Genomic DNA, 72,089 nt, shown 5'->3' with positions numbered 1-72,089 from the left:
TTCAGCAATAAAATAATAGTCAGTATGAATTCCGTAATGTCTAGTCTTAACACTCATTTAATGTCACATAGTTCAGTGAGAGCCTTAGAATTTCAGTGGAACTTACTACCTTATAAGTCTGTAAAGAGTTACTGAACTACCAGCCTGAGGCATGTTAAATACCAGCACAGTCAATATGTAATGTGTGCTATTGTAGGCTGCAGCTAACTTTAGCCTGTACATAAATAAATTAGCCTGTAATCTTAAACCATTTAAACACAATAACAGAGCCAATGTTTCTCAGGGACTTGTTACTGAATTAAATCCAAGAGATACTTCACTTTGATAAAATTCAGTATATTGATTGTCTCTTAACTATAAGCTAGAAATGAGAGTGATTGGTCCAGATTCATTCAGAATCCAGAGAGACAATACTAACATTTCATTCATCTTTTAAACAGGGGAAATGGGATGGTTCCTCAATACCCCCATGTTGCAAATGCTCTTGGAATAGGGTAGATTTACACCTGGAGAGCAGTAAGTTACAGGAAGTTAGTAAGTTAGAATAGCAAACAGAAAACCTAGATATTGCTACAGTTTCAAAACCGATAAGTTATCAAATTCTGTATATGCTACCTGACAATAATTCTGATTACTAATGATTGATAATATCCCTGTTTTGACAGCTTCCGGTGGGTAGCACACTATTCAGTCATATTCTAACAGTTAAAATCAAACTTACTGAATCAAAATTTTAACATCATATTCTACATCTATGTAGTGAGACTGCCATCAAGTGTCTTATTCAGGAAATAACAGGTTTTCTTAGAGGAAACACTATTTTACAAAGAAAGAGAAATTTGTGTAACAATAATTTTTCCCATGCCTGTCACAAATAACATCTTTGGTTAGCACTGAAATGGCTGGATCTATGACTTTGGATCTGGATTTGGGTCTTCTGCTATACTTTATAAAATTCAACTTGAATTGAATTTCAAGTTTCAACAGAATGCACTGTGGTATTTATTTATTTATTTGTTTGTTTAGCTTAAATCTTTCCAATATTGTGACATAAGCTTAACAATACATCCATTTATCTACAAAAGGATTTTAAAATGCAGCATAAGTTGAAACAATAATGCTGTTTGGATTTAATGTGCCACAAAACATATTGCTGATTTTGCTGGAGCATTTTATAGGAGCGAGTTTTCAAATGGAAATCAGGATCAGGTTCAATAGGGAGGAGCATGCTTTGTTTCACCGAAACAGTGTAATGTTCTAATGTTTCATTCTTGTAGGAATTTACCTCAGTTTCCTTTTGAAACCACAGAAAATTCAGCAATCAAGCTCCAAATACTTTTATTCCCCAGCCATAATAAAATCCACATCTGGGAATTAAAACTACACATTAAGCCAGGGGCAAGTAAGCCACAAACAAAAAGGGCTGGGTTTCAGTTACACACTTACAGTTGCCATATTTAAAGTTTTAAACACAGTGAGATATATACTATATATACTGACTATTGGAACAACCTGATATCACTGCTGTATTTAATAGGGCCCAGTCTACCTGTCTGCCAATTTCTCCTGTATTCCATCTGAGAAGAAATCCGGTTCAGCATATTCTCTTTCCCTTCATAGCTGTTTTTTCCCCCTGGATCTATTTCTCCTTTTTTAAATCTTGGATTTTTTCAAACTTATCTGTATGCATGCATAACTACTTTCAAACTTATCTGTATGCATGCATAACTACTTTCAATTATTTTGATAAGAAAGCAAAGTGGCTGTGCATACACACCCATGTTGAGATGGCTGGAACAGTTTTCCATATATGTTTTCATTATTATCAGTGGAATGTCCCTCAGTAATTTAGATGTATTAAATATCCCTCCCAAGTCTCATATTGGAGTTTTCATTGCATGCTGGCAAAATGCTAGCTTAGTGTTTGATATATTAATACTTCCAGAATGACATTACTCAGATCTCTGAAACCAGGCAGTTATATTTTCCAGAAACATAACATATAACCCTATTTAACACTTAAAATATGAAAATTAAATCATTTAAAAAAATTAGAAAAGGCAAAGGCAAAAACTGATATTCTTTAACTATGTTGGAAAATATTTTTGTGTTTACAAAGCACTTCAGAATTTAAGAACTTGTTTTGTAAAACCGCAATTTAATGGCAAGTTTATGTTACAATTACATCAGCATACTACAACTTGGGAATATCCAATTTCTGGCTATTTTTATTTATTAGTACAGAAGTTTTACTACTTGATGTTCTCCATCATTTGTTCTCATATACACAGATATAACAAAGTTAAAGTAAGATCAAGATGTAGGGAGGGGATTTATGTTCAAAAGGCAGTTTGCATTCTTACATGCTAGGTGCTACTGTTACCTCATAAAATACATATTATGTTTAGGTAACAGCCATTTAGGATAAGTACAGTATGAAGTCTTCTGTTCAGAAATTCTCAGAGCCAGAAGCTTATACTCTATTTAAAGTGCTATTATTAAAGGTGAAATAATCAAGAGATATAAAAGTATTATTAAACATGTGCATATGAGAACACAATGCCTAATCACTATTAAGTTTTAATTTGCTTTAGGTATATAGGCATCTGTGGTGGAGGAGGGCAAGGAGATGCAAATGCCAACATTGTGCAAATGATGCTACTTAAGTTCTTGCATCAAATATCATAACTTGATTGGTACAATTCTTATAACCATAATGTCATTATTTTGATTTTATTATGACTTGTTATGGGCACTTATATTTTTAAGCAGGCATTCCCATCTCACATGTGATGAGCTTTCATTTTTCAGACCTGGGAATTATTTAAAAGAATACAATGAATGATGGGCAGCTGACTCATCACTGGGTCTAAAAACAAAAATTTCATTGTTTCCAAATTATAATTGTAGTCTAATTCAATGTGTAATCTGAAATGTATGCAATGTGGTATTTTAAATATGATGCTGAATTTATACTAAAATTGGATGAAGTAAAAATTGTGTAGTATATATCTGAGAATTTAAATACAGTTTTCATAATTAACTTTTTGAGCAGCAAATTTTCCTGCTCCGTTTGAAACTGTTTTTAGATTTACCTTAGTTTCAAAATGGACTTTGTTAAGCTGTTCAAAGAACACTCCGCTAATGCTGCTAATGAAATTGGTGCAGTTATTTGAGCCAATCCACAAATGTTAAAAAATCTTGTACATTTTGAATTGTAAATTAATTAAAATAGAGAGGGATCACTATTCTCAGTTATATTATTTGTTAGTACAATTTATGTTACAATAATATATTACCAATGGGTGAGTGAAAACAGCACTTAGTAAAGCATAATATTGTACTGTAAGAAAGTTTAGTGAAAAGTTTAAGTCCAGTTAAACCTAAGATAAATTTAAATAGAAGAAGACATGTTTTGTATGGCCCAGTTTTGTATTCAGCAGCTTAAAAAAAAGCATTTAAGTATTATCAATGGTAAAATATTTGTTTGAATGCAGGAACATTTCCAAAATTAATTGTCAAATAATGTTATCTTAAAAGGCAAAGTATTTATATTGTACATATTTTCAACATTTGTTGCCTAACTTCTTAATGCTGTTTTCACTACAGGGAGTTTTGGTCAGTGCAATTTAAGTTTATCTCTTATTCTTTTGATAATAATTTGGGTAATTTAGTTCTTTTGGAAACATTTCAGAAAGTCATTCAAGTCAAGATGACAAATATATTTTAGAATGTTCTTATCTGTTTTTTTTTACAGATAAATAGTCAGTACATATAACTCTGACACATACCTTGTTAATCTATCTAAGCCAGAGATAAGCACATATACTCTTTGGCTTCTTTAAATTTCTTAGTTTACTGAGTGACAGATGGTTAAATAAAAGAAAAAAAACCTCAACCAAATTGAACTAGCAATTCCAAATCAAGTTGCTTCCAATAACTCAACAAAGAATGAAGTACGGTAATTTTTTGCTTAACACATATTAGAAACCCTTGCTATTTTCTTTTATCTCTGTCATGCTGCACCAAAACCATATGCATGTCCATACACAATAAAGCATTATAATAATAAATAGGATCTTTTTCTCTGAAATTGCAATATTTTTGTAAATATGCCAAAACAATTATTTTGTATGATTATCATGTAAATAAGTATGGTTTCCATGTGCAAATTCAAAGAGCAATTCCACTTTGTAGTAATTCTGATAAGCTATGAATCATAATTTAACAGAAGGTATTGATAAACTCCAGCTTTTTAAATAAAGGTAAAGGTTTTTACAAGACAGTGTGTAGCTTTCTATCCAGATCAGTTTCTGCTAACTGATGAAGTTTCATAATAAAAAGTAGCTTGTAAATGTTTTAAATTAAGTAATTAATTGAAGATTTATTGAAGTTTATATTAACTTTTGAAAAGCTTACCATACTAGGAGTTTACCTTTGTGAGTTAAAATACCAAGATGAAGATTAGAACCAAACACACAAGAATTAAAATATTATATAATATATATAACATAACCTGATACTTCTACAAATGACAAAATTTCCCTAAAACTAGATTATCAGATTATGGGATCTGACTAAGAAACAATTGAACTATTTTGCTGATAATATCAATTAAATTAGAAGTTGTGACTGTTCTTTCATTCCTGTAATAAGAAAATGTAATGACTAAAACATAAATTATTCTGCTAAGATATATAATTTATATACAAACGTTATACTGTTTGATTTTTACAAAGTTCAGATCCAAGCACCTAATACAGGGGTGTCAAACTGCCGGCCCATGGGCCGGTTGCATCATGCAGAGGCCATGCCCACCCCAGTTCCGGCAATGCAAAAAAAGTTGCGATGTCATGACACATCACGTGACACAGCGAGTTTGATACCCGTGACCTAATATATCTATATTTTACTCATTATTTTTATACCGTCTTTCCTTCAAGAGTTTAAGAAATATGTGATTTTCCCCTAGCCCTCAATTTTTTTTCCTCACGGCAACTTTGTTATCTAGGTTTAGGTAGGAGTGATTGTTCAGAGGCCTTCATTATGAGTGGGATCTGAACCTGTTTTTCCTAATCGTGATCATATCATATGTTAATCATAATTTTCTTGCTTAATTACTTAAAATGGGCCCTGAGCCCCAAATATATATTTTGACCACAAAAAATCTTTGAGGATATATTAGAGCAGAGGTCCCCAACCTATGGGCCGTGGCCCACTACTGGGCCGCAGCTTCTTGGCCACTGGGCTGCCTGAGTAGCTGGGCAGTGTGCATGCTCACCTCCTCATGCCACCGTTGCCTCAAGTGTTGTGCGGGCAGTGGCAGCACCACTAGCATTGCGGATGGTGGCAGCGCTGCAAGTGGCAGGTGACACGCAGTGTGATCCTTGCATGGGGGGGTGGTGTGATCGTCATGCCAGGGTGGTATTGTTGCGGACCGTGGTGCAAGCCTTGTGTGGGTGCGGTAGCACGAACCTTGCACCGGCGGCGGCATCACTGCAAGCCTCAGTGCGAGCCTTGGACGGGGCGACGGCACACGCCTCACGGCGGGGGCGGCATCACTGCAAGCCGTGGCATGAGCCTTGGGCAGGGGCAGCATTGCTGTGGCGTAATCCTCATGCTGGTGGTAGCATCGCTGCGAGCCTGGAGGCAGTGGCGCCACAAACCTCACACAGGTGCCGCCATCGCTGAGAGCCTTGCGCGCATGCTTGCAGCCCCATTTGCGTGGTGTGCATGCTCGCAGCCTGTTTGTACGTGTGCGCACACATGTGGCCACATTCACGTTTGCACTTGTGTGCATAAGGTGCCTGCCCCTCTCTCTCTCACCGGGCCACCAAAACAAAAAGGTTTGAGACCCCTGTATTAGAGTCAAGTTGGAAAACAAATACGTTTACTGGAGAGTTTTAATAGGTGTTCTGTCCTCTTAAGTATTTATATATCATTCTGGAATGAAGGAAAAAAGGACCTGAGTTAATCATGAATTTTTATTTTATGACAATATTTATTATGTTCTGAACATATAACATCCAATGTTTCCCTTTAGAAAAGAGATCATATATTTTCCTAGCAACTGTAAGTTATTTACAGCAATGGAAAATTATCTAAGCATATATGAAACATATTTGAAACTCACTTCATAGTGTCTGACTTCCATGCCAGGAATGTTGTTTATTTGGAAGTGAAAAGAAATAAAGCAGGAAAATAAATGGTACACAAAGTTTTGTAGCTTTCCACAAGTAATGGAATGTGCTGACTTAATAGGTAAATATTCAGTTAAAGTTACTTCCTATAAAATAATTCCCTTATAATTTGTTTCACAAAAAAAAAACAATATACAAGCAGGGAATAAAAAAAGAATTAGATGCCTTACTCCCAGGTAATTATGTGTACACTGCTGCTATATTAAATTTGCATCTTAATTCAGTTTATGTCATGTAAATTAGAGTACAAACTGGGGAAGAAAGTAATTTTGAAATATTAAAGGTGTATTTTTTCCCTTTCTCTTTGCAAAACTGAAATAGGACTATAAGTCCTTTTGTTTAAAGACGCAATCACAAATGAATCAATTTTTATTCTCTAGTAAATTCAAATGAGTTTAATATCTTTTACTCTCAAAAATTCTTTAAAACTGGTTCTTTACATATAAACAGTGATTGTTTATAATGAAGAACAGCTCTAGTCACAGGGATTCTCTAGCAAATGAAGTCGACCTTAATGGTACTACATCTAAATGGAGGGAAGAAATCAGTGGTGTACCACAAGTTTCCATCTTAGGCCCAATACTCTTCAATATCTTCATAAATGAATAGAAGGGGAACTCATCAAATTTGCAAATGACACTAAGCTGGGAGGAACAGCCAACATCCCTGAAGACAAGCTTAGGATCCAAAAAGATCTTGACAGATGGGCCCTATCCAACAAAATGGAATTTAATGTGGAGAAAACCAAGGTTTTACACTTAGGCAAGAAAAACCAAAGGCACAAGTACAGATTAAGCAAAACCTGGTTCAAAAACAGTAACTGTGAGAGGGACCTTAGAGTCTTAGGAGATAAATATGAGCCAGCAGTGTGTGGCAGCAGCCAAAAAAATAATGCAATCCTTGGTTATATAAACAGAGGCATAGAATCAAAATCAAGTGAAGTATTAGTACCGCTTTATAAATCCTTACTAAGGCCACACCTGGAATACTGCATCCAGTTTTGGTCATCACATTACAAAAAAGATGTTGCGACTTTGGAAAAAGTGCAAAGAAGAGCAACTAAGATGATTAAATGCCTGGAGACAAAAACAAATGAATAATGGTTGCAGGACTTGGTTTGACTAGTCTAGAGAAAAGAAGGTCTAGGGGTGACATGATAGCAGTATTCCAATATTTAAGAGGTTGCCACAAAGTGGGGGTCAACTTATTTTCCAAATCACCAGAGGGCAGGACAAGAAACAATGGGTGGAAATTAATCAAGGAGAGAAGCAACCTGGAATTAAGGAGAAATTTCCTGACAGCGAGAAAAATTAACCAGTGGAACAACTTGCCATCAGAAGTTGTGGGTGCTTCATCACTGGAGATTTTTAAGAAGAGACTGGACAGTCACTTGTCTGAAATGGTATAGGGTCTCCTGCTTGAGTAGGGGGTTGGATTAGAAAATCTCGAAGGTCCCTTCCAGTTCTATTCTGATTGAAGAAACATTTTTAGCTGTGTCCTTTAAGTACAATGTTATGGTAACTTCACATAACATAATATAGAACAGTAGTTTATATTTAACTTCATACTTTAACCAAAAGTATGTAAGAACTCTGGATATAATTTTAAAAATACAGTCCATTTGCAGATTTTTTAAAAAGACAGAACAATTGAATATATATTACCTAAAACAAGCCACTTCATAAAACTAATTATCCTTAATCAATATACATTCTAGGGATACACTACATTCTTGCGGCTTTCCTGACTGAGTTTCTCTGTCCAAAAAGCTCTAAAATGTCTAATGGTCACCATCTGGAATATTTTACTCAACAAAGTGAAATTGTTGGACTCTTTAAATGTGCAAACTAACTACAATAATTTGCTGAAGGGCAAAAACCATAATACAGTTATTTCTGCAAATGCAGACTTAAGTGAAATATAAAACCACTTGACTGTGCATTTAACAAAAACATTTTTTACTTTTACCTAAGATCCAATTAAGTATTAGGTATTCCTGAGAAAATGTGCTTCCCCAAATCATTTTCATATTCAGTTTTCTGAGCGCTGCTTTAATATTCCTTACATCAGAAGCAAAACAGCTTTTCCTACTAACAAGCAATGAAATACTGTAACAGCACAATAGGGTTTAATATTACTTAGTTCCATTCTTAGGGACATTTAGGGAAAATAAATATTTGGATATTTTTAATGAAATATACAGTAGATAGTTGCTTCCTGATGAATAGACAATGAAATTTAGGGAGATACCCTAGGCATTTATCTAAGAGGAACATGAGACACTGCACAATCAAATCTGCAGCTATAATATCCCAAACAAATTCAAAATAATTTACAAGACAGACTTCGAGGAAAGAACAGAATATTATTTATTATTATTCAACTCAGCTAAAATCACTCAAACGTATTAAGGACATTATTCTAGTTGTAGGGTTCTAGGGTGATGAATGGGCATTATTTATAGGCAAATACTGCTTCATTTTATTCTGCAATTCTCCTTTTTATATACAATATATCTATAGACATACAAAATATAGATGGCATACATTGAGAGTGTTGATTGTTAGCAACTACACAGATAGACTTTCTCCAGGATGATCTGTTCCCAACCGCTAGTTCAGGTCTCCCAAAGGTGCACCCATCAACACTGTAATTGATCCATCCATCTTGCTGCTGATCATCTACTTCTCTTCTCCAGCATTATAGACTTTTCAAGGCAGATGCAATTTGATAAATGTGTACAAAATAAAATAATTTGATATTCTCAGGAGTCTTCTCCCACAACAAAGTTCCAAAAGTGTCAATATTCCTTCTATGTTGTTTCTTTAAATTCAACTTTTACTTCCATACAACTTCATAGATAGCACTGTTAACCTACAGGATTTTGATCTTTGTAAATATAGATACATCATGGCATCTGAATAATTTTTCCAAGAAATTCACTACTAACTTAAGTGGCTCTTGGGTACGTGGAGCATTTGGATCCATCTTTAGTTGTGGATGGGTTAGCAGTGCCCCAGACAGACCTTGTGCAAATTTGAGGGTCCTCCTACACTCACAACTCCTGCTTGAAGAGCAGGCAACAGTTGTGGCTAGGAGACCCTTTGCACAACTTTAGACTGTGTGCCTGTTATGCACTTTTCTAGATCATGAGGCACTCAGTCACTCATGCCCTGATCATCTTGTGCTTGGATTACTGCAATGCACTCTACATCGGGCTGCTCTTGAGGAGCATTTGGAAGCTACAGCTTGCACAAAATGCAGAAGCACAGTTTCAGGGCCCCTAGGGTAGCCCATGTTAGACCACTGTTGCGCTAACTGCATTGGTTGCTGGCTTGGAGTACAATTCAAGGTGTTGGTTATTATCTTTAAAGCCCTATACAACATGCCTCCAAATTACCTGAGGAACTGTCTCATCCCAATGGGATTGGCTGCCCCACTCATTCTGGCAGAGGAGCTATATCCTGGATTCCATTGGCCAAGAAAACATGGCTGTCAGGGGCCAGGAGAAGAACCTTTTTTGCTGTAGCTCTGGAATATCAGGCTCCACCCCCACTTTTTTGGCCTTTGAAAAGAGTCAAAAACCTTTGCTAACTGGCTTGGGGCTTCGATGTGTCCCATTTTAGAGGTGGCTAGTAGACTAGTACAAGAACTCACTTCCACTCTGTCCAAACACTGGTTTTTTTCTGTTTTAATATTAATTTTAATGTTTTAGCTTTTAATGCTTTAATCCTGTAATTATTTTGTTCTGTTATTTGTGGAATTGTAAGCTGCCCAGAGTCATTTGACAGAGAGATGGGTGGCATAAAATTTAATAAATAAAAAATAAATAAATAAAATAAATCCTACAAAGTACTAATCTGCGGTGTATTTCTCTCAATTATCCAGAGTGCATCAGCAATGTCTCTTTTTTTGAACTGCTGCTGACATCTCCTTTTCTATGTAAAGTTTAATTTCCATTGGGATGATCTTAAGTATTATTTTACTATTATGTGAAACAAAGAATATTGTACACTCTCTTAGGTCTCCTTTGTTTGGTATTGTTATATAGACTGCTCTAACAGTATAACAGTCCACCTCCCTAGGAGACTCTATACTATTCTGGACAGATGGCCATCCAATCTCTTTGTAAAATTTCCAGTGATGGACCATCCACAAGTTGTTCCATTGATTGATCATGCTGTCAGGAAATTTCTCTTTGATAATTTCTCTTTGATAAGTTTCCATTCATTACTTCTTGTCTTGCCCTCAGGTGCTTTGGAGAATAGGTCAACCCCCTCCTCTCTCTGACAGTCCCTCAAATATTGGAAGACTGGCATCAAGTCACCCCAGTCTTTCTCTTCCTTAAACTAGACATACCCAGTTCTTGTAACCGTTCATCATGTTTTGCCTTCAGTCCCCCAATTGAATTTGTTACTCTGTTTTGCACTCTTTCTAGAGCAGGGGTGTCAGACTCAATTTCATTGAGGGCCGCATCAGCATTGCGGTTGTCCTCAGGGGGCCGGGTGGGTGTGGCCAGGGTGGGTGCAGCCTACTGGGTGGGCGTGGATGGAGTGGGTGTGGCCTGCTGGGTGGGTGTGGCCAGCTCTACATCGTTCACATCAAGGGTGCCTCTGGGGGTCTGGGCAGGAGTGGGATAGATCTGAGGGTCTCTGGCAGAAGGGGGTGGGACCAGGGCAAGTACCAAGGCATGGTCCACTGGAGGAGCCTCACTGTTCCTCTCAGGCCATGCGGGGGGGGGGGCTTACGGAGCTAAGACTGAATACGTTTCAGCATAGATGGCCACTACAAAATTGTACATTGGCTCCCGGCCGGCTTGGGCCAGGGGCAAGGCAGAGGGGGCCATTCCCTCACTGTTTCCAGGATGGCTTCGCGGGCCACATGAAACCACTTCGCGGGCCACATCCGGCCCCCGGGCCTTGTGTTTGACATGTCTGTTCTAGAGTTTCAACATCTTTTTTGTATTGTGGTGATGCAAACTGGATGCAGTACACCAACTGTGGTCTCTTACCAGCGTAGTATAAAGTGGCACTAATCCTCAATTTTCTAGTACTAGAGGATTTTTACAACTACTATAGGTACTTCTATAATACAGAATTTCAGTATATTCCTTCCATCTATGTTTTTCTTTGGAAGTTATTTTTTCCATAAATACTTTTCAGCATACAAATTTGAGGCTGTAATGTTCATCTGAGTTCAGAGATCTTTTGGAAAACAATTTTTTTTCAGCAAGTCTGAGTGAGGATCTCCTCATAATAGGGAGCCTACACGCTGGTTATTGTTTTAATTTGTTGTAAAATGTTTTAATTCCTGATTTTATTGTATTCCACCCAGAGTCACTTTGGATGACATGAGCAGTCAAACATATTTGACAAACAAAACAGAATAAAATAAAACAGTAGAACAGATAAGTCTAGAATCTACCTATTTCCATTATAATGGAGAAACATTGTCATACACAAGAATATAAAACAGGTATTATTCTTGGCTAGTATAACCTTCAAATCATCTGCAGAGGACCTGGGTTAATTTAAAATTAACGTATATGTCTTTGCTGAAGTTATTTTTTTTCCTGGATAGCAATCTGAAAGTTTGAACTTCATACTCATTTTTGGCAACTATATAGTACAGGATAACAAAGTTTTGTAGCAGTGCCATTTATTTCGTGTTGGAAGGATAATAAATGGATGTTGTGCACTTTTATCATTAAAAAAACTAACATAAGGCTAAGAAGAAAACCATTCCCAACAATTATGCAATCATCTGAAAGACTTGTGTCTTTTTCAATATTTGAGCAAGACTTTACCAGAGCTATTTATAAATTTGGATTACAATATATTTTATTTCCTTGTTCTATTCTTATGTTTACACCCATTAATATTTTGTGTGTGTGTTTGTTGTGCTTGGGTTTGTTTACTATTTATTAAACATATTTATAAGGCCATCCATTTGACAAAAGCATGCCGGACCTTGAATAAAGATACACACACACAAAAAAAAATCCCACCAAACTTCACAATCCATTACACACACAAAACATTTTCAAGGATCCTAAATAAACACCAGTAGCAATGTAACAGACACATCAGCACACTAGAGTTGCATTAAGATCCCGGTCCTAGTGCTTGGGGAAATAGCCACACTTTTCATGGTCCTCCTGCGCTAGCAGTTTGTGCTGACCACATCTTGGAAGGAACCTGCCAGGGATTCTCTCTCAGACCAACCCATCACAATGCGTTGTTGGTATATTTGCCGCTTTTAGTTATTTATAAATAATTTGCAAATAAAAGCAAATAAACCTCCCTCAAGAGCTGAGCCTGAACGGCAGATACTAACCCAGTGTTTCTCAACCTTGACCATTTTAAGGCATGTAGACTTCAACTCCCAGAATTCCACAGCCAGCATTGCTGGCTGTGGAATTCTGGGAGTTGAAGTCCACATGCCTTAAAATGGTCAAGGTTGAGAACCAAACCGCACGCCACCTTTCCGTCTCTAAGGCCGACGAATCGGAAGCTACTGTTCCTTGGAAGGGGCGGGCTTTAGTTTCTCTGCCTCGGTCATTGGGCGTTTCTGACTGAGCGCAGGCGTGAAAGGAGCGAAGGGCCGGCTTTTCCTTGTTTCTCTCGCCCGCGTTGAAAGCGACGCCGTGCATAAAGATAATTTTTATTTATTTATTTATTTATTGGGGCGGGGGGGGGAGCAGGTCTATGGCTGCTGCAGGCTTATCCCTTCGTGGCCAGGATAAGAAACCGCGGCGGCGATGATCCCAACCCCGCGGCACCAGCACGTGGGTCCAGAGGGTCCCTTCAGCGCTGTTTATGAGCCCGCCGAAGACACTTACTTGCTGCTCGACGCCCTCGAGCAGGATGCCGAGGCTCTGAGAAGCGCCGGGTGAGGCGCCGATCGGCGGGGCTGCGCAAGCCCGGGAAGAGTTCGGGGACTGCGGGCGGGCAATGGCACGATAGGAAACATCTACGGTGCATTTGCAAGTATATGGCCTAGATTAGCGAAATGTGTAAACTTGGCCTGAGGTGTGCAGAAGATCCATGGGGCACATTGGATAAGCTTAATTCTCCCAGACGTTCATTTCTTAGCTGTATGTGTGTATATATATATAATGTATATGTGTGTGTGTGTATATATATATATATAATGTATATGTATATGTGTGTGTGTGTGTGTATATATATATATATATATATATATATATATATATATATATATATATATATATATATAATGTATATATATATATAATGTATATGTATGTGTGTGTGTGTGTATATATATATATTCAAATCAATAGCCTGTGAGCACCAGGAGTATAATAAACTAGAAAAGTTTAATAACACAAATACACACCAAGCTTTCGTCGGAAAGGCGCAGCCCAATCGGTTGGGACCGGTGAGAAGATCCAGGAGCCGGGCACAGACGACGGGTTGCCTATAAAGGGACTCTCCCATGGACTGGCATTTAGCCCTGACGATGTCGGAAGGATTCCGACGAAAGCTTGGTGTGTATTTGTGTTATTAAACTTTTCTAGTTTATTATACTCCTGGTGCTCACAGTCTATTGATTTGAAGATGATTACACCCAGGAGTCACGCTTTTAGTTTTAACGTTATTAGCAGTATATATAGCGCTAAGAAATGAACGTCTGGGAGAATTAAGCTACTACTCATATATGAGACGATTAAAAGATTAAATTGATCACCCAGTTATTGACTGATCTTGATCTTGAAAAGTAGGGTTTGTCAGGGTTAATATTTGACAGGGAAACCATCAGGAAAGGGCAGGGCTCGACAGAAAAGTGGAGGTGGGGAAAGACTCTTTCTGGACAAAGACAGTGGCAAGAAGCTACACGTAATCAGGAATCAAATTCACTTCAACGGAGATTTCATCTTTTTATAAACTATTAAATAACATCATACAACTCACCATAATGTATAAACTTTCTGGTAACGTATGTTATGGCCTGTTAACTATCTGTTTTCTAAAACAGTATCCTGCAAATACCATCCACATACTGCATTCTGTTCTGTTGCAGAAGAATGATTTGGCCATCATTGCATTCAAGTGATAGAAAAGATTTTTTTGCTGGGAAGAGTTCAAATAAATCTTATAAAGAAAGATTGTGTGTGTGTGTGTGTGTGTGTTGCTAGAATTCCACCTGCCATGACTAAGAATAAGGCAAATAAGTATCTCTGGAATATTAACGTACAAGTAAAAACCAGACATAAATAGAATAAAATATATAAAGCCTCTAGACTTAGGTTACCTGTAAATATAAAATGTTTCCTTATTGATGTATAAAATCACATTGCAGGTAGAATTTATCAGTCTGAGAAATCAGCAAAGTTGAATAATAGTAATAATAGCAATAATTCATTAAAGTTGGATGCCACCTAACACTGAACAGCTTTGGGAAGCATACAAATATAATTATTTAATTTAAATTACAATTATGGCAATGATTTTTTTACGAATGAAGGCAAATACACATGTCCCAGGATAATGTTGCAAGATCCAATCTGGGTCGGTCACTGGGACCAGAGGATGACCGGCCCAGATTGGATCTTGCAATTATTTTATAGTTACAGATTACATTTATTAAACTTATAACTGACATTGCTCATTGACTGCTGGATCTAATTTTTAATTTGAAAACGGATAGTTCAGAAATGTATACATTAAACCATGTATGTTTTTATATAACATTGTAGTTTTCATTTTAATCTCTGTAAACTATTATTTTTGCATTTGTTTAGCATCGATATATGCCTTGAAGTAGGATCTGGATCTGGAGTAGTTTCAACTTTTTTAGCTTCAATTGTTGGATCCAAAGCATTTTACATGTAAGTATTTATATGCTATTTGAGTTATACAAGGTAAGCAAGAAATAGGGTGCTTCTGATGCATAATTTTTGTTAGTTAAATAATGTAGCATAGTCTTTGGGATGTGAATATGAGTTATTATTACATGTAAATTTAGATTATGTCAATGATATAATTCTTCACCGAGTAAAAACATTAGATAAAAGAAATACAATTTGGTGTTAAACAGTATATCTGACAGTTCCACAAGATAATGGCTCAGTTCAGAACTGTTGCTTGTATTTCACTATTATTTTAGAAACCAATATTTATCTGCTTTAATGTGTCCTCAGTATGTATACAGTAGCGCTTTCCTACATGCAGTCGCATGTACATTTAAGGTACAGCACAAAAACGACATTACTCTGAATCAAGATATACAAGTTCCAGATGACTGGAACTTTGAGGATCAGTCATAATTTCCATTTGTTTACGGCTGTCATAAAATGATCACTGAACAAGTGGTTGTTAACCAAGGACTTACATATTTCATGAAACCAGGGGCATCTATGGATAGCAGTGCAATCAAATACCTAAATTATATCTGACCAATTATTTTCTAAGGTAAACAAACATAGCTTCTGTTTTCTAAAATGTAATTTTGTGCATACAGGTGTACTGATATCAACCCTGTGGCTGGTCTATGCACAGCAGAGACAGCTAGACAAAATAGTGTTCACATTCAGCCAGTAATTACTGACCTGGTAAGATGTAAATTGTAATTGATTGTTTTGGTCAGCAAATTTTAAAATGTTATTAATTTTCAAACATTGTGTATGTTAAATTTTAGGGTAAGAATGATTATTATAACAAGTATGTTAGAAGTGATGGAGCTCTTCTGCTTGCTTGTGTACCAGTCAGCTGATTTCATGACACAAGATGTGATCTGCCCTGCTCTGATATTGTTTTCAAGTGTTAGTTTGAATAATGTTAGTGGCACTTGGTACCTCAGTGTATTTTAGCTTGCGTGTAGAATGAGTGACTAGCAAAAACATATAAAAGTTTTGGTGATGAACATCTTAGCAGTAGAGCAATCTGAAGCATGGGAATGCAAGACAAAAGTTATTACACAATATAACATGCAGGCTCCTTTACCCATTATATAATGTATGATAAACCAATTTTCATAGGCTGCATGATAGATTTTAATTATAATATGAAACTTAAAAACCAGAAAGCAGGTATTGAATAGATATATTTTTAGTATTCTGGTTTTCCTGGAATAAGCACTGGTAGACGTAATGTGGGAATAAGATTACCTTGCATTAGCTTTTATATTCTTGGCAAAATATGGTGCTATCTCACCGATACCTGCTTTTCACTTTCTTCCTTTGTTTCTTCTGTAAGAAGGCACCTGTAACTTTCAATATCTTTTGTAGTGAACCTGAATAATCGTATGCGTTACATAAATGCTAATGTTTTTATTTATGTTTAGGTAACAGGGTTGTTCACACGATTACATGGAAAAGTTGATTTGCTGTTATTTAACCCACCTTATGTGGTAACCCCTTCTGCTGAGGTATGATCATATGAGATTTAAGAATACCAATTAACAATTTACCAATTGTAACAATGTATAGCTTCTGTAAAGTATCACTAGTATTGAAAAAATTCAATGAGTTGGAAACTGATTTTTTCACACCCTAGCTTTTTTATTTCTAAACTGTTACTTATAAATAGAACATTTCATCCTTCACTTACGGTTTTTCTTGTTTCTACATCTTCTCTTGATATTTGTGGTTTAATCCCAATTCCATAGAGGCATAGAATATAATCATTGACTATATCTTGGAGATGACCTAATCTATCTCCCTGTCCATTGAAGAAATCCAATATTGCAGCATCTGACAACCAAAGAAGAATCTACTGCTTCCCAAGAAACACAGAACAAGAACTGCAGAACAATTCTTAAGCATGTGTAATGTCCAGTAGAAATATGTGTTATTTCTTCTGAAATAACTTGGAACAGGTCTACCCTGTCTTCTGTATGACAATCTTTCAGTTCAATTTTCCATATTTTATTTGTTCTAGATACAAACTCATGGAATAGAGGCAGCCTGGGCTGGAGGTAAAAATGGCAGAGAGGTTATGGATAGACTGTTTCCACTTGTGTCAGACTTACTATCAACAAGAGGATTGTTTTATTTAGTTACAATTAAAGAAAATAATCCAGGTAGCCATATCTCAATTTCTTCTTAAATATTGTGGTGGTTGATTGTCATGCAAAATACTTTTTAATAGTTATGTAAAATCTTTGAATCCTGGGTAAAAATTCTATTTCAAATTTGATTGTAGTAAATGCAGGTCTGAGCTTTATTATGTGTATTATTATGTTGCTATTAAATACCATCAACAAAAGAACATAGATGTTCTTTCAAATGTAGAGACAAATGTTAAAGAAAATGAAATGAAGCACAGGGACTATTTTTCTGACATTCATACATTGGGCAGATTAATTTATTTAACCTGCATTGAATGCATAGAGTTGTGGCCAGCACAGGATACTGGGAGCTAAAGAAATAGGCTAACTTTCCTTTTATTATATAGAGATAAAATACATGGAAATGGCTCCAATGTACTGTCATTTTGTTCCCCAAGATTCAGTTAGGTTAGCAGTAAAGTCAGTTGTTATTTCTAAACTGAATGATAATCTCTTGTTTTAAATTGCAGATGAAATTATTAAAATATTGCAGGAATGTGGTTTAAATGGCAATAAAGTAATTTCCAGACAAGCAGGAAGGGAGTATCTTTCAGTACTGAAATTCTACAAATCCTGAAACTGGTTTCTGGAGGAATCTTCATATAGTACACTCTTTGCTTTAAAATACTATCTTAGATTAATTTGTTACATTTAAGTGCAATTAAATTCTAACTGCTGTCAACAAGTATACATTAGCGCATTATCTTAATTCAAAAATATGCATAATATTTCCATATGTAATCAAAATTTTGACAATAAATTTATAAAAGTGGAAACATTGTTACAATCCTGTCATACAAGTAATTAGGAGAGAAATTGTAGCTGTTGTCCTAAGTTGCTTCTTTTTACCATCTGAGTTTCAGAGATTCTGAATGATGAATTTAGCACTGAAGTAATTCTCTTGTTTCTGTTGCATATTCTGACTTCAGGGGCAAGCAGAGTTTAAGTAAAAATAGCTGTTTGAAATAGCTTTTTCAACCTTACGAAAAATGTTTCAAATTTAGAATTCTTATAGGTATTCTACATTGGCTTGGTAGAAATAAGAACAAGCACCTGCAAGGTGAATGTTTAAGTAAAAACAACTGTTTCAAATTTGAAATAGTTATTACAATTTCACAATAAATATTTCAGGTTTAGAATATTATTAGATAGTCAGAATACTTAAAATATAGTTGGAACAGCTGTTTCAAACTTGAACGTTTAAATTCAGAATCTTTTGCACACCACTAATCCCTACTACAGTACTGGCAACTGCTATAAGCTGTACTAGTTGACTCACAATATTGTTTGCCGCTACCTCAAATCTAATACACAGTTTAAAAATCAGTACCACAGATGCATATGTGAGTATCTCAAGTGTGCGTATATCCCTCTCATTTTGAACCCTTAATACCAATTCTAATCGTGATCTCTAACTGAGCAAACTATTAAATTGCTCTGCATGCTGCTAAAAATCTTTCAACCTTAACAGGGCTTTCTTATGTAAGACAAGATACACTACATAGCCAGAGATCAAAAACTGTTACACGTCACCCATTTCTACATTTCGCATCTGAATATTTTAATGCAAAGATAGTAAATAACACTAATAAATGATCAATCGGTTTGAATTTTTTATTGTAGGTGAAGAAATTAAGGTTTTACTGCTCAGTCCAAGTATGGTGGTTTTCAATTGCTTCTTTAGGCTCACTGAAGCAGAAAAATGCATATCAGAAGAAAGTCTCTCGACAAAGAGGGCAAGTGGATTTGTTGCTAGATGTAAACCATTTGTACTGGAGGAATTCAGAAAGCAAATATTAAAAATAGTCTAGTATTTACTATTTACAATTAAACACTAGCCAGTCAAGATTAAACACTTTATGGCATCTTTAAATCTACCTCTAAAGTTAAATATTCAGTGCCTATTTGTAATGAAGTATTTTCATGGACTAGCCTAGTAGCCAACAATACTAGGCTATTCCATGAAAGCTATTCTTTCACAAGCCAGTTTCCTGGAAGCTCTGATGAACATCGAAGGCATAAAAAAACCCTGAAAAATAAAAACTTCTATTGCCCCTCTGAAAACAGCAAATCATTTCAATTTAAAGGATCCCATAATTGGCTTAAGAGCTCCCTTTACAAAATTAACAATAAAATATTTTAAGCTTTTTATTTAATGTTCATATGTGTACTAGTAGCATTAAAGCCATATAAATTTCAGACCTGTTTTCCTTCAGAAATATTACTAGTCAAGATACTTACCAGACAGGCTGAATGGAACTTAAATTTCAGACCTGTTTTCCTTCAGAAATATTACTAGTCAAGATACTTACCAGACAGGCTGAATGGAACTTTTTCTTGCATGTTCTGCAAGCTTTTTTGGGAAGGGAGTAATTGGAACCGTGTATAACTGAGAAACAGATCATACAATCTTCAACACCCTCAAATCGTTTATCCACATTGTTTTTCCACAATGCTAGCCCTTCCATAATGCTTCCATTCTGTTGAAAAAATAATGCATTTCAACTTTGTGCAATATCACCATTCAGTGAAACTTATCCCAATTTTCCATCTTATTTTTTTACCATTTCCTGTAAATGCATGTAATATAATTCACAATGCAGTATATAATACTATACAGTAAGGTTTTTATTTAGTGTTGATGAATAATCAGTTTGACCTACTATATATTTTCCTGGGATACTGTTGCAGCACTGGAGATCAGTTAAGTGATCCGGGAAGAATGTAACTGCTTTATAAACTGGCCAAAAGTACTGCTATGAGTCCCAGATAATTTTTTCCCTTTCAAGTACTTCAGGTACCTGTTATTTAGAGCAGATCTTAATTCAAGACTGTATATGAAAAAGTACCTGATGAGTGAGATAAGTGCTAAGCTGCAGCATCCAATTGCGCCATTGCTGAACTGCTACACCAACCCTTTTCCCACTCTCTACAGCTATGGAGCCCAAAGGATAATTTGGGGGAAGCTGTATAATCAGTTCAATGAATATATCATCAACTGAGTAAGTAGCAATGACTTCTCGAGTAGCAGATCGAGCTTTTACCTGTAAAAACAAAAATATTAACCATTTATTATAGCAATAATGTTTCGATCCCATTGTTTACTTTTAAGACCTAGCTTAACGAACTGAATTGGAAGCGAAATTTCCATCACTAAGCAAAGCAGTCATTAGGTGAAACATCACATTACCCTACCATTTAATGATGGCAGTTCCAGCTGACAAAGATCTCACATTTTCCCAGCCTGTCTGACCTCCACTTTAATTCCATTCATCTATCTCCTGCCCCATCTCTGTCCTTTTGGTTGCCCTGACTTCTACTACCCCCTGCCACTGCCTTCTGCCCAGCTGAGGCAGTTATTAACCCTTGTGTTGCCTTCCTGAGGCTTTACAAGGTTTCACGGAGGCCATGCAACACCCAGCACTTGACTGGGCATGCCTTAGCAGCAGCAGGAGGAGGAGGAAGAAAAGGGCAAAGCTTGGCAGGAGCAGGTGGGAGTGTAGCACAACTAAAAGGGCAGAGATAGAAGAGACAGGCAAGGGGAGTTGAAATGCACACTGTGGTCAAGGTGTCCCGCCAACTGACTAAATATTGATCATATGACCACAAGCGGCACTGCAATAACTCTAACTCCAAGGACCAGTCAAAATTGCCATTCATTTGGTGTTGTCATAATTTTGAAGAGTTGCTAAAGAAAATGTTATTAAGTGAGGACAACCTGTAGGTGATTTTTTTTTTCAAATTTTATTTTAAGCAACAATAAAAATCATGTTTATAATAGTATAGCACAGTAAACCTCTTTCCACCTAAAGATGCTCAAACTGGGTTAAATAAGGCTGAATTAGTATTAATAGTCAGTTATATTTTCTATTCCACAATATGCACAATTCAATATTTTAATTAATAATCTGAGTATAACATTAGACTTTGTTTAGAACACAAATCTATACAAACGATAAAACAGGTTAAGTCTAACAAATTAATATTCTTACATTCACAAGATAGATCTGCTTAGATACTTATATAAATGCTATATTGAAGAGTTTTTTAAAAAATGGATTCTATATTGTTATGAATGAGCTTAACTTGAAGAAAAATCAGCATCATATGCTTGGTAATCATAACCATATTTCTTATAACTAATTGTAGGCTCTAACTAATACACTTTTTTTGCTTTGTTTTAATTGCATCTAGATATTTAATAGAGCACACATCAAATAATCCCAAATACTGTAGGTATATGTGGAATTTTATTGCCATCTTGAATTTATTTCTACAAGATAGGCCATTATTTGACGGAGTGGCACCATTCAACAATAGCTAGATTTCTGCATATATTCTAAGGCAGGAGTCCCCAACCCCGGGCTGCAGACCAGTACCGATCTGTGACCTGTTAGGAACTGGGCTGCACAGCTGGAGGTGAGTGGCAGGTGAGCAAAACTGTATTCGCAGGATCAGAGAAAAATTGTCTTCCACAAAACATCCCCAGAGGCAACATTTATTTAGTAATGTCAGTGCTTTTTTTCTCATAGAACGCCCAGAACGGATTTCCGACACCTTTTTTGGATGGAACCTTGTAGAATAGGCAAGGCGGGTTATATGACATATGTGAGTTCCGGCACCTTTTTTTTTTTTTTAGAAAAAAAGCACTGAGTAACGTAAACAACTTAGGTACTTCTTAGAACAGAAATGCTTCATAGAAGAATGCTTAGTTTGCAGATGATTTCACTATATTTTTTGAGAACAACCCTAAAATCACCTCAGTGCCAGTGTTTCCAATCAACTCTCAGAGTTGTATCACTGCATTTAATCATGTATAGCACACAATGAACTGCACACAAGTACATACACAGAGATAATAAAAATATGATACAAACCGTCATGCCATTAAACAACTGGGTACTGGTCTGTACAGAAGATATTTCTTGGGAAGACAGTATACCACTAACATATTTGCTTGTAAATTTATCAACAATGTTGAAGACTCGCTTCTCGCAGCTGTTCCACCAAAGACGAACCATAGCTGGCAAATCTTTTAAGGTCATACAATAGACAGTACAAGCCAAATGTGGAATGTGTGAGGACATTGCTAGTGTGTCTATAGAACAAATGGGGAAAAAAATAGAAATAAAGCCAGTTTAAAAAGTGCTGGAGTTTCATATTTTCAGTTACAATATTTCTATTTCTTAGTGATGTGAGTAAAATAGTATACATTCTTACTTGAATTATTAAGTGAAATGCCTCACAATCATTCACAGACAGTTTTGGCTACTTATTCATCTAAATTTTTCTCTCCATTGGCCATTAAAAGAAAAAAGCTTGTGGGTAATCATCCCAGATTTCTCTTTTAAAATGGGATGGTGACCATATAGAAGCATGCACATATTCTTTCAGCTTGGAATTTCAAAGGGAAAAAAATATGAAAACACTATAGAGATTGGTAAGTCACAAAAATGCACATCTTGGTATAACCAAAATTTATTGAGCTTTAAATGGGACCTATTCAGCACAGAGCGTCAGCCCTTTTGTGTTGATTGTGAATTACTGCAATATAAAATAAGGATATTTTAGGAGGTATTTGTTCTGCCATGAAACCATCTGAAAATAGGACAATATTTTAGAGGTCAATGACTAGCCCAGAGGAGTCCTAACACACACAAAAAATCTCAAATAATGAAATACAGAAACATTAAGAATATTTTGACTTGCCTTTGATATCTAAATCAAGCTCTTCAGTGAAATATGTTTTTATATCTTTATTTAAAAGTTCTGATGTTGATCCAGGAAAAGTTGGGTTTTCCGGCATAAGCCTGAACAAGTGATACAATAGTTTATTCAAACTCTTAGTTCTTCGAAGGTATTGTGAATAAAGAGCTCGAAGCTGGAGGAAAAATAACATGTAAAATCCCATGAATTATGAAACATTTTAATAAAATAAGAATTCTTACTGGAAAATGCCTCTAAGCCTTGCTTCCACAGACCATGAAGTAAATGGAATAGAGAAAGGTTCATTTAAAAGTGTGTTTTTATTTGATTTGATTTCGACTCTTAGTGTCTAGTGAGCCCTTTTGGCCCCTGTAGAAAGGCCCATGCAAAAAGCACTACATCATGCTAGAGCAGTGGTTCTCAACCTGTGGGTCGGGACCCCATTTGGGGTCGATCGACCATTTTATGGGGGTCGCCAAGCAAGGCTGTCCGCCATTTTTTTTGTCCGCCATTTTTTTCCCCTTTTCCGGCGGGTGCCTTACCTCCCTTGGGGCTGGGCCAGCTGGTGGTCGGCCTGCTGCCGCTTGCCAGCTACGCCTCGACCGGCGCAGGGGGCGGAACAACACATGTGCGGCGCTCCCGGGCAGGGAAAGTCCTCGACTTACGACCGGTTGGGTAGTCCTCAACTTACGACCGGTTTAGTCCTCGACTTACGACCGGTTTAGTCCTCGACTTACGACCGGTTGGGGTCGCGGCATTAAAAGGTTGAGAACCACTGTGCTAGAGACCATTTTGGTAGCATTTTATTTCTGATAACAACAGATACAATTGTTAGGTGCTAGCATGATACAGATGATGGATAAACCGTACATCCATATAATATACCAACATACCTTTCCATCTTCTAAGCAACCTGGGATTATGCATTGTGTTTACCAACAAAGCCTGAATGCCTATCAAATCTTATTTTAAAATCTGCCAATCAAAATTTATTTTTATTTCATCTTATTTGTTTACCAAACAGTTTATATTTCATTATTAACAACCAAGCAATAATAAAATAGGCCATGGGAGCTCAATATTGCTTTCCTATTGCTAGGAGTGAGATAATTTTTCCCATGTTCTTATCAATTCCTGCAGTTACTGCAGCCAGTGGAAAGATAAGGACTGCGAGGGAAGGGAATGGAAGTGAACCTTTGCCCTCCAGATTGATTGGAAAAGGTGAATTATGACAGCAAAATAGGGGAGAGGAATACCCTGGAATGTTATGTGCAAAGGAAGGGAAATTCAGATCTTGGCATCCATCCATGCTGTGCCAACACTGTGTTCATATAATTAAAGACTTTTTAGAATAAACAATGTCTGGGAGTTCTTTGAAGTGTTCCATTAGTCGGAACCTTGACAGCAGCTGCATTAACAGAGGGATAGAATCAAGATCACGTGAAGTGTTAATACCACTTTATAATGCCTTGGTAAGGCCACACTTGGAATACTGCATCCAGTTTTGGTCACCACGATGTAAAAAAGATGTTGAGACTCTAGAAAGAGTGCAGAGAACAGCAACAAAGATGAATAGGGGGCTGAAAGCTAAAACATATAAAGAACAGTTGCTGGAATTGGGTATGTCTAGTTTAATGAAGAGACAGACTAGGCATGATAACAGTGTTCCAATATCTCGGGTTGCCACAAAGACGAGGGAGTCAAGCTATTCTCCAAAGCACCTGAAGGCAGGACAAGAAGCAATGGATGGAAACTAATCAAAAAGTGAAGCAACCTAGAACTAAGGAGAAACTTCCTGACAGTTAGAACAATTAATCAGTGGAACAACCTGCCTCCAGAAGTTGTGAATGCTCCAACACTGGAAGTTTTTAAGAAGAGACTGGACAGCCATTTTTCTGAAATGGTATAAGGTTTCCTAACTCAGCAGGGGGTTGGACTGGAAGACCTCCAAGGTTCCTTCCATCATCATCATTACGTTCCTGACAAACCAACCTGCAATTAATTTATTTCTATTGCTAAGAGTAAAATGTTTATGTACACAGACCAACACTCTAACTCAGGGGTGTCAAACTGCCAGCCCACGGGCTGGACGCGTCATCCAGAAGCCGCGCCCACCCCATTGCCGGCAATGGCAAAACTGTCCCAAAACGTTGTGCGACGTCACGTGACGTTGTGAACTTGACATGTCTGCTCTAACTGAACTGACTTGCTATCTGAACGATTCATAGGGTGGTAGGGAGAAAATAAACAATTTACCTGGGAAGAAGCTCCTTTGAAGAAAGATAGAATTAATTTCCAGGTAAGAAGATATCCTAAAATAAGACAAAACTCATCACTCATTGGCTGAATTTCTGCAAATTCTCCAACTGGAATGCATTCTAGGATGTTTTCTAGTAAATCTTCCTGAGTGGTAAGAACAGTCATAAGTGCTGCTGGTGGGGATCTAAAATAAAGAGAGGAAATATTGTGTGTAGAAAAAGAACAATCTATTTTCTATACACACACACACACACCTTAAGAAAGCCTTATTGCTTAAAACAGAAATAATAGGAGTATTTTATTCTTTTCACTCCTTGGCCATCCGTGGCATCCATATACGGAGTAATATAATTCTCACACACACAGCTTTTCATTTTTCATTTTAAGAGCTCATAACTCTTCCTCCACAGCACATATTTTTCTTAGTGTGCAGACATCCAACAGGAAGTTCCAAAATGCATTAGTATGAGGAAGTCTTATTATATCTCATATCTCTTTCCAACTAAAATAGATTTTTTTTCTCTATTTGTCTCTAGTGACCATGACTAATGGCTATAATTTCCTCCAACCTAAAGAAAAAGAGATTTAGGAATCTTAGAAGATAAGTGATCAAGCTCTGATTATTGCTTATCTTTTTAATACATAAACTAAATAGAATTAGTCTTCAAAAAGTCTCAATCTGATTTAAATTCATGTTCAGAAACTTGAGTTCATGATCATACTGGAATTTGGAAACAGGAATTTAACATATTTGGACAAAAATCTTCAATTGCAAAATGTTATGATTTTTCCTATATATAAATGTCAACTTCGCAAATATTATTTGTTTTACCTAGGAAGTAAAACACCTTCCTTCTCCTATTTTCCTCACAATAACCCTAGGAGGTGGGATGAGCTAAGAGTGAGTGACTGGCCCAAAATCACTCAGACAAGCAACTTTATAAATCATTGTAAATATAAAATGAAACATACAATAATAGTTCCTCCTCTTCATCACCATAAGACCTGAGATCCACGTTGTCAAATTTAGGTAAATCAGACATTAACCTAGAATATGAAATAAAGAAATGAGAAGAACCTATTTATATTTTTATAGCATAAATATTTATCTGACTTTGAGAAGTAATCACAATAAAATGATTTCATATTAAAAAATTAATTTTTTAATATATGACAGACCCAGTCATTAAAAAGCTACGGTAACAGACTTGGTTTTTTTTAAAATAAATAGCTGCCTTGATTGGCATGACCAGTCACAAATTCATCAACTCACCAATCATTTTAGATACTATTTACATCCCGGGGGAGTGGGGATAGGGAGGGGATTTCTATGAGGCAGAAAGATGTATCTGCTGATACATATTACACTAGAGGCGGATGTTTGGCTTTGAAGAATGCCAGATTCTTACTGAATGAAAAATAAGTCAGGCAGGTCAAGGAATCCAATGGCTAGGATGATTAACTGAGTCACACTGGTGCCTGTAAGATTCATATAGTACGTATCTAGAATACAGCAAAGAACCACACAGTACTTGATAACTAGAAGTCTATTTTAATTTTAATATGCTCCCTCCTCCAGCAGATTCATGCCATATCCATGGAAGAAGTTATCAAAGGAAGCTCAAAAGGCTACAGTATATGCTATCCAGCTCATAAAAATTCTGAACTATATGGGCCTGACGTTACATTCACTAGTTCTTTTATCTTCCACTGAAAGCAAAGCCTAGGTTGATTAAAAAAAACTATTAGTGTACAGAAAATGTATCATATTTTTGTACTGTGATAAAGAATAGTACTTCTATGTTCCCTAGCTTTGAAGTATTTCTTATACTGAGAAAATTATAAATGGAACTAGAACATATCACAGCATGCTCTAAGGAAATGGGAAATAGCTTACTTGTTTAGCATGTGGTACACTGCAATTTGAACAGGTCTAGCTCTGAAGAGTAGTAATGGAGAAAAAGTATTTAACAAAGTCTGTAGATTGTCAGGGAGATTTGTTTTCTGACCAGCAACAAATTTGGCAGGAAGCCTGTGGTTCAGTAACTGATCCTTTGATATATATGTTAAAGCTTTGCCCAAGGATTTCACCAAAGAGTTCTGAAATGATGTTTCCACTGCATCTTGTTCTTTTCCTGTATAGAAGGTACAAGATAATTTGCAGCCTGCATTTATTATACCAAATATTCAAGTAGCAATTATAAAGAACGATTTTCAACTAAAGTGCCATAAATAATATTCAGTCGTACTTTCAAAATGACAGCTTTACATGATGCCACCACCAGTGAAAATAGAAAAACTGAAATGCATTCAAAGCAATTCTGAAAGAAGATGGTGGAATGGAAACTATGAAGGAAAAGCAGTATCTTGCAGATATTTTTTTTATAACATCCTGCCAACCACAAAATATTATCTACCTATTTTATACTGCCAATCTTACAATCACATCTTCACTAACAAAAACGTGGAGTGTTAAATAGCCTGTCGAAGTATTTTTATGTTATGGCTCTGCACTGCCTGTCTGTATATTTACCCTCTGTCGCAGACTTACTGGTGATTTTTGCCAACAGAGGCAGAAGCAAGCTATGAATGCCTTCCGAAAAGAAGTCCTGCCATTCAGACATGAGATTTTCTGGAAATTCTTCAACGATTTCAGGAGTTGCTGCCTGAAAGTATGCACTTAGAGAAGCACTCAGGTCACAGCTGACAGAAGCAAAGGCTTGTACCTGTGTGGCAGGAAAAACTTCTGGGTTTTCACAGGTTGTCTGCAAATAATTAAATTAAATTAGTCTTTTTCATAACACATTTTAAAACGTGTCACATCAAATAATATTTCTTACATAACTCTTCAGCTATACATTTAAAAAAAATCTGCCATTTATAACAAATCAAAACAATTTGATTATTAAAATATAAAATAGTTAAAAGCATATTTGTGTATATTGTTTAAAGAATGATCTATTAACTACTAGAATCTACTCTAGAGCAACAAATTGATTTGTGCTCTAGAGTAGATTCTAGTAGTTAATAGATCATTCTTTAAACAATATACACAAATATGCTTTTAACTACTTTATATTTTAATAATTCCGTTCTATATTTTTATCCATAGTACTTTAATTTAATATAGATGGGACTAACACACCTTAATTAAGCACATGAATATATTGATACAATAATTGGTTCTGTTTGCAGAGTACATGATGGAACAGAAGCATTTAGAAATAAGACTAAATTCAGATTATTTTGAATGCTGGATTTTGTTTCATAAAATCTTAAAGATTTTATAACCAGAATCACAGAATATTGATCATTTAACAATCTTACTGAAGTTTACATAAGCTTTTTCATCATATTTTAGATTTCCAAAAAATTAGATTTCCCCCCTCCCCCAAGAAATGTGGAATTCTCTATATGCAGAAATCATATTCTTTTTATATTTGTTACTTACCTCCAACCATGCTAGCATGGAGCACATGACAAAATCCCATTCACTCTCCAATAAAGAGAGAGGCTTCTTCAGCAACAGAGAAATGAAACGGATCATTTCTATATTTAAACTAAGCAGCTGTGGATTTGCTTCTTGTAGATTGCTGGGGCAAAAATTAAGAAAATGTTCAGAAGCTAAACTAAAATGAAAGGGCAAGACAAATATTTATATTATAATAAAACAAGACCCTCAATTTTTCTTGTCAAGATTTCATTTACTAAAGAAAATATTCAGGTGAGAAAATTCAAAACAAACAAGAATGCAAACAACAAAAAAGTATTTCCAATAGAAAAGAATATCTGCCGCTCAGCACTGCACTGTGGAATTCTTGGTGTTCTCCGAGCTTACAGTAGTTGTTTGCTTGCAGATGTTTCATTACCCAATCTAAGAAAAACATGATGTTACCTAGTTGGGTAATGAAACATCTACAAGCAAACAATCAAGCTTAGAGAGCACCAAGAACTCCACAAAACAATAGCTGATTTATGGACAGTTCAACTTGTATAATGAGGTATTTTAAGCTATTTCTCTTTGGTGAAAATCAACAGCCTCAGAGCACAAAAGTATATACTAAAATTAAGTACTTTTATATCGCAATAGTAGCTTTCAATAAAAAAAAATGGAATATATTATTTAATGAAATAATTGATTCTAGAAGTTTTTTTTAAAGTGTAATGCTTGTTATAATCTGTGAACAACAGGAGTGAATTAAGATGCACTCTTATTCCTGTTATACACATGATGTCTCTTCTAAAGCAAAATGCATTCAAATGCATTTTTTGTCAAAGTTTGTCAAAGTTGATAAAAAAGACAATCATAGACTGAAATAAATAAAATTCGACTATTATAATGTGAGCAAGGCTATTTTAGTGGTTCTACAAATTATCTTTGGAAAATAATTTACCAGCTGAAAAGAAAACTATCTTCATAATCATTGCGCCAAGATACTATGACCTTCAATATTCCAGCCATTAGTTCTCCATAATCAGTATCTTGAGTATTCAAGCAGGAATTTAAAATGCCGAGATATCCAAATGCTCCTGAATAGTATGAAATATCAGTTTAATAAAAGTTATTACATGTTTTTTAAATATAGTCAGAAAAAAAAGAATTAAAGGGTTTAGTGATCAGAACTTAATACTGACAATTCTAGTAAAGTAACAAGATCCATTAAAGTAGATTTGCAATTATCAATTGCAAATAAATATGTGATTATGTGCATTAAACGCCCTACCTCTTCCAACTCAATGTAGCATTGGAGAAATTATTTAAGACACTGACCTTCAGTACTGAAGAGATCAGTTCCATTACAAGTCATTAGTTTAGCTGTAAACCTAATGACAAGTTCTTCCTTATCTTCCTCAGGTAAAAATGGAGACAGACTCTGAAGCGTATGCAGGTTCCCTTCAGTTAATGGGAAAAAGCTATTCATGGGGAAAAGAAAATCAGGGTATCAATATAAAATTGTTTTTGTATTGATAAAAAAAAAATACCAAAATCAGGATGACAGAGATAGTTATATGCAGAACTCTTATGAGTAACAAAACTTATCTGACTTCAAGAAAGTAAGAAATTTTAAGTAATATAGGATAAAAGGCCATTAGTGAATTCAAGATATGCGTGCATGTGTGTTACTGTTAGCTATTAGTTAATATAAGATTCAGATGCAATAGACAACTATTACAACCCTATGTATATGTGTGCATACACATATGTGTATGTGTTTTCTGAGGTTTTCGCGGGTGTTTGTATGTAGGTCTTTGGTTAATCAGGTTTTCTCCCGCGAAAAAACTTCGTCGAAATGTCGCCAAGACACTTCCAATTTTACGCGGGAGAAAACCTGATTAACCAAAGACCTACATATGTGTATGTATATACACATATATGTGTATGGATATACATACATACACATATACAGCCCTACAGAAAAGAACAAAGTTTCTTCTGACTGAGAAGAAGAATGGTAATGGCAACATCATCTCTATTTGCAATGGAAGATGTTCTGTACAGCCTTTTTTCCTGTCTTGATTTAATCAGTGTAATAATAGGACGAGAAATTATAATCCCCACATACTCCCAGTTTACTATCTACAGTATCATACCTCTCAGGTGAATCAAAAAGTGCTTTAATCTCATAGGGTGGAAAGTTTTTTGTATTTATCAATTTAGCCATTGTTAAAGCCCAAAGTTGTCCACTCTCTTTTGATCTACAAAGAATACAAAGTTTCTAAGATTAACATGGTTTATATATGAGTAGAATAAAATCATTTGTTTTTATTTTAGGTGAGAATAGTTTGTATGAAGGTACTGGTACATTTATAATGAAAAAAATCAAGATAGTTTCTAATAAAAGCCTTATGAGAAATACATATTTTTCCTTCAATACTTACCTATTCAACAATATTTGTAAAAGATGGGAAATATTATTGAGTAGATAGAAATTTTCATGTGAAATTTTCATTACTTCACTATCATGAAGAAATTCAAGTAGCAGATCAGATGGGTTTGCTAATTCTTCAATCCACTGTAAGGCATACAGCTGTTCTACAACTAGAAAAACACAAAAATGTATTTTATTTGTATAATTTAACAGTTACTAGTTAGATGTATATAATTATTTAACTCTTTATGGTTTTATTAAATAACAAAACACTGTATTTAGTGTATATATTTATAGTATGATTTACATTTGGTTTATTAATTTACTAAATAAAAATAATTTTGTATAATAAATGCATTAAGAAAACTTATGAAAGCTTATTTTAATTATTTATAAAACATTTTACTCTTGCAGTTCTTCTAAACTTTATAATAAATAATTTTATAATGATTATATGAATAGTTATAATAATTATGTAAATTTGTTATAATAATTTTAATTATCAATAAAGAATTGAAAATGAGAGGCAACAATGAGTACCAATAGTGGTATTTCAACAAATATAGAATGGTTTCTGGAATAGAGTAGCCTTTCACAACCTTTTTAACTTGGAAGAAGCATTAAAATAATTTTCAGATCTTAGGAAACCCCTGTATAAAAATTGGAAAAAATATTAAGACTGCACAAAACTATTCACTTCTAATCTACACAATTCAAGCTGTAAACATTTTGAATTGTGTAGATTAGAAGTGAATTGTTTTCGTGTCCCAACAGCAAAGCAATAGGCCCACAGCTAAGTCACAGGGCGTACAAATTCTCCTGCCACAAGCACTAGCATTACATGGCACCGTAGATAGTTTAAGAAGCATTTTTTTTCAATCTTGTTCTCTTGGTTAACCCATAGTGACTTGAAGCAAAACACTAGGGTTTCATAAAGCTCTAGTTGAGAAATGCTGGCCTAGAACCTGGAAATATCATTGTGGATAGCACCTATTAATTATGCAAAACAGTGCTATCCTATCATAAGATATGGTTGTGACATTCAATTATTTGTCCCAATAGGTCATTATTAACCCCTAAAGTTTTAAATATAATTTTATTATATATTTAATGTAACACATGCCACATTTCTGTTTGGCAAAATGGCTATAACAGAAAAAAAGAATATAATAGATTATCACACACAGATATTAATTATTATTTTTTTGGCTGTCACTTACTGATATTATCAATTTTTCTTCTTTCTACTTCAGGATTTTCAAACACAACTTCCTTTTCCAGTATCAATAATGCCATTCTACTAAGCAGAGCTGCAGTACAAAGATGGCTTGGAAGTTTAGCTGGGATAGAAAATGTATTATCTATTCCAGGTAATTCACAATTAATACTTAGTCTTCCTTCCAGAAGGGGTTTCCTCAACCACTGTAATGACATATAGAAAACATATATGAGTATAATATATATTCCTTTGAGACAAGCAAAATTTCAAATATTTCACTCCATACTGATATAAAATTTCATAACTATTTAACATTTAATTAATGATAATAATTAAAGCTAGATATGACACTAATTGTCAAGGGATATATTTACATTACACATAAATAAAATATACATTCCTATAAATATAATGTATAGTTATATAAAGTATATTTCATACATGGAAAAAAAATCATTGCTATACTTAAAATATATTTCAAATGAGTATGCTGAAAGTAATTATTATAATGTATATTTTATAATAATAGTATCTTTCTTACACCTTTCATTTATTTTAAACTCAGAATAATTAATGAAGGATCCTTAGATGAAAATCTAAGCAGGTAAATATACGAACACTAAAGATTACTCTACCATGTATCAATTTTGCAATGGCCTACATACCTCACTGGACAGAGACTCCCGCATCTTTTCCCATTCAGTCTGACTTGGAGTAAGCCATTCAATATAATCTTTCAGAACACAAGCAGAAACGTCTTCAGCTTCTAGCAATGTAGTCAACAAATCATTGACCACAGAGATCAAAACCTGCAAACTGAAAATCAACCAACTCTTTACTTGATACAGAATTCAGATAATAGCAAAATACCTGTTTGTACAGAAAAAAGCACATATATAATAAAATAGATGCAAGCTGACTAAGACTAACAATGAAACCATCATTTAGTACAGGGGTAGTCAACCTTGGCTCTTTTATGACTCGTGGACTTCAACTCCCAGAATTCCTGAGCCAGCTGTGCTGGCTCAGGAATTCTGGGAGTTGAAGTCCACGAGTCATAAAAGAGCCAAGGTTGACTACCCCTGATTTAGTATAATGAGCCTCAGCAAACCTCAGGTTCATACTGTGAGCACTAAAATAATCTCTGTAATGATTTGGAAGGTAAATCTGGATGATTTGGCAGCATACGCATTTAACAACACAACACAACATACAGAATATCCATGGAAGACAAGTCAATGTGGTAAACAAAAGCTGAGAATGGTAAAGTTTATTGATTAAGTGATTACTCTCACTTAATCTCAATAAAGCTTACTTTGTGGGGAAAGGAACAAGAACCAAAACGGGTTGGGGAAGAAGTTCAATTTACTACCTTTCATTTAGCAACAGTTTGAAGTTATGAAGCTGCTGAAAAAGGTGACATACAACCAATCCTTGGATTTATGACCAATGCAGCATCCCCACAGTCACACGATCATGATTTGGATACTTGGCAACTAATATACATTTACAAGGGGTTGTAGCATCTTCTGGGGTCATGAGATCTCCATCTGTGACCTTCCCAGCCATGTCAATGGGGAAAGCCAGATTCACTTAGCAACTGAATGATTTAACAACCATAATACAAAAGATGGTAAAGTTGTGCACGGTCAAGTGATGATTCACTTAATGGCCGGATCGTTTAGTGATGGAATTTCAGTCCAATTGTGCTCATGCTTTCAAACACCATAAATATTGATCTCAAGATGAAATATGAACTTTTACTTACAGGATATTTTAAAATCTCTATTAATTTGAGTTATGGCTAACTTTGAGCAAATAAATTATGCAGTGCATTCTAGAGCTACCTTTTTATATCCAACACTGATGTCTGAAGCTGGTTCTTAACCCAGAAGGCAGATTTCTGTAGGAAGCTGCTCTCCTTATGCAGAATGCTACGCTGATGCACAAGTGAAGTGATGCCACACATCCAAGTATGCTTTAATTTATTTATAAGGAAATCTACTTGAAAAAAATGGATCAAAATGTGAATTATTAAACAGAATGACACAAATTAATCATGCTGTAAAACTGAAAGCTTTTGAGCAGAATCATGTTTTCATCACTTAACCAAGAAAGCTATGCCCTTATTTTCCAATGAAACTATTTTATGGACAAATGATAAAAAAGTTTATCAAATTATACTTAGTAAAAGTTAATATGCATTCAGTTACAGATTAGATGTCTTAACTCAGACAGGAAAAACACATTACTACATCTGCTTGCTAAATAGTACCAGACCTAATCCATCCTTACTCTGTTCTAGAGAATTAAATTGTTTGTTTCTGCTAGGATTGTTTTTTTAAGAAACTGCACATTTCTCAACTGAAAAAGGTGTGGTTTTAGTTCATGTTTAAACAATTTATGTTATGTACATTCAAACATACACTTAAATGCAGAAATTCGGTTTTCCCAATATTTCTACCTGAAAACATGATCACCATTTTTGTAATCTTTAAAGTTACAAATAGGAGGTAAGAAATATACCAAAAAAACCAATATGGAATTGGTCATACATAATAAGCAACTGTACCTGATAAACGTGTTATATCCTGGGTCTGTGCACATAACTGGAAAATAGTGAATAACAAATCTTCAGAGGATGGCATCATTAAACATCCTTTAACCGAAGTGAAAAAACTGGAGGCTATGTCACAGATGAAAGACACTGATAGTTCTGTATTTCCAGCTTCTGAAAGATCCTTAGCTTTTGAGAGAGCGGCTTGAAGTTTGTCAATTATCCTTTTAACATAAACTTCACCAATTAAGGACTCTATGGATTAAAAGAGACGTTTTTATTACATGATCATAAAACCACCAGCTCTACTATTATCAGAAAATTCTCATTTTTAATATCCTGAAAAAAACTCTGGCTTTTTATTACCATACATGATAAATACTATACTGTCTAATTTACCTATACAGTGCCTCAAATGTTCTATCCATGGCAAGTTAGCCTTCTCATTCTCCTAGAAGTCTATTACTCATTAGTAAAGTAATGAACCACTTACCATTTTTAATTAACTGGGATAATACCAAGCTTAGGAGAGTCCATTGTTCTGAATGAAATGATTCGGCTGAAGTTACTGTCATCTTCAAGCTGATGTTACATAGATCATCGGCCAAAGTCACAAGCTTCTCACCTAGTACATCTCCTTTTAGCCATGTAGAACTTAAGGAATGTTTCTCAGAGCTTGAACAGGCCTAATGTTTAGAAAGCACACAAATATTTTTCAAATTAGTTGTTTACTCTTTTAATCTCCAAGTAAACCTCTTGGTTTGTTATAATAATCTGCATTAAAAACATGCACTTTATGCTTTTTAAATGTATTCTTCAAAGTACCAGATCAGTAAGATCCATTAAAGCATTATATATAAAAGGTGATATCCTAACCCACAGAAATACTTCTAATCAAAAATACTAGATATTAAATTTAAAGACTTGGTTAAATCACAGTTAATTAAAAGTTTCCATCTTGAAAGGAATCTTGAAAAATAGGCTATCAATCGATTTCTAAGGCAGTTTTCTTTCTTATGTCAAACCATCTGAAACCACTGTTTCACTTTAAAGCAAACAGGACTCAGTAATAAACTGCTGGAAAAACATATTTGCTTATGCCAACACATTTTGTGAAATTTTGTGAAATATTCCTTCAAACATTCTGCAGAGCCATATTCATTTGAAAGACTTTGGCATAGAAAGCCATGTTGTATGTGTTTTGCTCAGCTGAAAGCCATGCTGTATTCCTTTCACTTATTAATTTTTTCCCTAAATTTATAAGTAACACAAGGCAGTTTACAGACATTGTACTCCTTCCAGCCTATTTTCCCCATAGCAACAACCCTGTGGGGTGGATCGGGGCGAGTGATTGACCCAATACTGTCAGCTATCTTCCCCGAGTCTGTCTTGAAGGTGAAATGGAAAAGAGAATTCTTTGCGCTTCCTTTTTTTTAACTGATCTGGTCCCTTTCCAAAGCATTTCACTATTCTCAGAGGTTCAGCAGAAAAGAAAAATCAAGCATTACCATCTTGGCTGCTCTCATCTAATTTTTCTTAGATGTTTATTTCAAAATCAACTATCTGTATAATATATAACCAAAACAGTCACTTTAACATAATAATAATGATATATTTTGTAGTCAGAAATGTTTATGCAATGAGAAATTATCTGCAGGCAGGCAAAAGAGGGGAAGCTGCAGCCAAGCAATATGAGCTCAATCATTCTCCTACCAAATACCTCCCTTCGACCAGTCCGCTCCCACAGAGAGGGCCTCCTTAGGGTGCCGTCGGCCAGTCAATGCCGGCTGGCGACCCCCAGGGGGAGAGCCTTCTCTGTGGCAGCTCCTGCCCTCTGGAATGACCTACCCCCCGACCTACGTACAACTGCGGACCTGTGCCTCTTTCGCCGAGCCTTGAAAACCCATCTATTCCATGAGGCCGGCCTGGCGTAGTTTTGATTGTGTTTTGGTAGGGGCTTTTATATGGGGTATTTTAGAGCAGGCTTTTTATTTAATATTTATTGTGATTTTTATTATCGCCTGTTCACCACCCTGAGTCCCGTAAGGGAGATAGGGCGGTATATAAATTTAAATAATAAATAAATTCCAAAGGAACAGTGACCCAGCAAGCCATAACTAGAAGGAACAACTAAAATACCCCCCATACATACTGAAGCAACTTGATGCTTCTCTGGATCCCAGATTAATATGAATAAAATTGGGGGGGGAAAGAGATTTAAACGTACCTTTTGGATTATTTGAAGAAGAATACTCCATTTTAGATTCATCTTGAAAAGAAAAAGATATACCATCAAAACATGACAATAAAAACTGAACAATTTCCCAGAATAATGTAATATTAGGAAGAGATATGAATTCAACGGAGAAAAGGTGAATCTGGGTATGAATGATATACCTATTGGCCACTTATTTAAACAACTATGTTCTTCCCTGGGTTTTGAAATTACCTGCATAATCACAGAAAAATAATTATTTGATCTGAGGAGGTGCTAACGTGTGCAACATTTTCATCTACAAACTCTGTGAATCACCTTTGCTGTGCAGATTAGACTGCTGCATAGCTCTATTTAATATTGTATTTAATATAATCTTGAGTAATACTTCTTTTCTAAAGAAACTTATACATACCTATGGCCCATGCATAACATCTCACTGTTTTATTCAACATGAAAACTAGACTAGATGTAAATGAGATCTATTTTCATTGGGTATTCCTAGTCAGAAGTTCAAAAAAATGTGTACTTGAAGAAAATTCAATCTTTTCCCTTAAGCATAGTATTTTATTTGTCTTATCATCAGAAAGTATGACTGGTGAAAATGTAGACAAAAACCTAAATTTTCACAATACCTAGAGGGTGAAACTATGTCTCAGAAGACAGATGTTGCCTCTCTCTTAATTGACCTTCCGAAACCTAGGAAATACATTTAGTTTGATATATAAAACTGATTTCAGTGGGACTTCAATACTAATCGATTTGCAGCTTCCCTGATTAGCAAGATGGTATGAAATAGCAGCTGATTTTGTGCTGTTCTTTAGATTATTTTACAGTGTTGGCCTGAAAACTCATTATAAACATGAAATGAATAAATAATAAAAATCAGTAACAGATTAAAAAACAGATGCTTTTAAAGGATAATTAAAAGTATTTTTATTACTACCTTAATGCAATTCCAATTCTAAATATTAAGAAATGTATGCATGTTATTTGGTAAGCCATAGCTACCAAGATGCAAGTACAAATGTTAGTACTCCACGAATTCTAATTAGTCTAACAGAATGTATTAAAACAAACTGAATGAAATCAAGTTACTGCATAAGAAAACTGTACCTTTGTTAAATCATTGAGAATATTTTCCCTCTCTATGGGACTGCTGCAGCAATGGAGAATGCTATATAAAATATCAATCAGGAAGTCTGTCTCTTTTCTCCAATCTTCTTTCAGCCAAACAATTAACTTTTCATGCAGAAACTGAATAGATGGATTTTCATATTGAACATCGTTTCTTTCTTCTACAAGCACCTGGAAAACTTTACGAGAAGCAAAGTTGCTGAGCAGAGCAGAGAGGAACTTTAAGTGTTGGTCAGATGTCTGTTGACTGGTGTACCCTATACTTAATACTGCAAGTTTACAAACTAAAGCTTCTAAAGATTCATTCTGTAGAGGAAAAACATGTTTCCCATGAATTTCATGAATAACATTACTGGATTCATTGCTAGTTCTCAAGTCAACAAAATTCTCACGTTCGGTGTTAATTTCAGCTTTTCTGTCTTCTGCAAATCTTACATTTACAACTTTTTTCCTATTTTTTTTCATCTTGTTTTCTGGGTTCTGCAGAATTTGCAACAAAGAAGACATGGCAGCCAGCGATTTCTCATCTGCGTCCATTACAGCAACATGTCCCACACATATATTTGAAAGGCCATCCCAAAAGTTAGATAACATTCTCTGAAAAGTGAGGGTTGTTCTATCATCATTAGTTATTTCTGCTTTTGTTTTCCAAACATTCAGCATGTCTGCTAGCTCATAAAACAAAGGTCCATTTTGTAACTTGGGCTCTTTAATTACTGTATCAATGAGAGGAATTAACTGCAAAGAAAAAAACAAATGTATTTTAATCCCAACTTGAACTAATACCTTTTGTGAAAACTGTTTCAACCTAAGCAGCATTTTTTTTTATTTTTAGTTATTTTTTACAAGCCCATGTGGATAAAAGTTCATCTCATGAGCAGAAGCGGGACAGAGGGAATAGGTATGCGAAGGTAGTTCTCGACTTACAACCACATTTGAGTCCCAAATTTCTGTTGTTAAGTGAACTTTTTCCCATTTTACGATTTTTCTTACCACAGTTGTTAAGTGAATCACTGCAATTGCGAAGTTACTAAAATGGTTAAGTGAATCTGGCTTCCCCATTGATTTTGCTTGTCAGAAGCTTCCAAAAGGGGATTACATGACCCCGGGACATTGCAGCTATCATAAATATATACCAATTGCCAATTTTGATCATGGGAACATGGGAAAAACCATCATAAGTCACTTTTTTCAGGGCCATTGTAACTTCAAATGGTCACTAAACGAATGATTGTTAAGTTGAGGACTATCTGTGTCCAGGTCGATGCTGTGTACAATCCAGCAATAATATAATTAGAGAAAATAGAAGTCTCATTGCTGTGTAAAGAGGAAATGTTTATAGGAGGAGCAAACAGAAGCAAATTTTATGACAAACATGTATTTTCAGATAACATTTTTGTTGCTTCACAAGAGCATATTTCAGCTGGAAACTGTTCAAACCACTGGTGCAAATTAAACTCACCAGCCTAGTATTAATATAAAAATCAGTTAAAACCTTTAAGGATAATCCAATATTTTATTTTTGCCATGATACCATACCTGGATATTTATAAGCATTTCTTGTATTTTAACTTCTTCTTCTTCTTCGCCAATATTCTGTAGGACTGTAAACTGTAAACACTCCATAAAAGTTGATACGATTGCTGAAGATTCTGAACGACAAACCATCGCTCTTTCAGTGAATAGCCTAAGGAAACAGAATGAACACCGGCTTGAGTTATTTGTAAAAATAACAAAATCAGAAATTAATCAATTAATTAATTAAAGTTAATTTTCACATTCACATCGGATTAAATGATGCTATAATCAACAATTAGATTCATATGGTGTTTTTAGCTACAGCAACTGAAAAATTAGTACCAGTAACTTAATTTAAAAATATAAAACAAAAAAATGCTATGCAGAGGAAAGCTTATAACCTTTCATCATCAAAATACTAATTTAACAGTTTCATTACAATTCTCAGAAGACCTAGTGCAGGGGTAGGCAACCTTGGCTCTTTTATGACTCGTGGACTTCAACTCCCAGAATTCCTGAGCCAGCATGGCTCAGCTTGGAAACCTCTCCCTTTTCCCTCAGCATGGCTGGCTCAGGAATTCTGGGAGTTGAAGTCCACGAGTCATAAAAGAGCCAAGGTTGCCTACCCCTGACCTAGTGTTTGCAGTTTTCAAATTCAACTATTTCCTATTCTTCATCTTTAAATAAAACATAAATACTATCTACACATACGCACACACTTAAAACATAAACTTAAAACACATAAACATTATTTGATTAAAAAAGCACGAGCTAATTATCATACCCGTTAATTATAGAGGTGAAGAATGTTGTTGAATAGTTCAACTTTGGATCTGCAACGTTATGAGGCACCTTGCTAATAAATGGCAAGATATTAGGATATATAATAGTAGCAAGTCCCCTTCCTCCTTCTTGAAGCACTGTCCATAATTTTGGTAGAACTCCTTTTTTTGCATTCACGTGACTCCAGCAATCCTACAGAGCAATAAATGTGAAGCAGTAAATTACAGAATACTTTGTTTCTTGATACTGAAAATGAAGCATCCTAGTTCCTTAACTTGATATTAAATAAATTATCTGGAGATAGAGACATTAAGGTATCCATAACTAATTAAAATATTATGTACTGGTTCATAAGGGGGAAAAAATTAAAATGTTGAGATGAAAGATAAAGCCTACCCATTTAAATCTTCTACCAAATTATTAGTGAAATATCAAATATGTTGGCTGTATTAGATAAAAACAAAATCCAATTGAGGTATGCTTATTTATTAAACAGTCTCAAACATTTTTTTTCAGTTGGCTCTTTGGCAGTAGGCTTCCTGATTTAAATGGGAGGTACTAGGAATTACTCAAGATGACCCTTGGTCAATTGTGAACCTGAGACGAGGAACTAGAAGGTAGAAATTCTCAGTGGGAGATGTCGGAGAATTGTATTTCCATTTTTACTTCCAGTTGCCTGCTATTTTAAGAACACCTGGTTTTTAACAGCATGTTTCAATATTTTTTTTCTTTTCAAATGTTAATCGACTGGTTGAATGCTGATCTAATTGAACCCCCTGCTGAATCTTAAAGTGATTTTTTAAAAGTTCTTTTTATTGTTTTATTGGCTGCCATAAATAACTTCCACTTCTTTCACATGGAAGACACGGCAAATTTTGAGTAGTGAAAGAGATCTGATTTGATTTACATTTGTACTGAACTTTCACTACAGGAATTTTGTATTTTATAAATTAAAAAGAACCCTCTGGTCTTAATTTTTTTAAATTTTGAATGGAAATCTTTTTTTTTTGTTGGGAAATTTCTTCTCAGTGTTTTTGAGGCTAATTTGCTATGGTGCTTTTCATGTCTTTGAGAGGAGCTGTTTACAACTATAAAAGTTCCAACTGTAAAAGTTTAAGTACTGAAGTAATTTGGGCTATATCAAACTATAGTAAAAATGCAGGCAATATATTAAGACAAAGCTTATTGGGAAAGTTGGAAAAACAGAATACTTTCTAACTTAGAAGTTCAACTTGAAAATTTGAATAAGAAGCTTGATAAAGTAACAATGACTTTAAATCAACTTGAAGATGGTAACCAGATGCAAGTAACAGTACTACAAGATTTACAACTAGACATATTAGAGTGTAATTTGCTGCTGGCAGACCTGAAAGATGAGACTGACTTGGAAAATACAAGTTGGTTAGAGAACTCCGAGAAAAATATGAATTTTAAAGACTCAAAGTTGATAGAAATGACTAGTGATGTTTTTCAAGATCAAAGGAGATTGGGGAATGGAGTTATTATACCCAATCAGAAAACATGTAAGAGATGTTATGTTACAATTTACAGGAGACATTTTGATACAACAAATGCTATGTAGATATATACAACAAAGACTTTAGGGTATAAAATCCAACTGTTAGGAAAGATCCCGCTTAATATCTTAAGGATAAGCCTTATTTTTAATAATCAATTGAGGATATTTGATCCTAAATGGACCAGAGACAATGATTGTGATGACTTATGGTAGACCAGAAGCTTTTATGGACTCTCTGTGAGTGGAATACCATAAAGAGACTGCTAACAAAGGGTTTTATTTAGCTTTTATTTATTTAGTTTAATTTAGCTCTTGGTTTTACCTGTTAACTATGTTTCCATATAGCCAATAGATGTCAGGCTAATTGGGTTGGGTAAACAGAGTGGTAGAAACTTATAAATTGTGGGTTGCCTGCTTCGCAAGGGAGGAGGAGTTATTATCTTTGAAGTATATTTATCAGTATTCAATTCCGGAGACAATTTAAGTGTATGTGATTTTTTTAATGTAGTTTTTGTGTAGTTTTTTCTAATTTTCTAAAGTGATAAAGATACATAATCTGAAAGATGCTCGTGAGTTAAGTAATGGCTTCAATGTATAATGATGTAAAAACATAATGACTTCCAGAATTACCTCAATAGTAGTAAGAACATGAAGTACAGCTTCCCAAAGAGCAAGGCATACAATAGCATCACTATCATCAATGCTAAGGAGAACGGCTGGACACACTCTTGATGCTTCTGCATTCATGGACTCAGGAATGTGCTGACAAAAGGTACTAATCACCTCAAAGAAAGCAGAACGAACCTAAAATAGAACAAGAGGAAACCTGAATATGTTCATGTTGATATGATTAGACTGTAAGTAGACCTCGCTTAATGATGGTCCTGTTAAGCAACCATTCAAAGTTACGGCAATGCTGAAAAGCTTTATGAAAAACCTTCCCTGTTGTTTGGGTTCACCCAATTGTTTGGGATTATATCTTTCTGTCAGCCTGCAAAGCAGACCAGGCAGGAAATATAGCTAGATGAGCTAATTCAACTTTACAGTGAAATTACATTAACAAAATCTTGCAAGTCTGATAAATTGACATCTCTCCCTCATCCTTTATAACCAAAGAAACTAGGAAAGGTGTCTTGTGAGCTGCTTACCCTGCCCATATTCCTGTTGTGGGCTAAATTGCCTTTTATCTGATTGTTCCCTTTGCCGTGTCTCCCAAAGTCAGTGCCACATACCATTATATCTTCTGACATTGTAAAGCAAAGGCAAGTTGAAGTAAAATCATAAGAGCGCTTGCAATCACTTAATTTTAACTTAGCAACCACTTCACTTAAGAACCAAATCTCTGGAACCTGCAATTTCCCTGCAGGACTACCCTCCCCTCCCCAAATTTCATGATTTATTTAAAATAAATGTTACATTTTACAACACAAGATAGCATCTAGTAGAAAAATATGAAACTACTTTAATAATTAAATTAGCTGTAATTTCTTTTGAACTAATACTTTAAAACTTCTTCACAGAAATAGTTCTTATCCAGGACTAACATTTAAGAAGTTGGGATATAAGGTACTACTTAGTCATTAGGAAATTGGAACACAATCTTCATCATCATTTTAAAGGATTTTAAACAATATTGCCAGCTCAAAAATTGTAATAATACTAGATGTTATTTTAATGTGATTTTTCCAATAATTTTTTTCAGCTAAATCCAGTAAATATGAAAAACATGCTTTGTGATTAAAACAAAAAGCAATCTTAATGCCTACAATTTATAAAATTCTCATTTTATCTTTGTGATATTTCAGAATAACAATAAAGATACCTGTGCTATGTTATGTTTCCCGTACTTCCAAAATTTGTTTTGAGAGAGCAGTGTCTTTAGCCTCTCTTCCAATGATTTAATTTCATTATTGGGCATCATACAAAGCAATTTCTTTAAAGATAACAAAGAAGAAGTTATAACTCGATGAAATTTGCCTTCTCTTTCTTCTTCTGGAACTGCTCTGCATAAAAAAAAACACATGAGCATGGTTTAAAAATACAAATTTTACTATATTTTTTCATATTTGATTTTAAATCCCATTAAAGACAACACACCCACATCCTGAAAACCAGAATCTTAACTGTGTGAATGCAGCAACTGCACAGATCTATTATTACTGCAAATAATAGGAAGTCATTCCCCAAATTTCCCTGTTTTGTCAGGTTTGTTTAATTTCCCCTTGAAAGTCACAGAATTGAGTGCACGCCAATGGCAACTGGAGTTCCCTAATATATATCATTTCTTATTAACATTTAGAAAATCTGCACATTCAGAGAAATCAAAATAGGTGAGAGTCAACTGACCTCTTTGTTAACAAGGTTTTTTGCTGTGCAGAAACAACACAGTTCTTATTAATGTGAAAAGGCAACAACCTTCATCTTGAAGAGGGACTTAACACAACTGAAGCTCTGACCAGCAGTATCAATGGCCAGAAGTTTCTCTACATAGAAACTATGCAGATACGGAAATGGCTAAGAGGAGGTCTCCAAAGAGAAAACCTAACTGGGAGAATATATTTCACATCACCTGACACGGTAGAGGCCAAACATCTTTTATTTCCTTTATTTCAAGAAACATCTTTTTCAATACTTAAACTAAATTTATTTTTCCAAAAAAATAAAAATATACCAAACATACTGTGGATCACTTAGTGTATCAGGAGTTTCTTTCAAAAGATGATCTTGTAATACCTGGACAAAAAACAGATATCAGATATCCTTAAATGGAAAAATACTCAATTTATAGATCTTTTTTTTTAAGTACAATAATGCAATATTACAATGTTAAATGTACATTCCCTTTAATTTAAAATTATAATGGTATGAATCCAAGTGTAACTTTGCATATTTATTCTGCTTAAAAAGATTATCTAACGATTATGTCTAAAGCACTCCACCCGGACAAAAAAGCCAAATAAATGAACATAGTGGGAAATATATCACACACACACAAATATATATATATACATATATATGTGGAATATATATGAATATATATGAAGAAAACATTATTTCTAAATTTCAGTTTCACATAATATAAATTCAAAATAATTTAGAAAGAACGGTTTTCTTTAATTGTATATGTGAATTGTAATAAGACTTACTGATACTATACTCAATAAGTTATTGTGATCTCAGAGAAAGTTAATTAAGCAGATACATTTATCATTTTATTTATTTATTGTGATTTAAATAGTATTTAGAGTAGTAGTTTATGGCTCAGGGTACAAACTGGGAGACTGTGAGTGGCAGTCTTGCGTCAAGTGTGAAACCAACTGGGTATCTTTGAGCCAATCTCAGCAGTAGGAAGAAGGTAATGGCATAACTGTGCCAAAAAAACCAGCAAACTCATCCAGGAAGCCCCAGGCCACAAGGTCGACTCGAAGGTGCAAAACATCATCATTTTAAAAAGTGGCAGTGACTGGAGTATAAAAGTAAAAAAACTGTTTCCATTGGACTTCTTTAAGTAGCCACAGTATATCCCTTTCTGTTAATTTTTAATTAGATAGTTAACAAAAATTAAAAAGCATACAAACTTGAAAACTTACATTTAAAATTTCATCTTTACAAAACACTAAGGCTTCAGATTGTTTGCTTGGTGGAAAGGCCTTTTCAAATGCCTCTTTTGCTGCTGATGCTGCTGGAGAGTAAATATCACACTGAGCTATAAGCCAATATCCCATAATGTTTTTTAAATGAGGAGCTAAATGTTTTCTGACTTTCAGAATAAGCTGTTCAAAAGCTTGCTGTGTTGCTTCCCGGACTCGGCGATCATGATCCTATCATAAACATTGACAAGTACAAAAATAATTATATAATTTCGCTATACATATGAACAATTTCAGATTACCTATTTCTCTAAAGCAAATTTTACTGAGTCATATCTTACAGCTAAAAATATACATATATGAATCCCTGTTTTTCTGTATGGTTTTCCATACCACACTAGAGCACTACCATTGGTGTATCTCATTCTAAGCTTTCTGCAGAACAAATCAACCTTCCAAGAGGTACAACAGAACTTTGAATTAATCTCTGACCACTACTGCAGCTAGTTAAAAGCATAAATATAAATTTCAGTACTTACAAGAGAAATTTTACAATAGATTCTAGGCCAGTACGGTAGAACTCCTTTAACAATCTCCGTCTCTCTTTCTTTGCACATTATCCCAAATTCTTGCATAGCCTAAAATTAAAAATAAGTTTGTTTGTTTTTTAAAAGCTGATGATTATCCAGTATTATGTTATCTATTGTGGTGGTTATTTTAAAAAAGCTAATGTTTACCAATTGATACTGTGTGTACAAGACAGTATTTTTTTTAAAAAAAAAAAATCTATTTGTTTACTAGACTTCTATGGCCACCAATTTTAAGAAACAAAACTCTCAGCGGCTTTAAAATTAAAGAAAGAAAACCCTGGTACCTCAGCCACTTTCTTCTAAGGCATCCAATACAACCATCTCCAGGCTCCAACTCACCCTACCCAAACACGATTTCTTACTCTGCACAATGTCACTATGTGAAATGGGCAACTATATAAATAGTATAAATAAAGAATTTTGCAATATATGTTGATGTCTGTCAATGTATGTTGATTTAATACACATAACACACTGTGCATTTTCTATGTCAACATTTACTGAGTTTGTACAATAATTTTATCTTTTTAAATTAATCATTTAAGTTCTAATAGGAAGTTCCTTGTCCCATTGTCATGATTTAATATCCATAAGTTTATTAAAATGAAATGACAAAAAGGTTGTGAAAATATAACGCAGTATTGAATTTTATATCTAAAATTTGGGTCTTATCATTATAAGTGATAAATGAGGAGTTATAAATTAACATGGGAGACAGCAAAAAAGGTTACTTAGTCCAGGTTTAAAAACTTGAAATATTGCTAAATATTCACTTTCTGTTTGTCAACTGCTTTCTATTGATGTAATGGAAGAGTAGAACAATGATATTCCACTCAATAAAGTGTATTTAAAAAATTGGCTGAATTATTTTTATTTTCCAATGTATGCATTTGTTAATTTTCTGCTTTTGTTTTCTGATATTTTATTGTTACATTTTATATAAATTATAAAATTGTTTTTTTTAAAAAACAAAAACAAATTACAAATAAATTATAACATCAAAAATGTTACAGTTGAGAGCCACTTTGTCTAGTGCAGAATTGTCAAACACTTGCAGGAAAATATTAGGAAAAAAAAAACAAAACACCAAAATCATTTTATAGCAACAACTAATCCTTTAAATAAATACATAATGACCCTCTAAATATAATATCACAAGCCTACTTTTAACTTGGTTGTGACATCTCTTTTGGAAAGTTTTCTTAGCACCATACGAAAATCAGCATCTATAAGGGTATCTATTTCTTCAGCTCCCTGAATTGCAGGAATGTATCCCAGGTCACTTGAAGAGGTGCCAAAGCCAACAAATCCAGGAACAGTTCCTTGTTCTTTAGCTAGAAGTTCAGCTGTTCTTCCACTGCTAGAAGGCTATATTTGAAAGAGAGAAAAATAACTGCTGTTTGAGAATTATTGTAAAATCCCAAACAAACATTATGTTCGAAGCTGCAATTTTTATTTTAGTTTTTTATATCCCACCTTTATTATTTTTATAAACTCAAAGCGGCATATATATCTAATTGTTAACTTTATGGTTTGCTTCTTGATTCTTTCTTTACATTGTTAAAGCAAATAATACTGTTTTACCTTTCCAAGAAAAAAAAGCTAAAGCTTACAAAATATTAAAAAATTATTAATTTATAATAAAGTAACAGTAAAGTTAAAAAGTAAGTAATTGGACAATTTGTAAATTAAGTTACAGCAGATTATTTGTTTATTAAGAAAGCTCATTACTCATTGACAAAATATAAAACAACTTAACATCTGGTGAGAATTTCACATTTGAACTATTACTAATATGCTGTCACCAAATTTTCCCATGCTGTCAACTCCCATACTTCTGAAGGCAATTGCACATATGTGATTCCCAAAGAAAGTACTATATTTAAAAAGTTAACTACGTATCAGAATTGGCTGGTGTACCGAATGAGCTTCTCATTGGTTAAATACACTATAAATTGATATTCTAATTCCTAACCATCATTTCTTCTTCCTATCTTCATCTACCACTTTTTCCCTATTTTCATCACTTTTATTTAACTTGAGTTCTGCACTTAGAATGAATTCCAAAAGCATATTTGAACAAATGTTATTGTACAGAAGCAGTTCCCAACCAGGGGTGCTTGCACTCACTGGGGGTGCGAGAACTTGGGTTTAGAAGTTTCAAAATGATAGTGTATATAGCATAATTTTTTGCAAGGGGTCCGAGAATATATCAGAAGCATTCTAGAGGTGCGGGGTATAGAAGAGGATGGGAACTGCTAACCTCTGATGGCCTTCACAATGCTACGGGGTTTTCATTCTTAAATATTTAGGATGTAATTTTACAGAAAACAAACAAGCAGTAGGCCTGATATATTCACAGTTATCTGCTGCTGAAAACATGTAATCAGTAAGAGTGCATCAGGTTTTGAGAAGATAGCTACTAAATGTATGTATGCATGTGTATGTATGTATCTATGTATCTATGTATGTATGTCTGCCTAACATGCAGACAGCCCAGGTTCGAATCTCAGAAGGGTATGTCTGGTTGAAAAGAACTAAAAAGTTCGAAATGGCTATTCCAGTTCTCCCTTAATTCTTTGTTAGCAATCCAAATTTTGAAAAATATATACATGTATATATATGGCATGTATATATGTGTGGTATGTACAGTATGTGTATGGGTAGCAGGCAACAGAATTTCATTTTTAATATGGGCTAGTGTGCTCATAGTAAAAAATGACAATAAAGGTTATCTTAACAATTTTCAGACATGATATTAAGACATTCCAGAGACAGCAAGATTCACAAACTACAAGGATGTAACTCTAAATATTTAAAACTAACAGGGTATTCTTGTGGAAAACGAAAGGACTCTTACGAATTCCAGAGGGTTTTAGCAGAGAGGTTTATTGCGCAGGTTCAGAAGCAATAGCAACAAGCAATTCTGAACCCCGAGGGCGGGTTCAGGCTTCAGTTTTATACTTTCCTTTTCTCAGGAACAAAGGAATACACATTGAAATACACATTGCAATGCATTAGGTTCGTTTCTCACGGGTATACAATGGAGAGTTTGCTACATACATTGTATCCAGGCGCAATGCGCATTAGGTTAGTCACATACTACTGACACATCATTTTTCTACTGATTGTTCATTATTCTACCTTAGTATAAATGATTACAGCATTAAAAATGTGCACATAACACCGCCCACAACCAAGAAAGCCAACACCATATGGAAATAATGTGTTATCTGAACTAATTTTTTGACATTTCAAACAGTTCCGAGGCATGTGCTTTTTAGAGACCGAAATATTTACTGGTTCTTTTCGTCTCTTGAAAGTTTAGGCACACATCTGTATTCCTTAAAAGGAGACTCGCCCTACAGGAAGAAGGTTGTAAAGAAGGTCCCGCGAAGTCTCGTTAGAGAAGCTACTAACAAATATTACCCCCTTGCCAGTGACAATTAAAGCAACACTTTTAAAACTAGTGTCTAGATCAGGGGTAGGCAACCTTGGCTCTTTTATGACTCGTGGACTTCAACTCCCAGAATTCCTGAGCCAGCATAGCTGGCTCAGGAATTCTGGGAGTTGAAGTCCACGAGTCATAAAAGAGCCAAGGTTGCCTACCCCTGGTCTAGATATTAGTGCGGAATAAGCTGCTTGTTTATTTAGCCAAAAGGTAGGCAAAGCTGTCCTCCGTGCCTCTCTTTTAAAGGTCGAAAGCGATGAAAAGGCAACCCGACCTGGCCTCTCTCCAGAAATACTGAACTCCCTCCCAGCGACATCAACTCGCTTACCCGTACGTTGCCCTTAGTTCGCTGCTTGTTCTTGCCTCCCATGATAGCGCCCGCAACGCCGTCTGAGAGCGAGAAAAAAAAAGAAAGGGAAAACAGAGGGCGGGGAATATAATTGGTCCCACAGACAGGAAGTGGTGGAAAGGCTGTTTCCGGGTTAAAGGGAAGTAAAGGTAATGGCGGAAGGGACGCCAAAGGCCGTAGGCTCCTCCCCTTTAGTACGCCTCAGCCTAGGGAAGGATGCAGAGTATACGGCGTGTTGTTCGGGATGGGGGGGGGTAGAGAACTCGTGCGAGGGAATAGTTGACGAACTAGTGATACTGAAAGATGTCCAACCGAAACATTTTTGCGTTTATACTCGCTAGATGCTTTCTTAATTATTCTAAATTAATTGCCACTTTTAAGATGATGATGCGCTTATACACCAATCGGTACTAATTACGTTTTACACGGAGGGGGCTGTTACTGTATTTGGCGGTCACACAGTATGTTGTGATAACAGAATTTATGCTCTTTTTATAAGAAAGCTCAAAAGGCGTTCTTCAAGTGGGTAGATCATGATTCTTTACAGATTAAAAAAAAAGCTGCAGCCGAAACATTGGTATATGCCTAGGTCAGGGGTAGGCAACCTTGGCTCTTTTATGACTCGTGGAGTTCAACTCCCAGAATTCCTGAGCCAGCATAGCTAGCTCAGGAATTCTGGGAGTTGAAGTCCACGAGTCATAAAAGAGCCAAGGTTGCCTACCCTTGGCCTAGGTTTATTTAAGATAGGGTTGCCAGGTCTGCTTCCAAAAAATAGCGGACAAGCGGGGGGGGGGGGGGTGTTAAGTAGTAAAAAAAGTAGACTGTACAGCTTTAGATTACGTACCATTTCATCATAAAGCTTTTGAATAAAAAATGTCCACTGTTTTGTGAAAAAAAATAGTGAACATAATGTGAAAAAAGTGGACTGTCCACTCAAATAGTGGACACCTGGCAACCCTAATTTAAGATAACTTTTTATTCATTTAATATTTTTAACTATGACAGAAGCAACACCTCCCCACCCTCCCAAAAAAAACCCACAGGGATAAAAATACATTGTCAAAGAGGATTTTTTTTAAAAAAAAAAAAGGCAAGTGCCATCAGGTCTTCAATCCATTTAGTAAAAGGGACAATACATTAACTTTTCAACGCTGAACTCTCAGGGTGTTTTGGCCATAAGGTCACAGAGAACTTACATTATCAGGTTATCAAATTCCAAGTACTAGGTATGTAGTATAAAAGAATATTATGTGAAAAATATTTGTTTTTGTCACACAATTATATAATCCAATACTTTCTCCCAAAACTTATTAAGGGTAAAACATTGTATAGAGAAATATTCTTATTATATCTCCAGAGTAATTGGTTTTGATAAGCCTTTTTATGTAAATGTAACTGTCGATTAAATTCTGATATTTTTTTTATAAGTTATACTTTGAGTTCCATTGACACTCTTGTTATAGCACTCTCCTATATTGTCTAGGGCCTAGACCAGGGGTAGGCAACCTTGGCTCTTTTATGACTCGTGGACTTCAACTCCCAGAATTCCTGCTACTAAGTGAATTATATTTTTTGATATACACATACCCAGATATTTAGCAGTATCAAATAAATATGGAATAGATGTTCCTTAAATAGCTGGGAAACTAAATTTTCATCAATAGGCATCAATTCCAATTTGGACCAGTTAATATAGTATCCTGCTATTTTACTAAAGTGGTCTATGTTTTACATCATCACTGGGTTAGTAGTAATCTGAGGTTTAGAAATAAAGAATGCCTGCTACAAATAAAAACCCTTTTTGTTCAACTGAGTTATGTACTACTCTGTAGATCTCCTTATGTTGTTCAATTCCATAACCCAAGGGTTCCACACAGATGTTAAAAAGCAAGGGTGAAAGTGGACTTCCTTGCTTGGTTCCTTTAAATGGTGGAAAAATAGAAAACATTCCATTAACCTTTACTTCAGATGTACAGTAAAGCACATATATAATATCTTCATTAATTTTATGAATTCCAAATCCAAGTTTATTTAATACACCAAACATGTATTTATATATTTTGCCATAAAGCTAAATTCAACAAGTTGTCAGGATAACTTAACCACAGCTTATTGAATTTATCTGGATCTCACCAGACCCTGAATCACAAACCAAGGCTGTCTTATGTACATCCTGATGACCACTATTAGATTTTTTTAAAAGCTATGCTACCATTTCTAGCCAGGATTTTAGCAGCCTAATTACAGTACAATAGCCTTAACTAACCACAAGATGAGTTCTCACGTGCTCGACTAATGGTGCTACTCCCCCTTTTTGCTATTAACCTTGTACGGTACTTGGACACTTTCCCTGTCCACTAGTATCCACCTCTAGGGGGCGGTGCTCATCTCTATTTCTCAGCCATGGGAGGCAGTGTTATTGGAAGACACTTCTATGATCACGTGACCAGCATGACTATTACGCCGAGGATCATGGAACACTGTTGCCTTCCCATTAAAATGGTACCTATTTATTTACTCGCATTTGCATGCTTTCAAACTGCTAGGTTGGCAGGAACTGGGGCAAGTAATGAGAACTCATCCCATCAAGCAGCACTCCAGACTGTCAGCTTTTCAGTTGACAAGCTCAGCGTCTCTAACCACTGAGCCATTGCATCCCAGATTATCCAATATACAGTAAAATAAAAATTCCATGTACATGAGTATATATTTGAAGGTCTGGAATTAAAGACTTCTCTAGATCGAGTACTAAAATTATCAATATCAAATGCTGTGACACTATTTGCCATTTCTGAAGAAACTGAACTATATATCCATATAATACTATAAAAGGACTAAATATTTTTAATATACAACTTGCAAAAGGCTTAATTTTACTGGGGGCCTATATGATGAGCAGGTAATATAATAAATACAAAGGTCAGATACTGTACATAACCATTTCTTCCATCCCTGAGTAATATAAGCACAGAACTTTGCTATTTTTGAAGTAGAAACAGTAATGAGGTATTGATAATATATTCAGAAACTTTGCTGTGCTTAAATTACCAAAGCAAATAACATTTTCTGGCATCCAGTTTCAATTCCATTGATTTATTTTTCAAGTATAAAATAATAAAAACTTTTAGAATTCTATTCTTTCATTAAAATAAAAAGAAAAAAACCTACATCCTTTAGATCCTTATTGCTTTTCCCACCTTAACTTATTGTCCTTCAACTCCAAAATACAATTGAAATATTTCACCACATCTTTTGTCAATTAAAAAATGATACAATTGCCCCAAATCCATGTGATTCCCTCTAGCACCATGTGCATCAAATATTTTTTCTTCAAAAGTCAAAAACTTCTTTTCCTTCTCCATTTCGGCTTCGGTCCCTTCTATGGAAATGTCTTCTCTGTGACGGATTAAAATTCGCTGCCATGTTAATCTTCTTATCCTAACACAATGAGAATATTATAAATTATTGAAGCACAGGAAGTATAGGTTAGTTACCAGTAATGGTTTCCTATTGAAACCAATAGATGTTAACTGTGATAAAAAAAATTCATAGGAGAAACTATTGTTCCCACTGTCATAAGCTTTATCTACACAAGGAAACATGTCTCCACTCCCAGGCTGAGAAATGCACTCCTTAATAATTGTTTTCTAATCCCCAATATCCATGCTTTTGGAAAAGCATCCAAGAATTTTAGAATTAATGTTATGTTTACTGTTACTTTTGTATTCTGCATTATTATAACTGTCTTGAGTTAGGCGACTTACAAATTGAATGATAAATTAAAAAAAGGAAATACTGTATTTTTCCATCTATAAAACGCACCCTTGTATAAGACGGCCCCCAATTTTCTAAACAAAAATTCAGAAATCAACATTTTAAATATTAAACAAACCACATCTTTAGTGGCAGTAAAACAAGTGACCATGCCATCACACAAGGGAGGCGACTTCCTCCAATCAGATGGCACTCTGTGGGCTTAGTCCCGCCCACCCCCTCAGCCTCAATCACTGTACTGAGGCAGCTTCCCGGGGCCTCTTGCGGCTTCAGCCCGAGCTGTGCCGGTGAAAAACAGGTCATAGAAGGCGGCTTCAGTGGGGCGGGCAGCGTGATCCTCAAGCATCTCGTGCCGGCTTTCTCCCCATCCAGGCGGCATCTCAGGCCAGCGATATCCTCCTGCACCAAGCGGCATGGCAGCGACATGTAAAAAACCCACACAGGCATGCCCTGGGCTACGGAGGTTACCATTATTTTTTCGGGTATAAGACGCTGCACTTGTATAAGATGCACCTGATTTTTGAACAGGGTGTTTGCAGGAAAAAACAGCATCTTATACACGGAAAAATACGGTATCTCCATTAATTTGAACAGAAAAAAATCTTTCCAATCCAATTTCTTATCTTGGTAAGGAAATGTTTCACCCTCCTAAACAGAATCTTCTCTCCAATGCAAATGAATATAAGATATTGTTTCTGAGTCAATCAACCCAAAATAAAAACCCATGCCTTTGTTACTTAGAGAACAAGGAACTATTACCTTGCCCAAAATTCTTCACACATCTTTTGTGGACCTTCTACGCAAATGATGCCTGGTTTTCCAGGCATGCTGAATCCAGAAAGAGAGAGTTCCTTAGACCATTCAATTATACTTTTTCTCTTCTGTTTGTTATAAATATGATGACTGTAAATCCAGAGTCTAGTGAGAATACATTCTGATTTCTGAATATCTGATTTCTCAACAGTAGATGGCAAGGGTCCTTTGTTGATATACATGGCAGCATGGTCTTTAACCCATTCTCTTGCATTTAATATGCAAACATCACCAGCACAATGTTTCTTCAAGTAAGTAATGAGATCTGCATTCATCTGAACTTGCTGTGATCGACTTAATAGTGGAGATCTAAAAAAAAGGGCATCATTTCGAGTATAAAGTAAAATTTTAAAAAAACTGTTTTTATATAAAGCAAGACTTGATTCTCAATTATACTTAACTGTTTTTATGTTGAAAGTTAACAGGTTGGATGTAGATCAAAAGTATTCATTTAATCGTAACAAATGCAGCAAAAGATGTTATGTCCAAAAAGAGTAAAGAATTATCTAATTGCTCACAGATGCCCTCTAGTTAAAAGGCACTTTGCCAACTGAAACTCAAATGCATGCAAAAACTTAACTATATTTCACCATACTTCAGACAACAGGAAGAAATATATAAAATGACTAGTCAAAAGCCATAGTGAAAATATGGCTCAGTTCAGAAAGGTCCAAAATAGGTCAAGATACAACTGGGGTGTATCTCATAATATTTGTTTTTTTAACTTATATGCTGCCCCTCTCACTGATAAGGCAACTCTGGTATAACATATAACATATATACCACAGTAATAATAATAATAATATACCTGCTTTTTGTTCAACTGTTCAACTGTTGTATGGTTTTTGCCATCTTTTGCATTCCGGTATCTCAGTAATATACCAATATTTATTTACAATTATTTCTATGTTGCTTACTTGAGCAGCTCTATATAGCAGCGGTTCTCAACCTATGGGTCGCGACCCCATTTGGGGTCGATCGACCATTTCACGGGGGTCGCCAAGCAAGGCTGTCTGCCATTTTTTCCCCCTTTTCCGGCGGGTGCCTTACCTCCCTTGAGCTGGGCCAGCTGGTGGTCGGCCTGCTCCATCTCTGCCGCTTGCCAGCTACGCCTCGGCCAGCGCAGGGGGCGGAACCACGCATGCGCAGCGCTCCCGGGCAGGGAAAGTCCTCGACTTACGACCGGCTGGGTAGTCCTCGACTTACAACCGGTTTAGTCCTCGGCTTACGACCGGTTTAGTCCTCGACTTACGACCGGTTGGGGGTCGCAGCATTAAAAAGGTTGAGAACCACTGCTATATAGGTTAACATTTAAAGAATGAATATTAAACTCTTTTTAAAAATGATGTTATCTTTCAAATATACCCCTAAAGCCTTATGCAAAAGCACTATCTTCAACTGTCGCTCAAAGGATAAAAAGATGGGAACCAACCTAACTTCAGTGGATAAGCACTGAGGGTGAGTTCCCAATTATCTATTCTTTCCTGAATAGATAATGTAATGTATGCTGAAGAAAATGGTCCTGAAGATTGCAAGGATCCAAGTCATATATATTTACTAATAAAACCAAATTAATTAAATATATGAATTTCATGGTTAGTATTAAGAATTACAATTCCAGAAAATCCATTAGATTTATATCATACTATTCAAATTATATGAACTTATCAGTATATTTCTCTTCTTGACATTTTATTATGTAACTAAGATCACTCTATTTACCAATATGAGAATTATAGCATCCTATCAAAATTATACTGCATTTCATCTTTCAGCCTACTTATCCTGTATGTATTAAAATGTACCTTATAGTGATTTCTGGAAGAATAGTTGGATATTTTAATGGGAAAGCACAGCACAAAGAAAGTGGTACCTAGAAAGAAGTTTTTTAAAGTTAAAATTCTACTAGCAATCAATTTGTGAATTTTTTTTTTACACAAGGGTGCATTACCTTATTTTCACCAGGAGTTTCTACATCTAAATATAAGACGAATTGTATTTTCGAAGATGGCACTTCTAAAGTACATTTTCCAACATAATCTTTCAGTTCTGCTAAAGCCAAATGATCAGTCACCTTAAAATCACCTTCATTAGGAAACATACTAGAAAGTAAATCTAATTCAGAAAGTTGTAGTTCAGCTTCTTCCAAATTGCTCATTTTTGGTTTATTAATGTAATTCCTATAAAGAAATTGAGAAAATATTATTGGGTACACTTTTAAATTCTTAAAAACTAAGGAGTCAAACATCTTCAGTTCCTAAATGGTATACTATAATTAATTATATAGCTTCAAGATAATGCCACAATCTATCAGCAAACAATTATTTTGAAGATTAGAGTATTCTTAATAATGAACATTTAGCTTTCCTATTTCTGCAATGGCGGAATGTAATTCATTGTATAAAACAACTTCTGAACATGCAATTGTACATGTAACTGGTGGAGAGCAACAGTATGTTGGTTTTCAAGATAGCCTCTAGATTAGGGTTCCCATCTTGCAAAGAATAGTGAGCCTGCTTGTTTGGGCTTTTCCTATATTTGGGTCATTCTGCCCAAAATGTATTAAACTAATGAGCATAAGAGCCATGGTAGCACAGTGGTTAGAATGCAGTACTGCAGGCTACCTCTGCTGACTGCCGGCTGGCAGCAGTTCGTCTCACCAGCTCAAGGTTGACTCAGCCTTCCATCCTTCCGAGGCCAGTAAAATGAGGACTCAGATTGTTGGGGGCAATATGCTGACTCTGTAAACTGCTTAGAGAGGACTGTAAAGCACTGTGAAGCGGTATATAAGTCTAAGTGCTATCCCTATTGTCCTTAACATTAGCAGGGAATGCTATGTGTAGCACAGATACAACTAAGGTTGGTAACCAAATCTACATTTTCTCTTTCTTATTGAAAAACATTATGCTGAAGCCCTAATTGACCAAAACCATGATGGGTAACAGAAGGCAATATCTCTCAGGTCACCTGATGAGAAGCTGGCAATATTAAAGATGGAGACCTAGGAAAAGTAAATAGTCAAGAATATTAATTAATAAATAGAAAGAAAAAATGGATATGCTATACATCTGTGAAAACAGTAGACAAGAACATTACAGAAGTCCTGATATTGTTGTGGAGAATTGACTGCAAAGAAGTAAGGAAATAGGATTAATTATACATGAAAGGGCTAGAATTTATGCCCAAAACAATAGCTGATATCATTATATGGTGAATGAATATTGTAAATATTTAAAAATTATAATTTGTGTTTGTTTTATCCCCCTTTGTTATTTTTAGAAATAATTCAAGGCAGTGAATATAACTCACACTCCTTCCTCCTATTTTTCCAACAATAATTCTGGGTGGTAGGTTGCGCTGACAAAGAGTGACTGGCCCAAAGTCACCCAGCTGGTTTTCATGCCTAAAGTGAGACTAGAACTCACAGTGTCATGGTTTCTTGCCTGGTGCCTTAACTATTACACCAAACAATTGCACATTCACTCTAGGGAATTGTGATAATAGAGTAACCAGGAATAATTTTGGGGAAAAATTATGTAGTGTTCTACTATAAAGGTAAACAGAGGTATAGTGAATAGTGTTGAACTACTGAACTGTTACTTTATTGCTGTTTTCTGTTTATCTTTTGTCTTAATTTCTTTAGCTTACTGTTTTAACAACTTAATGTTGTAATGTTTAATAAAATAAAATTGTTTTTCCCAAAAGGAAATAGAACTATTGTTATGTGTGCTGTGTATGTAGAAGCAAATCCATTTGTTTTTACCATTTTAAGTTCCAGATCAGGATGTACAATCTCATTCTGGGGTTCAATTACTGCTTAGAATACATGAATGAGATATTACACATTGTTCACTACTCATAAATACTTAAGTATGCTTTGAAAGTTGACCTGTTTTCATACTACCCCTAATAGTGGAGGAAGAAAAATGTGAAGAATGATTGATATAAACCAGTGTTTCTCAACCTTGACAACTTTAAGGCATGTGGACTTCAACTCCCAGAATTCCACAGCCAGCATTGCTGGCTGTGGAATTCTGGGAGTTGAAGTCCACATGCCTTAAAGTTGCCAAGGCTGAGAAACACTGATATAAACAAATATTACCAAATATGAACACATGCTCTCCCGATGGTTGGACTTTCTCTCTTTAGAACTGGTCACAGATAAAATGCGAAATCACAATATTGGAAACAACTTGGTCAAAATATATTTTCCCTTTCCTATGCCAACAGAGAAGCACAGCAGAACTGTGATTCAGTATGTAAGTTGATCAAGCAAGCAGTAAGAGTACTGTAATACCATAGATATTAACTTTTCTTTTTCTTAATACTTAATTCACGTGAAGATATTTTTACAAATTAACGTTTAAATCTTTTTAAAATTATTTTACATATTAACAAACATAAAACATATTAAATGATGAAAACATCCTGCCAAAGTCAATTCAGAGCTTGCTTCCTAAATACAGTATAGTAAGGCTGACGATGAAGCTCTGTAATATAGTAATTGTTAATACCGACAGCTGGAATGAGAATCAGCCCGATTTGGATTGCCAGCCAAATTCCTACATAAAACCCATCAACTTCTACCTTCAGAGCCCAAATGTAACACAAAAATTGCTTGCCAACCATTGTGTCTGTAGTTTGTGTGGGGGGCACACTTCTTTTCTAAAATACAGCAATCCCAGTTTAAATGAAATGTGACTAATCCGGTTTCAGATTTCCTTCGTTATATTAAAAGACGGGGATGGGGCAGCCTATTTTGCTGCTACTGAAAAATGAAGAACACCACACACCACAGCTCAATCGCAAGCCACTGCGCTAAAATCCTGCTTCTGGTTGCGTTGTTCCCATTTTTGCTACGCGCGCGTCATGAGCTATTGAACAGGGGTAGTCAACCTTGGCTCTTTTATGACTCGTGGACTTCAACTCCCAGAATTCCTGGGCCAGACAGCTGGCTCAGGAATTCTGGGAGTTGAAGTCCACGAGTTATAAAAGAGCCAAGGTTGACTACCCCTGCGTATAGAGCGACGACTCTCCGTAGACGACAGACTTCCGCCCCCGCCGCCTCGCCTTACGTTTTCGTAGACATTTCTTACCCAACAGCCAAATGGACCGGAAGTTTCTGCTGAGTAAAAGAGCCTCTCCGGAACAAGCGCTCTATGTCACTAATTGAACAGGATTGCCCGAGAGTCGTAAATCTCCTCTGGCGTCGCAGGCATGTGTCGTAAAATATTTAAATTCGGGAGGTTTCTTTCCCACGCGCGGTGACAGCAGATTTTTTTTTCCAGCTCGCTGCGTGGAACTTTTTCTCAGCGGCCCCTTGGAACTTCTGTCTCCAATCCTTCGAAGGTAAGAAATGCTTCACTATTGGTTTCGGCTGTTGTCAGTAAGGGCCGAATAGGCGGGCTGCGAAAAAGTTGAAGTGGCCAATCGAAAGGCCGGCTGGATTGCTTCACCTGGGACAATGCGGCGGCGCGGGCGGGCAGAAAGAGCTGAAGGCGCCCGCCCGCAGCGTTTCTGGGCCGTTCGTGTTTCCCTGCCAGAGTTTGTGCTGGCATTTGGCATTTCCAGCTGTTTCTCCGTCTCCTTTGTCTGAGGCGTTAGTCCTCTCGGCAGGTGTAGGCTGAGAAAAAGAAAAGTTGCCAACTAACTCCCACGTCCGCCAGGAAATTGGAAAAGGCTGGACATTATATTTGAAAGTGCCGCAGTTCAGTAAATATGCATGTTAGTCCAAGAAGTGAGAGGTTGGTTGGACGTGCCCTTTAAAGTATTAGAAACTGATTGCCTATTTTCGTCTTGCCCTTTTGTAATTATTGCTCAACGGGCAAATATGCTAGCTTTTTCCTGGCATGTAGAAATTAATTGAATATGCCAGGTTGCTCTTGAAAGCGCAGAAAATTAACCCATTTAAGGAGCTATTGCCCCCGTTTAAGAAGAATGGGTTTTGGTTGTTTTTGCTTTTTAACCTTTCCATTTTGCAAGCATAAGGAAAATAAAGTATGTACAGAGATGTCAAAACTGCTGTGTTTAATTTTATGGTTTCACTTTTAAGTCAAATGCTTTTGGCTCATATCTTGATATTAATCAGAAACGAAACTAAAATTCATTTTAGTAAAAGAAACTGCTATTATATTCTCTAGGCTGTTACACATGATTGTTATTATGAAAACATGATTGTTAAAGAAAGGTGAATAAAGAACAGATTCAATTAAAGAATTTCCCTGGAAAAAAAGAAATTCATAAAACAATTCCATAAGTAGGACAGGGTGGAGTTATTGTCCTTGAATACTCCCTATGGAAGTACAATTACATTTGAAAATGTATTTGTGTATCCCTTGATACATTGATAAGATTTATTAATTTTCTCAGTGTTAAACAATCTTTAGCTCTGAATTAAATATGTTGAGACTGTGGCTTGATCCCATTCAATATACACAAAATTATATTTTAAACTGCTATTGCTGAATTTAAAATTCACTTTGCTTAATCACAAAGATTAGTATTTAAAAGCTACTATGGAGACATCCATGAATCTGTATTGAAATAATAGAATATTTTCCAAAGCAGTTTGTCACAATTTGCTTTGTATAGATATATGTAAAATGCTTAGTTCCCTTAATAAACACAATAGAAAGGAAGCAGAAATGTAAATTTCCTCCTTTCATGTATATAATACAATACATTCATTGCTATTTACAGGTTTTATTTTTTTATTGGCAAATAATCTGTTTTCTTTTATAGTTTGATGTGAAATTAAAGCCTATGTTGCTATAATGGGAAAGAAGCGCACAAAAGGAAAAAATATTCCTGCAGATGTCTCACCAGATGTTCTGGGTATGCATAACATATACAGATAATTTGTTTAAGTTGCACTGCTATGGAGAACAGTAAGATTTTACTCCTTAGCAAAATGCTTAATGTGACCTTGAAGATGTTTATCCAATTAAGATTCAACTTCCATAGAGTGAAACAATATTTATGGGTAAACATGTTTATCTAAGTCCATATTTAAGGCATAAGCCCATATGTTTCGGTAATCTAGTTTTCAGGTAATTAGCATCAAATTAAAATACAATGGCCTAGAGACAGCAATATCCAGGAGCTACTTTTCAGATAAGTACTGTAGCTAAGAGCCATTGACAAACACATCACAATGAATGGAGCAGATTTCTGAAGGGGATTGGTTATTCTTCTCTCTCTCTCTCTCTCTCTCCCCCCCCCTCCCTCCCTCCCTCCCTCTGTGTGTGTAGGGCAGTCAGTTTCTTAGAAACTTATTACTGACAGCCAGCTGACCTTTGGCCATATCTTATGGACTCTAAATAATATATATTTAAAGCCCCTTTAATGTTGATTCTTATTCTATGTAAAATTTCTCATAGGACCAACATGCAAGCACCTTCGCAAAGGATTGGAACAAGGTCTTCTGAAAAAAGCGTTGCAGGCTGTGGACTTGAATTCCTGCCAGGATTGCCAGATAGATGACAATAAGACAGATGAAAAATCTGATAAGAGGGCAGAAGACAAACCAACAATATGGTTATGTTTAAAATGTGGCCACAGGGTATGTCCCAGTTACTATTACTAAGGAAAATATATTGCAGATGTTTTAAATTTATTCTTGCTGAGGAAAATAATAGAACCAAATCTTTTTGTGGCACACAATCTCATCCCAGCATCACAAGACATCCTCTACATCAGGGGTTCTCAACCTTGGCAACTTTAAGACTTGTGGACTTCAACTCCCAGAATTCCTCAGCCAGCTTTGCTTAAAGTTGCCAAGGTTGAGAACCCCTGCTCTACATGATAGAGCAGGGGTTTAAGCATAGCTTTTTTCTATAAATTTGAATGCACAATTGTTTCCAGCTTCAAAACAAGAAAACAGTAAATGAACAGATGCATAATTTTGAACACTCTTTCAGTCAGTACTTTATGACACCTCTTAAGGCAGATACAATTATTTCTGAATGTTTCCCATAGCTGTCCAAATGTCCTTCGCTTATAATTTTGTTTACACAGCTCCTTGCAGAACTTTTCTATCTCAGATATATTAGGCTTTCTTTTGACACTGCATGTATGAGTATCCCCCCGATGGTCAATCATTTTCAAGTTGGCGGATTTTGATGGCCATTCTAGAACCCCCTCCCCTTTTTTAAAATATATTTCTTGTAAGTATTTCATGGTTGATTTGGAATTATTTAATAAAATTACCATCTTACTAAAATATCTAACTTGTACTTTTCAGTAATAATCTTAGCTTCTGTTTGCAACACTTACATTTTGGGAAGTTCTAACAGAGATTGTTCATGGCCTTCCAGATCTTGTTGCTTCAAATTCAGTAGTTCCCCGTAACGTCCATTTCTTACTGTTGAAATTGCTAGCTTAAAAATTTTGTTGTGAGAGTGCATCCTTTCTCTACGTTGTAAGAGTGAATTGCCATTTATTTATTTATGAAATTTACAGGCGACCCATCTTACCACAGGATAACTCTAGGCAACTTACAATCACACACACATACACAAACCATAAATAAATTAAAACAAGCCAAACATTGTGATCCAATTAAAGATGGGGAGAGAAGTTCGGCTGTGGGGAAGGTGGGATCGGTTGTTAGTCAATCAACCACCTCCGCTGTGTTGTTCCCCCATTGGAGCCACAAGGTAGCTGGCAGAGCCAGGTCTTTAGGCTCTTACAGAAAGTCAGGAGGGTTGGGGCCAACCTCACACTGGGGAGCAAGATGTTCTAGAGGCATTTTCAAATGCTCAAGCAACTGCTTGGAGAATGTTGATAGAATCGCAATCACAAGTTATTGTGGAATTGTCCTCATCCAGCTAATAGCAGGTCTAACAAATCAATCTCTTTATAGGACATATTAATATGTCCAAACTTGTCATACAGGCTTTTAATTAATTAATTTTGAACCTGTCAAGAACTGCATGTAAATAATAACTATGCACTTCAATTGTCATTTTTAACTGTAAACTAAAAATATTTTTGTTTCACCTTAACAAATACTTTACATTGTATGTGATTGCTAAAGTCCCATACTTGTGATATTATATTACAGGGTTGTGGCAGAAATTGTCAAGAGCAGCATGCCTTAAAACACTATGAAACGCCAAGATCAGAACTTCACTGTTTGGTTCTTAATGTGGAAAACTGGTCTGTTTGGTAAGTTTATCAAATTTTATTTTTATTATTTATTTGTACCCCACGTTTACTATTTTTGCAAATAACTCAAGGAAGCAAACATGTCCACTCACAGTTTCTTGCTTTCTAGCCTGATGCCTTAACCTCTAGATCAGTGATGGCGAACCTTTTAGAGATCGAGTGCCCCAAAACCACCCCTGCCCTGCCCCCCGCCCTGTCCGCAGGGCCACCTACCACCTCCACAGCCCGCTGCAGATTGCCCAGGCGGCCCAGCAGCGCCATGGCATCCACGCCCTCTGCCTGCACCCCGCAGCATCAACTGCATGCGACGGAGCGTGAGGGCGGAGTCTTGGCCCCGCTGCCCGGCTGCCATTCCTTGGCTGCACTGCTCCACACGGGCCATGCTCAGGGGCGACTCTCCTCTGGGGGGACTGCTGGGGAGGAGGGGGCTGCGGGGGGAGGCAGGGCTGGGGCGACGGCACACGTGCCCACAGAGAGGGCTCTGAATGACGCCTCTGGAACACATGCCATAGGTTTGCCACCACTGCTCTAGATTAATGGTAAATGTATAACACAAACTGGAATGAAGAATTTTTCTAAGGACTGTTAAAGTATTGTTTAATATATTTGTATTTCAAAAATGTGTGAATTATGTTCCACTACATACTGTTCTAGTTTAATGTAAACCAAATTATTGTGCATGTCTGGACTCTTTAATCAAACTAGGTGCTATTTGTGTGATGATGAAATACAGTATAATTCGTCTACTCGACTGGGCCAGCTTGTGGATTTTATTAGAAAACAAACTTGTGTGAACATTCCAAATACAGGTCAGTTCCTTTTAAGGTATACTTGTTGCATTATTCTCAAGAGAAACTATGTCATCATCAAGAATCAATACAAACTTGATACGACATAATCATTCATTTACAATAAGTGATATTGGGAGTACTGAAAATTTTAATGCATTGTAACCAGCTGATTTGAAAAATGTAACTATTTTTCACTTGGATGTTAGAGTGAATCAAGAATACTGTGGTCTTCAGTGACTGGAGGGAAAGAAATTAGTAAAAATTCAAACTGATACTTGCATTTAAATTTGTAGCAACTACTTTAGGTTGAAATTGAACTGTAAGTACTAAAATGCTTTATTCTACATATTCTACATTTGAAAGCCCCATACATTTTTTGCCTTCATAAATTATATTTATTGACTCAAAACAAATTTGGTTTTATTTTGTTTTGTTTTTGGTGCCTTTGAAACAGTGTTGACTCCAAGCAATTGCCTGGACTAGTCTGCAGTTTTCTTGGCAAGATTTTGGAAGCAGTTTGGCATTGCTTCCTTTCTTGGGGCTGAGTAGGAGTGACTGGCTCCAATTCATCCAAATAGCTTCTTGCCAAAAGCAAGAAGAACTTAGAAATTAGAACTCGCAATCCTCCAGTTTCTGGGCTTGTACCTATATCACCACACCAAATTGGCTCTCTTGTAATATTGGCTTATATTATTATTTCTCCTCTCATGGTCTTGTTTTATCTATGTTTATGTTTTGTAGAATGTTTCAATTGCTGGTTTTATTCTACACCATCCATAGTCACTTTGTGTGAGATACGCAACCATATAAATTTGACAAATAAACAATTATTGTAGATACTACAATTCTCATTAACCTTGTGAATTCTCAAGCTTCCTCCTTCCGTTATATATTCAAGATGGACAGTATTTAATATTTATTTGTTATGTATATGTAGGGGTGTGGGTCTATACATATGTTATACATAGTATGTTTAGGTGTATGTCATGTATGTATTTCACTTTGAGAGCGGGCAACTAAATTTCATTTTTGATGTGTGCCGTTGTGCCCACAGTTAAAAAATGACAATAAAGGTTATCTATCTATCTATCTATCTATCTATCTATCTATCTATCAATCTATCTATCTATCTATCATCTATCTATCCTTTCACATTTCATTCTCTGATCCAGATTTTTAAAACAATGGGACAGGCTATAAGTGTTTGACATGTTTTCTTTTTAAATTGCATCATTGGGATGTCAGATTGTTTTTACAGGAAATGTCCTTCTTTACGATCGCTTATTCATAATGCTATAGGGCAAAATCTGTAGTATAAATGTATACAGTATTAATATACTAAAGACTTTTTAAAGATTTTAAAATGACTACAATGTCTTAGGATGGTACTGCCAACTGAAACTTGATGGACTTATTTAAAGATCCTATTTTTTCTGTGTTAGCTATAAGGTTTCAGGCTGAAAGGTAAATGTATCAGCTTTGATTAGCTCTCTATGAATCCAACCATCTAGTCCAGGGCTTGTCAACCGGTGGTACGCGTACCACTTGTGGTACTTTGCCACATGGCAGGTGGTACGCAATTGCTAGGCAAGTGTAGCAGGGGAGGGGAATGAGCCTAAGTGAGCCAAGCCTGAGGGAGAGGCAGCTGCAGCTGCAGGACTGTCTTGGACTGTCTTGGCTTGGCAGAAGCCGGCAGGGCTCCAGCTGATTGGCTCGGAGCTGGAGGTGAACTGAAGAAAAAGGGGGGAGAGAGAGGAGAGGCTATAAAAGAACATGGTTTGGGTGGGGGGAAGGGGAAAAAAGACAACAGGAAAGGTTTAATCCCTTTAAACAAATGTAATTAGTTTTACCCCATTTAATTGAGTCTGTCTGTGGCTTTTAGAAAGTTTTCTTTGAAGGTAAACTGGCTTAATTTAAAGCTAAAGCTTTTCGCAATCGCCGGAGCCTTTCAGTCTAGAATTGCAACATTGTGACACGTGACACGCCTGAGGCAGCTTAAAGAGAAAAAAAATGGAGTTTGTGTTTCTTTATTTTCTTGCTTTGCACTTGATTCCTGTGTCTTTAAGGGTACAGGGAAGGGATTGGGGGGGTGCATTCTTACTACACTGTGGAAGAGCTCAGAAGGGCCAACCAGCTAGCTCAGGAGGAAGACCTGTGGACTTCAACTCCCAGAATTCCTCAACCAGCCATGAGGGCTGAGGAATTCTGGGAGTTAAAGTCCACAAGTCTTAAAAGTGCCAAGTTTGAAGACCTCTGGATTAGCTGGTAGTGGTTCATATTAATAAACATGGATAAATTCATCATACATTTGTCAGTGCAAAGGGAAAGTGATTCAGTAAAGGAACAGGCACCGAAGAACTTAAAACTGGTACTTTTGTTCTTTTTTTCTACAGTTTGTAATATTATTTTAGATTATAGAATAAAATATAAAAATACAAAAGCAAATAGTAGGACACAGTAGGGAGGAAAAAGGGGGGGAAAGTGAGGGGGAGAAGGGAAAAAGAACATACTTCCTTTGTTGCAGTAGAAGGAAGCATTAACATTGAACCTCAACTTTTTACTTTTCCATAATATTATAAACTAGCCATTTCTATAACAACAAATGAATCTAATCAGTAAAACCCAAAATCCCCCCCCTTTTTTTTAGTCATCAAGTTTTTGACACCTTGCTAAGCACTGGTGGTACTCAAATATTGTCATGTCCTAAAAGTAGTACAATCTGTGAAAAGGTTGAAAAGTCCTGATCTAGTCTATTTTAAATTAATTGTTTGAGGGGTAACTATTTGAAATTATATGTTTTATAGTACTTGTTTTTGCTTTAAATAAAAATTGTTTTTGCAATTGCTCTACTTTATCCTTGAAATGCTAAACAATTTTCATTTTGATTTATTGTATTTTTTAAAAAAATATTTTTTAGCTTCTAAAAATGAAGAAAACAAACCTTTGGAAAACAAAAAACTTAAAGACCACAAAAATGAGGAAGAGAAGGAGAAGAAGGAAAACTTGTTCAAAGATAATAAAAACCAATTAAATGGCAATTCAGAAATGACGGTGAAAGGTCTTAGCAACCTAGGAAATACATGTTTTTTTAATGCGGTTTTGCAGGTATGATATAAATTAATCATTCTCAGAACTTTATTGCGTCATACCTTACGATTGTATTGGGGAAAAAATGAAATATTGCTACTTACTAGCTTTGTTTTTTTGTTAATTTTAATGTAGAAATCCTTATCTTGTAAAATTACATTCCAGATTCTTTTCCATTTTAATTTTGGAAGCCCTTTTATCAGCAGCACTTAGGAGAGCTTTATTTGTGTGTGTTAGAATAGTGGGTGTTCATAAATTTATAAATGTTTTGAGAAACAAGATGTAATTTTTACTGGGTCATCTTTCATTTAATTCTATTCTGAATGTGTATTTCATTTTATATATAAAACCTACTAATTTGTATGTCTAATTAACTCTTGTTACAAAGTTTTTTTCCAGTCTTTGTTTAAATGCTGCTACAGGAACATTAAATTAAATTACATTAAAATCTGGTTTTTATGATTGTGAGTTAAGGCACCTCTAGGTCCGAAATTAATTTTCCGATCTTTTTGCCAGGATCATTAAGTGAACACCATGGACATTAAGCCATCCCATTCATTTCAATGAGTGGGGGTTTTTTGCCAGAAGCCAGCAAAAAACATGGAAAATTGTGGTCATGTGTCCACAGAACACTCTGACTTGTCATAAAGCTGACCCAGTCAGCCTGCGTTTAGGATACCGTATTTATCGGCGTATAACACGCACTTTTTCCCCCTGAAAATAGGGGGCAAATGATGTGTGCGTATTATACGCCGATATAATGTTAAGAAGTGGTAATAATATTAATAAAAAAAAGTTCTGAGCTACCCTTATTTTGCTTCAAAGTTCTTCATTTGAAATTTAAGTTTTTTTCCTGAAATTTCCCTCTTAAAATGAAGGTGCGTGTTATACGCCCGTGCGTGTTATACGCCGATAAATACGGGTATTTATGATATTTACCATAAAGCACCCATTCCGTGGCCGCTATAATTTTCAATAGTCATAAAGCAACCTTTGAAAGTCATAAGTCAAGGACTATATGCAGAATCATTTGTAAAAGCAATGTGGAAAAACTATGGTGAGCAAGGCATTTTTACAGCAAATTTTGTTAAATTTATATAATAAATTATAGTGTATAGCCTTCTGAACCTAAATAAAAGATATATATCTTTTGAGTTTTTAAATTTGTAAACAATTCACTTTTTTCCCCATAGAATCTATCACAAACATCAGTTTTGAGAGAGTTGCTGAAAGAAGTAAAAATGCCTGATTCAACAATTACACTTGAGCCACCAGAATTCTCAATAACGGTATGAAAGTGGCTGTTTGGAATGTATTAAAACTAATTATGGATAGATTTAAATTCACTAAGCAAATGTTGCTGTTATTTCATAGATAGTTTCTGAAGACAGAAAATAATCAGGGCATTAATTCTTTGATCTTACGGAAGTGCAGTACTAAATTGCATTGTTTATGTGAACAAAGACTTATGCCTCTCACTCATTCTTTGAAATGGCTGAGGAGAGACTAAAAATGTTGGATAACAGGGTCTTTTTATTATGCCTCAGAGAAAGGGCCCTGAAGTTGGCTTTTTGAAGTTTGAATCTGGCTTTTCCTTTTTAGGCAAAGTTAACTATAATTTATCTCTTTGCTTTTCAAAAACATTAAGTTCTTAGTGGTGGGAAGAGAAATGGTAACAGGGCTGTAACACATGTAACTGCATATTTTTTTATTTTATTTTTTTTGACACAAAGTTGTAATGTCAAGACAGTACGGTATTTTAAATTGTGCCAGAAAGTAACAGTAAACTGAGTTAACTTAAACATTAAAATATTTGATGATCATGAAGAGACTCCAATGTAAATGAGGAGAGAGCTTGAACTTTGTCTCAGTACTTTTTGAAGTTCAGCCCATTATTCCTACAAAAATATATGCATCTTTTGCTTCAGAGAATCAATTGTCTGGCTTTTTCAGCTCGCATCAGAAGAAACAATAATGATCTATCAAACTTATATCCACACAATTCCCAATAACTTTGGGAAGGCTCACAACAGTCAAAGGAATTACAACAAAATTAGTAAAAGATATCAGGTGGACACATCAGATGGAATGAAGCAAGCGTTCTCACCCCCCCTCACCAAAGGCCTAGGTTAAAAGCCAGGTCTTTACTGGTCTTCTGAACTGTAGTGGGGGAGGGGGGCATCTGGAATGAGAGCTGCTACAGAGAAGGTGCCATTCCAGGATATCAATAGATGATATTGTTTAATAAAAGGAAGCTCAAGTACGTCAATGCTGCAATATTGAAATAGCCAAGCAGATACTATGGGAGACAGGAATCTCTCAAGTAACCGGCCCTATACCATGTACAATGTTTATGGATAACAGCTAGCATTTTGAATCGTACCCAGAAGCAACTGACAAGGTCTGCAGCTCACAAAGTAGAGATGTTATATGGGCATACCAAGGCATGTCCATTATTGCTCACACTATTCTAGACCAGTTGAAGCTTGTGGGTGGGGATCAAGGACAATCTCATTTTGAGCATGTTGAAGTAGTCAAGCTAAGAGATGACCGGGACATGAGTCATGTTTGAAGAGTCTCTGATTTTGGAAACAAGAAACTGTTGTGCAAAGTCCTTCCTGTCCACAGTTGCTACCTGCTCTGCAAGTCCAGGAAAAAAACCCAGATTGCATACCAAGTTTGAAGACAGAAGTGCTACCCCATCCAACATCAAGGGTGGAATATTCCCAGATCTGGGTGACCCAAATACCCAGATCCACCCAGTCTTGTTAGGACTCAGTTGGAGACAGTTATTCCCTGTCCAAATTCGCGCAGCCAAACTTGACAGCCTTAGTTGACTAGACCAAGGTCAAAAGATATAACTAGATATCATCAGCATGCGGATAATACCAAACCCTAAATATAAAAACATAAACCCCAAACAAAAGCAGCACAAATGAATGCATAAAATATGCATGTATTTATAGGAGTTTCTTTATATGGTCTTTAGGAACCTTTGGAAGTCATGCTTGATCCTCCAAGACCTCTAACTCTAGCAATGTGCCAGTTTTTGGCAGAAATGCAGGAGACAAAAAAAGGATCTGTGATCCCTAGAGAACTTTTCTCTCAGATTTGTAAAAAGTGAGTATTTTATTTATAAAATTATAAAAGTACTGTTTAAGCAGATACATTTTGTGTAATTTTGGATCTATTTAATTTTAAATCCATCAGAATACAAAACTAGTATTTGCATTTTTATTATCTGTATATTTATCAATATATTTATCATTCATTAGAGCATATCTAAAGTAGAGAGAAAGATTTAGATATGATCAAAGAAGCTAGCAGATTGTTTTATTTTATTTCATTTTTTTTACAATTGGCTTAAAGCAATGTATGAATCTAATTCAACATCAACTTCTTACCCAGTCATAAGAATGGACTGGGACTTTAAATTTTGAAAGAGTGCAGTATTACATACTAAGCCAGCATGTATATTTTAGAGAGATATCTGTATGTAGAATTTATTTATTATAGCTTACATTACACTCAAAGTCTCAGTGACAATTATATTATTTTTATAATATGCTAATTTATTTAAATTGTTATAACTTTTTTCACTGATCAGCTAAATATTAAAGTGGAATTATCAGTTGCTATATAACCTTTTTCAGACAATTTCAAGATGACAATTTACTTGTAAATATATAAAGGCTTCTGTATTGTATGCATTTAATAAGGAATTAATGCAGCATTTTAGAAAGATATGCATCAAATTATACTGTGAATATCTTTAAACACTATTTTTCTGAATGTCAGATTATATCAGGAATAGTACAATGAAATAAGCTGTTTCATATAAGAACAATATTTGTGCTTATAACATCTTATAACCCTGCCCCTGCTCTTTGGAAATGTTAAGTTCATGTGTGATTTTTCTGTATCATTTTTTTCCTTTTGTATAATAGTTAATACAGAAAGCATTGCACTTTCCTTAATCTGTATCTGCATATTTCACAATAGAGCAACACGATTCAAAGGGTATCAGCAGCAGGACAGCCAAGAGTTGCTTAGATATCTATTGGATGGGATGAGAACTGAAGAAATCCAAGTAAGTATTTCATGATGAATCATTATTGTAATTTTATCCTGAAAGTCATTCTTCTTTATTTACAAAAAGATTAATGAGAATGAAACTGTCAATCATTTCTGAAAATTAACTGACAAAATCTATATTTTAAGTAACTGAAGTCTTCTTTTAAAAAATGGATATGGGCTAGGCTTCAATCTCGTACATACTTAGTGGACAGTAGATCTGTGATTCATGTTGACAATTTTTTGTCATTCTAATTAAAAAAATGCTTATTGAACTTTCATGTACAATATGAGCAATATTCTAAATTCAATGCAGTATTCCGTTCATCATTCCCAGGAAGGACTA

General features: G+C 35.5%; 4 protein-coding genes across 6 annotated transcripts; 2 read left to right on the top strand and 2 right to left on the bottom strand.

Annotated features, from left to right (window-relative positions):
• The first annotated feature begins 12,891 nt into the window (after positions 1 to 12,891).
• Positions 12,892 to 18,873, top strand: N6AMT1 (N-6 adenine-specific DNA methyltransferase 1). Its single transcript, XM_015823704.1, has 6 exons — positions 12,892 to 13,091; positions 14,968 to 15,054; positions 15,687 to 15,777; positions 16,509 to 16,592; positions 17,105 to 17,246; positions 17,744 to 18,873. The coding sequence occupies exons 1-6, from the start codon at positions 12,961 to 12,963 to the stop codon at positions 17,848 to 17,850; spliced, it is 642 nt and encodes a 213-aa protein (XP_015679190.1). The 5' UTR covers positions 12,892 to 12,960; the 3' UTR covers positions 17,851 to 18,873.
• On the bottom strand, positions 18,867 to 50,095 carry LTN1 (listerin E3 ubiquitin protein ligase 1). Its single transcript, XM_015823703.1, has 30 exons — positions 50,016 to 50,095; positions 47,401 to 47,604; positions 46,186 to 46,284; positions 45,647 to 45,877; positions 44,737 to 44,789; positions 43,879 to 44,059; positions 42,687 to 42,860; positions 40,539 to 40,729; positions 39,776 to 39,923; positions 38,216 to 38,974; positions 37,112 to 37,153; positions 35,378 to 35,570; positions 34,900 to 35,139; positions 34,175 to 34,328; positions 32,993 to 33,143; positions 32,329 to 32,530; positions 31,119 to 31,278; positions 30,831 to 30,935; positions 30,010 to 30,152; positions 29,633 to 29,768; positions 28,690 to 28,831; positions 27,790 to 28,003; positions 27,136 to 27,373; positions 26,211 to 26,285; positions 25,236 to 25,422; positions 22,983 to 23,154; positions 22,151 to 22,371; positions 20,123 to 20,317; positions 19,586 to 19,753; positions 18,867 to 19,045 (listed from the first exon to the last, which is right to left on the bottom strand). The coding sequence occupies exons 1-30, from the start codon at positions 50,055 to 50,057 to the stop codon at positions 18,983 to 18,985; spliced, it is 5,283 nt and encodes a 1,760-aa protein (XP_015679189.1). The 5' UTR covers positions 50,058 to 50,095; the 3' UTR covers positions 18,867 to 18,982.
• A 3,076-nt stretch (positions 50,096 to 53,171) lies between these two features.
• On the bottom strand, positions 53,172 to 59,845 carry RWDD2B (RWD domain containing 2B). Of its 3 annotated transcripts, none has more exons than XM_015823700.1 (5): positions 59,720 to 59,845; positions 56,575 to 56,803; positions 56,429 to 56,496; positions 54,570 to 54,932; positions 53,172 to 53,474 (listed from the first exon to the last, which is right to left on the bottom strand). In XM_015823700.1, exons 2-5 carry the CDS (start codon positions 56,779 to 56,781, stop codon positions 53,240 to 53,242), a joined length of 873 nt encoding a protein of 290 aa, XP_015679186.1. In that variant the 5' UTR covers positions 56,782 to 56,803; positions 59,720 to 59,845; the 3' UTR covers positions 53,172 to 53,239. The 3 variants fall into 3 exon arrangements, with proteins under 3 accessions (XP_015679186.1, XP_015679187.1, XP_015679188.1); XM_015823701.1 differs by lacking the exon at positions 59,720 to 59,845 and adding an exon at positions 59,417 to 59,469; XM_015823702.1 differs by lacking the exon at positions 59,720 to 59,845 and adding an exon at positions 59,250 to 59,263.
• A 46-nt stretch (positions 59,846 to 59,891) lies between these two features.
• On the top strand, positions 59,892 to 71,759 carry USP16 (ubiquitin specific peptidase 16; the record flags this gene model as incomplete). Its single annotated transcript, XM_015823699.1, is given in 9 exon segments — positions 59,892 to 59,972; positions 61,365 to 61,457; positions 62,003 to 62,184; positions 63,688 to 63,791; positions 64,497 to 64,600; positions 67,500 to 67,687; positions 68,863 to 68,958; positions 70,659 to 70,789; positions 71,672 to 71,759. Coding segments are annotated over 8 exon segments (954 nt in total), but the record flags the coding sequence as incomplete, so codon positions are not given.
• Positions 71,760 to 72,089: the final 330 nt, after the last annotated feature.

This window comes from Protobothrops mucrosquamatus, unplaced genomic scaffold (assembly GCF_001527695.2).
Source record: "Protobothrops mucrosquamatus isolate PMUCROS unplaced genomic scaffold, P.Mucros_1.0 scaffold1955, whole genome shotgun sequence".
NCBI lineage: Eukaryota > Metazoa > Chordata > Lepidosauria > Squamata > Viperidae > Protobothrops > Protobothrops mucrosquamatus.
The sequence above is the reverse complement of the archived record's forward strand: the minus strand, read 5'-3'. Positions and strand labels throughout refer to the sequence as shown.

What these genes read in the sequence shown, in the direction of transcription:
- N6AMT1 (XM_015823704.1), top strand. Translation starts at nt 12,961, where the DNA reads ATGATCCCAACCCCGCGGCACCAGCACGTGGGTCCAGAGGGTCCCTTC. An exon ending in GGATCCAAAGCATTTTACAT is followed by an intron (nt 15,055 to 15,686) that starts GTAAGTATTTAT and finishes TTGTGCATACAG; the next exon opens with GTGTACTGATATCAACCCTG. An exon ending in AATTAAAGAAAATAATCCAG is followed by an intron (nt 17,247 to 17,743) that starts GTAGCCATATCT and finishes TTTAAATTGCAG; the next exon opens with ATGAAATTATTAAAATATTG.
- RWDD2B (XM_015823700.1), bottom strand. Translation starts at nt 56,781, where the DNA reads ATGAGCAATTTGGAAGAAGCTGAACTACAACTTTCTGAATTAGATTTA. An exon ending in AAACTCCTGGTGAAAATAAG is followed by an intron (nt 56,497 to 56,574) that starts GTAATGCACCCT and finishes ACTTCTTTCTAG; the next exon opens with GTACCACTTTCTTTGTGCTG. An exon ending in CTTCCAGAAATCACTATAAG is followed by an intron (nt 54,933 to 56,428) that starts GTACATTTTAAT and finishes CCTTTTTTTTAG; the next exon opens with ATCTCCACTATTAAGTCGAT.
- LTN1 (XM_015823703.1), bottom strand. Translation starts at nt 50,057, where the DNA reads ATGGGAGGCAAGAACAAGCAGCGAACTAAGGGCAACGTACGG. An exon ending in TCAGTGTTGGATATAAAAAG is followed by an intron (nt 33,144 to 34,174) that starts GTAGCTCTAGAA and finishes GTTGATTTTCAG; the next exon opens with TTTGCAGGTTTTGATCTCTG. An exon ending in CCATGCTAGCATGGTTGGAG is followed by an intron (nt 28,004 to 28,689) that starts GTAAGTAACAAA and finishes AATTATTTGCAG; the next exon opens with ACAACCTGTGAAAACCCAGA.